This window comes from Lagenorhynchus albirostris, chromosome 5, assembly GCF_949774975.1.
Source record: "Lagenorhynchus albirostris chromosome 5, mLagAlb1.1, whole genome shotgun sequence".
Taxonomy (NCBI): domain Eukaryota; kingdom Metazoa; phylum Chordata; class Mammalia; order Artiodactyla; family Delphinidae; genus Lagenorhynchus; species Lagenorhynchus albirostris.
Window position 1 is genome coordinate 51,151,647 of NC_083099.1, and position 70,111 is coordinate 51,221,757.

A 70,111-nucleotide genomic window follows, 5' to 3' on the forward strand; every position below is an offset into this window, starting at 1 on the left:
TGATTGTACTTGATATTATAGATTTGGGTCCCATCTAAGTCCACTAATTCCTCTTAACCATTTTAGAATATCTGCAACTGGCCCATACAAATAATATTTCTACTAGTTTAACAAATATTTATTAAGGGCTGCCTTTTATTTTTAACCTTGTAACTTTTGCATGTAATCCATACTCATAAACAGGAGGGCCACAAACATTTTCAAACTGCAGATGAAATCATTTCAAAGAGTTTTTGTCAAAAAGAGGGATAAGTTTTTATTATGTGAACATGGTTCCCCAATCCCACAGTGGCCTCCTTCCATCAGGCTGCACTGAATAGAGTAGCATTACAGGAGTGCAAGACACATGATATTGTTCTGTGAGTATTTCAGGATGAGAGGTTTGTTTAGAGGGCAACAGAGCACCATAAGAAGGCCCCAGAGGTAGGTTTAGTGTTGGAGCTAATGAGGCAAAAAAGATAAAACACAGCACACCAGAGTATGAATAACCAGTACATTTGCAGTTGGGGAGCTGGCCAAGGGTACAGGAGAGATGGCAGGGTTGGAGTTAATTAGCTTGAAGTGTTAATAGCTCTCTTATGTAGAGTTATTTCCATGCAGGTGCAAACTGTTGCTCCTGATGGTATCTTAGGCCTGTGGTTGCTGGCAGATGGTAGTGGACTTTGTCAAATGTTTCAAATGTTACAAGAACAAAATTGATCAAGGTGTGAATGTGCCTAGTCAACTTCCTCACCTTTGTGACTTGTAATTAGGAAAATGAGTAGGAAGGAACCAGGCAGGAGAGATAGATATAAAAGAAGAGAGGACTCAGACAGAGAGGCTAAGCTATCTACAAAATGAAGATCTAGGAGACAGTGGGGAAGAGAGAGGAAGAAAACTTGTGTGGGAAATGGAGTAGAGGGAAAGTGTCAGAGCACGGAGCCAAGAGGAGGATCCGGTGCGGCTGCACGAAAGGGCTTGAGCTCTGTGTTGCTGGGGGTATGAATTGGAACCCTTTTTATGGTCTTTGTGATATACAAATATCAGAAATCTTCTAAAATTACTCTTTGTTGTTGTTGGACTGTAATTCTTTTTTTTTTTTTTTTTTTTTTTTTTTTGCGGTACGCGGGCCTCTCACTGTTGTGGCCTCTCCCGTTGCGGAGCACAGGCTCCGGACGCGCAGGCTCAGCGGCCATGGCTCACGGGCCCAGCCGCTCCGTGGCATGTGGGATCTTCCCGGACCGGGGCACGAACCCGTGTTCCCTGCATCAGCAGGCGGACTCTCAACCACTGCGCCACCAGGGAAGCCCTGGACTGCCATTCTTTAACAATGACTGTGTGAACTGAGCTACATAGAACCCTAAGATTTATTAGGGTTTCATAATTTTGATGAAAAGGTTACTGAAGTGGGAATTCCAGAGATAGCGAAGGGAAGACATAGTTAGACCTATATATTTTTTTTTACTCCATGCAGGAATTAATAAGGCTGTTCAGTGACCTCAGGGCAATGGACCTCTAAAGAGATGATTTCCCAATATTTGAGAAAAGGGTTTGCTTGTAATTGGGGGGCACATAAAAGAAGACAAACAGAAAAATGAGCTACACAGTCAGTTTGCAAAAGAAACTTAAAGATGGCAAATAAATAAATGAAAAAGTATTTAACCTCGCTGGACGTTTTAAAATATAAAAATAAAGCACAGTAAGATATCGGAGCTCGTGTGCACCCGAGGAGGAAAAACTGTATGGAACAAAACAGCGCTCCAGCTCAGTGCTGTCTGAGCAGATGTTGAGCTGCCAAGGGATGGGAGGGCTGAGGGCACCGGGACTCAGAACAGTGGGGAGGTTGGCCTTCAGCGGTGGAGCCTTGGAAGGGGGGGGTGAGAAGGGCTTCAGTAGATTTCTAGCTGTGGGGATGGTAGCAGCACCTCAGTGTGGCAGAGACCAGGCAGCTGCAATGGCAGAGCCTTGGGCTGACAAGTACCCAGAGGTATAGAGGTGTAAGTGTACAGTACAGCTATAGATAAATACACATGTATATGATGATATATGTATACATGTTGAAGGGGGTTTTTTGGAGGGCAGTTGGCAACGGTTTTACTTGGGCCTCAAATTCATTCAACACAGATAGGGCTTTGGGCTGATGAAATCTGAGTTACCTGTTCCTCCAATATCATTTGGGCCATTGAAGAGAGAGGGCTGTGTCACGTGTGAAAAAGCCTTGGCCACAGAGGGGTATAACTTGCAGGACAATTGGCCACTACCGACTGGTGGCTTCCACTGGGCATCGGCGAGAACACCTGGGCACTGACTTGGCACCCAGGTGGCTCCCTGGTGCAGATGAGCGGCTGGGGCCATGTCCTCTTGAACTCCGGCTGCTCCTGACTATGTAAGTCCAAGTCTACACCTCAGTTGTCCTTGACTTACTCTGACCTGTTTCAAGAATAATCACTCTACAAGTATGCACGCAGACATTTCTGTTTAAGAGTTAGTCTTGCAGCGTTTGATCTTAAAGGTCAAAATTCTCTTACCCTTTTTTTTCCAGGTTTTGTTGTACCCATATACTCTTAAAGTGCCAGGTGACTATTATCCAGTTACTTGATCTGGGGGATGGGAAGGCACAGAGTGAATGTCAGAGGGGATTGAATAAGGTATGTGCATGGAGAGGAGGGAGAGAGAGGAGTGGACACGGAAGGAGCAAGCTGAAAGGAAGTTACCAAACTGTTTACAGTGGTAGGTGGTGAGATTTCATATGGCTTTGTTTTCTTCTTTATGCATTTATTTTAAAACCCTGTTTACAGGGGGCTTCCCTGGTGGCACAGTGGTTGAGAGTCCCCCTGCCGATGCAGGGGACGTGGGTTTGTGTCCCGGTCCGGGAGGATCCCACATGCCGTGGAGCGGCTGGGCCCGTGAGCCATGGCCGCTGAGCCTGTGCTCCACAACGGGAGAGGCCACAACAGTGAGAGGCCCGCGTACCGCAAAACAAACAAACAAACAGAAAAAACAAAAAAAAAACCAAACCCTGTTTACAAAGAGCCTCTTATTACTTTTATAAGCAGAAAACTACTCATGAATATTATTTTGCTCAGATGAGGAAGTTCAGATGAGCCAGCAAGGGTTTCCTCAGAATTAGTTATCATAAACAAGCCTGATGTAATATTTGGCTAGAGCTACTGGTAAATTAGGAGAATACATATACATGGTATTTCTGATTATTTTATTATGTGGAACCAAAACTGATTGAATAATCACTCCCCAAAAGTGTTTCTAGTAATGTGTGATTATCAGCCTGGAACAAGACCTTTAGCAGATTGCCGCAGGATTCCAGGTAGCTTCATCTAAATAAAGTAGATGGCAGTAACAAATTTGTCTTTATTAAGTTTGCAGAGGGAAACTGAGGGAAAATATCAGAATCAAGATTCACACTGATTTCAGTAGAATAGGAGAGTGGGTGAACATTACCAAGAAATTAAGGAGCGATAAGTGTCCAGTTCGACAAATCAGTGCTGTATATATGGCATGGGAGATGCCTGAAGAGCTGGTACAGTAACACACCTGAGAGCTTCAGCTGACTGCAAGCTCAGTAAGACCTAAGAGTGCTGCCTGCCTGGCCCAAAGCTACCATGATGTTAGGCAGTGTTAATAAAAATGTCACATGTGGAACAGGTAGACAGTATTCCCTCATTCTCTAATTAGATGACAACCCTTTTTACTTGTATATTTGTGCTCTAATTGGCCCAGTTTCATTGAATGGGGGAGGGTGGGGGAAGAAGAGATGTTCCTCATCCCAGAGAATTTGGGAGACATTCTTCAGTGCCAGGTGAGCAATGCTATGACTGCTGGTGTCTTTGAAGTTCACACACTTCTTCAGACCCAATACTTAGATCAGCTAAAGACTAAATACTTTACGCAATTTCCCTAACTTGCAATTTCCTCCTCTATGAGAGTATTGGTGAAAAAATATTGCATAAGGACTTTCAAAAATCGTTAGCACTAAACTTATTTCTGAAGTCCAGGCCACAGTTGAATTTAAGATTGATGGATAGGGACTTCCCTGGCAGTCCATTGGTTAAGACTTCACCTTCCAATGCAGGGGTGCAGGTTCAATTCCTGGTCAGGGAGCTAAGATCCCACATGCCTCGGGGCTGAAAAACCAAAACATAAAACAGAAACGATATTGTAACAAATTCAATAAAGAGTTTAAAAATGGTCCACATTAAAAAAAAATCTTAAAAAAAAAAAGATTGATGGATAGAAAAAGTTTTTCTCCTTTCATTTACTAAAACCATAAACTTAGATTTGGTCCTAGGCAGAGAAGCTGTTTTTTGCAATGACATGTCCTATAAGAGGAACTTATTGGCTGGCTTGATTGATATCGATTGTCTGTTTGCAAATAGTCTTTAAGCTGGCATCTAGATATGCCCTGATTTAGTCATCTTGTTATGAAATTTGCAGTGTATTTAGCTATGAATAATTATAACCAAGTAGATAATAAACTTCTTACAGACAGGAAACATGTACCTTTTAGAATTTTCATTTCCAGTCCTTTTCTTTCATCCTTTTAAAATTTCTTTCTTTCTTCTTTTCCTTCTTTCCTCCTCCCTCCCTCCCCCCACCTCCTTTCTTCCTCTTCCCACCCTCCCGCCATCCCTTTCCTCCTATCTTTCTGTAGCTAAGCACCAAGCAGTTGGTGACTGACAGTGCGAGCCCCAATCTTTATATAACTGAGGGCCCCCAGGCCAGCCTGAACTGTTGCAAATTCAGACAAACCTAGGGAGGTTCCAGGGCCAGCTGTATGTGTACGAGGCTGTGGACTCCCCTGGGGAAGAAGACTCACAAGGAAGGAGAGTCAAGGCCAGAGGCCTGGTCCAAAGATAATGGACTAGATCATACTGCAGCTATCTGCCAAGGACATGCAGCAGCTGGAGCATCACCTCAGCTGCTGGATGAAGGCACAGGGCACAGGGCCGCCTAGAGGCAGCTGGAGGAAATGAATGGAGGAGCCTCTGCTGCAAGAATAGCAGACTCCCAGAGGGAGACAGGAAACATTCTCCTGCAGAATTGGGGCAGAGTCCTACAATTCTACAGGCAGGAGTAAAGTCACAGGAAAATAGTGTTGCCCAGGGATTCAGTGTTTTGAAGTATTTTGAAAAAAATCTGAAGAGGAAACCGATGCACTTCAAAGAGCATCTTTCTTTATCATTCATCATGAGGAAGTGCCGATAAAAGGTAACTCACCTGTGCTATAGAGTGTCCTCTGTTTAAAAACACCACATTTACCACATCAGGGAGAAACTACTGATTGCTCATTCCAAAGTTACTTTGATGTGGGTATTCAAAAGGAAGGCTTTTGCTCACTGAAAGTGCACCCCCAAAATGTTGCGAACCTCTCCTTTAAGGAAATAGAGCACAAGGTTTGTCTAACTGAAATAATTACGTTTTAAAAAGCATAATTAAATCTATGTTGTAAATACTTCTTTTATTTGACGCAAATGTACGTGCTCTTTGAAATGTCTTTCTTATAATTACTGTTTTCTCTAACCAAGAATTAACAAGAAATAAGTAAGCAGATTGGGGGGAAATTTTTATTTCTATTATTATTATTAAAACACATAAAATGAATTCTTCAAGTGTGTGTGAGCTTAGCTGGTATTAAGCAAACATCTCTAGGCTTTAATAATGCTACTTTAATAAGCTTTTTAGTAGCACCTTGTAATAATGCGGTCCCCACATTTTCTGATTTGTGAATATCACAGCTGTACGTCAGCTTACACATCCCCAGGCTGCAGCTCAGGCCAGCTCTGTCCCTACTGTGAGCATTAAAAGCCTATGCTTTATCATTGGCCTAAAAATGCATATAATTGGATTCTATAATGTTTTCTAGATTTTTTTTCTTTTTGCTATATCAAGAAGGAGGAAAAAATGTAAATTGCATGTGGCCTGAAATGGACCTCTTCTGAGGATCGCGACTTGCGTTAACTGTGCATAGCCTTGCCTCTGGTACACAGAACGTGTGCCCATTTCAATATTTACAAAATGTATTATTAGGAAACATAGAATAATAAAACATGAAATGAGGCCAAAAGGTAGGAATTTAACGTAGAATAATAAAACATGAAATGAGGCCAAAAGGTTGGAATTTAGCTTTTATTTTGCTTTAGATAGAGAGATTTTGTCTCAATCTTGGAATGAACTTGAACGTTAGAGGTGGTTAAGCTAGGCTGGAAACAATTTTTAAGCAGGAACAGGACCCATGTTCACCTCTTTGGAATCATGCAGATGGAACCTGCTTGGAGGATTGAAAGGGATGGAAGAGATTAGTAGGTGACATTAGAAGAGCTCATACAGCAGAATTTTTTTTTAAGCTTTGGTTAATTTAGTCTTAAGAAAAATGAAGGGTAAGCATTTTGTAATTTGTGTGTGTGTGTGAATGGTAAGTGTATTTTCATAGCTCTTACTGTTCTTATCCACTACGCACACACCCACAGACTTACCTATAAATGGTCCATGTAGACGTGGGTCTGACTAGAGATGGCAGAAATTTCCTCGGCACCTACTGGCCTCTCCGTCCTGCCATTCACTAAACATTGATTTCCAAAATGGATTCTTTCAAAAATTCTTCCCCCTCTCCCCTTTGGAGAAAATAGACAATTCTCTTAACACGTAAACATCTTCCTACCCCAAGTTTACAAGAACATGGATCAGGAGTTTGACCTATCACTTTTGAAAAATTGCCCATCTTTAATATGGAGCCTGACAGAAGTGCAAAACTAATAGTGGAAACTATTTTACATTATCACTGAGGCTGTAAGGGGTGGGGAAAGGAGAACCTCTGTGAAGAGAGAATTGGGAGAAAAAGTAGAGTTTACTCTGTTTTTAAATATCCTAAGTGAATATGGTATAAAAACCACAAAGTATAGTTTTATCCTCAAAGGATGTAAAGAAAACAGAATCCTCAGAAAAGAAGAGCTGCGTTTGTGCTAGGGAGAGAGCTGAAAAGTATATTTTGTAAGAAAGTCAAATTTCAACCAAGGACTCAGTTTTTTCAGCCTGAAGCCCAAACTATAAAAATTAGAAGAAACCCTCTCTTTAGGACTGTATTGAAGGATTTACACTATGGATCCCAGCAGCTAGCTTTGCATGAACTGTTTCTCTCTCTCTTTGCTCTAAGCTCTGATTAGAGCATGATTACGACTCTCCCACTCTGGGCTTCAGGCTGCCACTTTCCTTTTTGATAAAAACCTAGGGCTGTTATTAACATCGTTGCCTGATTATTGGTCTTACAAATAGTTATTGGTAAATATCAAAACTGAGAAATAACATTTAGCAACAATATACTAGACATTGTTTTGTTACATATATCCCAAAGATTTAAAATTCAGATTAGATAAGTATAGCATATGTAACTTGTAGAATTTGGAACATTTATGCTGAGGTTTATACCAAATTGACCCAAGTTGAAAGAACCAAGTAACGATGTTGAAGAGTCACACTTAACAGCTGAATTTTTTTTTTTTTTTTTTTTGCGGTACACGGGCCTCTCACTGTTGTGGCCTCTCCCATTGCGGAGCACAGGCTCCAGACGCGCAGGCTCAGTGGCCATGGCTCACGGGCCCAGCCGCTCCGCTGCATGTGGGATCTTCCCAGACCGGGGCACGAACCCATGTCCCCTGCATCGGCAGGCGGACTCTCAACCACTGCGCCACCAGGGAAGCCCAACAGCTGAATTTTATACCCTTTAAAACTTACAGGTGAATTGAAAATTTGCTCTCTTCCTAAACTATAAACTTCTTGAAGCATGACCTGTCTGTCCTTGTGGTATTATCATTCAATTCTGAACAACTGAACTAATCTATGTAATGATTCATCTGTCACTAGAGGGGGTTAAAGTATTTCTGTCCTCTGTTGTCACGGAGAAAGAAATATTCTAGAAAGTTGTCCTTTCTCCCACTTAGTATGTGTGGGAGTATTAAACCTCAAATAGAACAGTGGTAAACTTTTTTTTCATATTTTGTTTTTCTATAAACAAACTTTATCTGTGGCCTTGTAGCAGATGGTCAGTTCCAGGAAACACACAGCTAACAATGTCATTCCCCTTGTATTGCACACAATATAAAAACAGAGTTTAAGTAAATATTTGAATTAGGACAATTTGAAAAGTTAGCTTTGGAATAGCCTTTCCCTGGCATGTATTGATCACTTTTTTCCAGAGTGGCTGTTTCAGTAGATTCAGTATGCTATACCTACGTCATTTAAATGAAGTTTGTTCAACATAACATATAATGTAGTAGCAGAGCATAATCTTAGAAACAGCATTTGCAGAATGGAACTCAAATTAGGAGGTTCAATTCCTGCTATGTATCAAAGAAAAGCTGATCTATAAATAGCAGTAGAGCAACACCTAGTGCTAAACGCAGATATAGCAGAAAGATCATCGGTCACAACTGGCGTTTTAAATTTAAGGTTAATGTTGCAATTGGATGGCTCTTTTTCTTGGTATTTTAACCATGGAATTATTCTGTGAAATGACAGGCATGGACCAGCGGATCTCTAAGGTTCTTTTAGACTCTGTCTGTGATCCTCCAGTTGGGTTATTACCATGTACTTTTCATTCTCATTGCCCCACATTCTTCTTAGTGAACTTGTCCATTAGATAAAGGAGGCTTGCTTAAGCCTAGCTTTTATCTTTTATGTCTATTAGCTTTCTGTGGATAGTGAGGAAGAACTAGAAGGGTTTATGTACTGGGACAATGCTATGCAGAAGTTCCAAGAAATTACCTTTCTCCTCTTTAAAAAATAAAAAAAAAAAAAACTAGGGCAGGATATCTGTATTGTTGAAAAAGGAAAGTGTGGGCCTTTGTATACAAAAATGATACCATCATCTGCTAATGGTAGGTCATGTTTCTACTCTGCTACCCAACTCCTTATGTCATAAGGATGCACTTAGTTTATTAGTTATCCTATCTCAGAAAAGATCACAATATCATCTGTATGAAAATACAATAGAAGAATAAGTTTGCGTAGCCAGATTCTCCCAAGTGAAAGTTTGATATGTCTTTGTTATTTCATTTTTCTACAGATTAGGAGAAAATACTTTTTATCTATGGAAAGTGGTCAGATAAAGAAATAGATAAAGCCTTTGAATATGCAGAGATCCATAAAATCACTAGGTTAGATAGAGCACTGTGAACATGAACCAATTTAAAAGTTGGCATCATCAGTGGATTAAAAAAGTACACACAAGAGCTTTCTCTCAGAGGCGGAAGTTCTTGCTGGACTCAGGCCGTTAGTCTGTGACCTTGTGTCTTCCTCTGTTTAACACAGGGTCATGGGCAGTATGTCACGTGCTGGTTCAGCCAGGCCAAAAGAATCCCAGAGTGGGTGACTTCAGAGTGCCTCTCCCATATACCTACCTACAATGCAGAAGTGTCACGGTGCAGTCTCACAGCTGGGTGAGCTAACCCAGAAGATTTTCCTTGTGTTTCTGTGTGGATTTTCATGGAGAACAGGAGAGATTTAAGGTACAAGAAATTAAATCTTTTTATGTGAAGGCCTCAGGAGCTAGCTTTCACAGCAAAATGGTCTGGATAAACTAGCGATTGTGATAAGCAGTGACTTCATAAATTCATTCATTAATTCATTCATCAGTACTTTCTAAACATCTACTGTGGGCCAGGCATTGCTCATGGCTCTGGGATGCAGCAGTGAACACAACAAAGTACTGGCTTCACGGCGCTTTCATTCTAGCTGGGAAGATACACAGTAAACAAGTAAGCCAGGAAGCTAGGGAGAATAAATCAGGTAGTCATAAGTAAGCTCAGAAAAGAGATGGAGAAACAGATTGGTGAGGGATGGCCTGTGATGAGGGGCCCTTTGAGCAGAGAGCTTGATGAAGTGAAGGAGTGAATCCGTTGTTTGTACCATGCTTAGCTCATGTTGCTTTCCTGTATTTTAAAATATATAGAAAATTAAGGCTGCTGATATTTAACTGTTGCTTGGAAAACAGAGTAGGGACTTTGGTTCCTGACCAATCAGAAACTAGTTGAGAGAGGCTCACCCTATCTAGTGACTCTTGGCCAGTGAATGGGGATTTGCCTTTGAGTTTTCTGCCACATCCGGATCCTCGGATCCTCGTTAAATTCTCATCTCTTCCGCCAGGAACTCCATGCCTGAGATGTTTGTTACCAGTTCCCTCCCAGCTTTTCATCCCTTTTCAAGAAGCTGGGAAAGAAGAGTGATTAGGTTTTATGTTCCTTCAATCCTTGCCCTCCTTAGCCTCTGCTGTGTTTGTTGACAAGTTTTCATTATTTTATGACACAGTCACCAGAGCTGGGCTGAGATCACCGGTTTGTTACTTGGAGTCTTTTAATTATCCAGCTGGTAGATGTTGGCTCCCAGTTACTGGTTATTTGTGTGCCGCGAGGGTCAAAGTGAGGCCTCCTTGGAGGAATTCTGGGGGAAATCTGTCCAGCAAGAATCCAATTAGCCAGTCAGTACACAGCATGCAGTGTTTATTACATGCCCATTGTTTGTAAGATAGAGGGGGATCTAGTTGGAAGTTTCCAGTCCTCAAGGAGATAACATTCTTAGTGATACAGACTTCTTAAGGACAGGCATTTTGGCCACTTAGGTACTTTTGCTTCTTTGGGATTTATTTTAAGCCATGGAATCTTAGCTATGGAAGGAGTCTTAGAAATTATCTAGTCTAACCTCCACATGTTACTGAGAAGGACACCAAGATTATGAGGTTTTGATTTACTCAAGGTCACACAGCCCTGGTCTCTGTCTACTACACCAGGCTGCTCCTCATAACATTCATTTGTTTTAGCCCACACCCCCTCAAGCAGATGTTCAGGAACATTCCATACAGCAACCATCCCAGTCTATCTCCACATCAAGGGCAAGAGCCCCGACATGAAGCACTGCAGAATGGAAAACTAGCCACAGCAATGCTCTAGATAGGAATTCTGGGATTTTTACATCCATACACAGAAATGAAACTTTGGTTTTAGTTCCCTCTTTGTTCTAATTTTTAAAAAAGAAATAGCAAGGAATCTCTTTGTTCGGTTTTTTTATCTTGTTTTTGTTTTTTGTAACTGAGAGTAGAATCAGCAGTTCTAATAACGTCTCCTTTGTGCACATGCAACAGCATCCCCATTCCTATTATGCCCTTGGCTTGAGTACAGCCCTATATGCTTTGGTACTTCATGGTTCAATTTTCAGATGTACGTATGTGCTTTAAAAGATGTAGTACACCTGTATACTGACCTACTAGAGAAAAGCAAAAATTACAAACGTCAGAGTAAGTATTCCTAAGTTCCAAACCAGGATTTGACACTAACTAGCTGGGTCACACTTGTTGTTTAACACCCAAGAACCTCAGTTTTGCCATCTGTAAAATGGGAATAATAAAGACACCCATAGAGGGCTTTAGTGAACTCATCCTCACTGTTCCTCCCTCCCTTTTGCCTTTCACCTGGGTATAATTGGATCAAAAAGTGTGTTTCGTTTCTCACAGAACAATTTGGTCCTTTCCCCTTTCAAAAATGCTAAGAGAAGGATCTAAATGAATATACGTTTTCCATTTAAGAGGACTTAAAACTTTGTCCCTAAAAGCAACTTTAAAAACAAGCATTATCTGAGAATACTTCCAGATACTTAGAGCAGCTTCTTTCTCCTTCTGCTTTTTTTGCCCTTTCCCTCTATTTATTTCCCTTTTGTCCTCCCTACAAACCACTTTTGTAAAATGTACATGGACGGCCCATGGCTCCCATCACTCCTCTGTCCCGGAGTCAACTCTGTCCAAACCCAGGCTCTGGATCTGAGAGTGACGCAAGAAGCTGGTTTTGGCCTCGGGAATGTTTTCCTCTGTGTTCTGACTTCTCTCTTGTTGTCCTTCTCTCCTCTCCGTCTTTTCCCCACCTCTCTTCCCCAGACACCCCCACTGTGTTCTCTCTTCCTGTTTTCTTAGTTTCTTCCCCTCTCCTTGGTGGCCAAAGCACCAATCAATCACTGCCGCTGTCACAGTCGATTCTATCTGTGGCTCCTCTATCTCCATGATAAAACAAGATAGGAGCAGCCTTTCTAAAAGACAGACATCTCCACAGTAGCCTGTGGGAGGCTGCCTGGCTCGTCAAGTCTGCCAGTAAGACCACTTCCTTCCAGCTGCAGGGCTTGGGAGAGCCAACCGACAGCAAGCTGCACAAGTTTGCCGGTGACACACTTGAGTTGTTTTTCTTTGAGAAAACAGAAGAAAATTCTGATAAATTCCAGATGATTTCAAAACACATCTGAGGGTCAGACATACAAAAAGGCAGATAAAATCTGAATTAGGTAAGTACACGTTGAGGCACAGATCTCTATTTCGATCCAAACATCTTGCAGATTGAAAGCCTTTAAATTTGACAATTCCCAGTTAGGGATGATAAAAATTGAACTTTGCTCTCCTTAAACCCCAAGCCATTATGAGAAGGGAGGGTTCACTCAGAGTTGAAGCTGAATAGCTAGTCAAAAGCAGAGGGAAGTGTGCATTATGAATGAGCACTGGAAATGTTTTTAATCCAGTTAAGAACCTGGAATATTTGGAAAGACAAAAAAGTATATGAAAGATACCCATTAGTGTGTCTGCATGAGGGCTGTGTCTTCACGGTATAATCAAACACATCTGTCCATCGTTCCTATGCTAGGAAGACAGGTTCGTCTTGGTGTTGAAGGGGCATTCCTTACACTGTGATCTACATTCGTCAATACTCTCAAGGATTATTGAGCCGCATGGCTGGATGTCTGAGTAAAAATTAGGCCTTTCATTTTTTGCACATTACTAAAGCCATAGATCTTTTCTTTTTTCCCTTTTGTTCTCCCACCTTTTAATTTGAAATTTTCGACCCTACAGAAAGGCTGGAAGAAAGCATAAAGAACACTAACGTACCTAGTCACCAATTGGACGTTCTCTTACGTAACTGTAATGCCATTCATACTCCCAAGACACTTAACGTTGATGCACTAGTGTTATCTAATAGAAACTCCAGGTTTATATTTCCCCAATTGTCCCAGTAACTTTTTTATTATCTTTCATGACATGGACAGTTTTGAAGAGTCCAGGCTAGTGCTTTGTAAAATGTCCCAGTAATCTGAGTTTGACTGTAACTTTGTGATTAGATTCAAGCTATACATTTTTACCAGAAGTGCTACACAGGTAATGGTATCATATCAGGAGGCAATGCATCATATCAGGAGGCGGTGAGGTCGGTTTGCCCTGTTGTTGGTGACTTAAAATTTGATCACTTGGTTAAGATGGTGACTTAACCTTTATCCTGGTTAAGATATTTTCCATTGTAAAGGTATCCATTGTGCTTGAATCAGTTGCTGCACTGAGGTTAGCAGGGTATTAATTTTCTAATTTTTTCATTCCTTTTTTTTTTTTTTTTTTCTCGGTACGCGGGCCTCTCACCGTTGTGGCCTCTCCCGTTGCGGAGCACAGGCTCCGGATGCTCAGGCTCAGTGGCCATGGCTCGCGGGCCCAGCCGCCCCGCGGCATGCGGGATCTTCCCGGACCGGGGCACGAACCCATGTCCCCTGCATCGGCAGGCAGACTCTCAACCACTGCGCCACCAGGGAAGCCCTTTCATTCCTTTTTGTATATATCAGATGGAATCCTCAGTACAGAACCCAGGTCTTTTTTTTTTTTAATTGAAATATAGTTGATTTACAATGTTGTGTTAACTTCTGCTGTACAGCAAAGTGATTCAGATAGATAGATACATAGATAGATAGATAGATATTCTTTTCTGTTATGGTTTATCACAGGATATTGAATATAGTTCCCTGTGCTGTATAGTAGGACCTTGTTGTTTATCCATCCTATATATAATAGTTTGCATCTGCTAATCCCAAACTCCCAATCCATGCCTCCCCCACCTCCTCTCCCCCTTGGCAACCACAAGTCTGTTCTCTATGTCTGTGTGTCTGTTTCTGTTTCATCCATATGTTCATTTGTGTTGTATTTTAGATTCCACATATAAATGATATCATATGGTATTTGTCTTTCTCTTTCTGGCTTACTTCGCTTAGTATGATAATCTCTAGGTCCATCTATGTTGCTGCAAATGGCATTATTTTATTCTTTTTTTTGTAGCTGAGTAATATTTCATTGTATATATGTACCATGTCTTCTTTATCCATTCCTCTGTCGATGGACACTTAGATTGTTTCCGAGTCTTGGCTATTGTAAATAGTGCTGCTATGAACATAGGGGTGCATGTATCTTTTCAAATTATAGCTTTGCCTGGGTATATGTCCAGGAGTGGGATTGCTGGATCATATGGCAACTCTATTTTTAGTTTTTTGAGGAACCTCCACACTGTTTTGCAAAGTGGCTGCACCAGTTTACATTCCCACTAACAGTGTGAGAGGCTGGAACCCAGGTCTCTCTGATGCCAAAGCCCATGCTCTTTCTGCTAGAGGAGCTAACTCTCTAATGTGTAAACAAATGAAGGTAGTCACCTGAAGCTCCTGGGGAGATAAAGCATTTTCTTTCCATCTCTTGTTTAGAGCTCCATTTTCTTTTATCTTGGCAAAATGGAACCCCTTCTGTGTCTTTGAAACTTACTTTTAAAAAAACCCTAAGACTTGAGCACACACAGAGCTGTTATTCCTAGGGCTCACGTGTGAAGGAGTGTATCTAGAGAGGTGGAGAATGTCCAAATCAGCTTCTCCCTCTCAGCATCACTGACGTTATCCCATCTATCTGGGGGTCCAGAGTACATTTCCTTTTCTTTCTTTTTTTGCAGGGGATGGGTGGGTGAGTGTTGGAATCAAAATGTCAGTTTTTTGGGGGACTTTTGGGGTTTTTTTTCCAGTGGCAAAGCTGGATTGAAGAGTTTGGTAGAACTTCTACCATTCTTCCCTGTGCCAAGATGGTGAGGGGGAAGGAAGGATCTGCAAAGCAGCCTGCAAAGACCTTGACAAACACCACCTCCACCAGGGATTACAGACTGGCCTTCCAGTAAGTTAGTGCCAAATGGGAGGGAGGGGCCCTGGAGGGGCAGGGACCCTGTGAGCCTCCCTGGCTGCCAGACACTGGGAACAGGAGATGTGGCCGAGCTGAGAGGAAGCCCGGGCCAGGGGCAGAATTACATTTTCTCTTCTTTGCCGGTAGCTGCCCTTCCTGAAAGTCTTCTTGCGTTAATGAAATCAGTATGGAAAGATTTCCTACAGCAGGGAAAACACACAGAGAAATCCCTAGTTCTCCCTCTGTCCCTTCTTTTGTTATAATAAGTGGCGACGACTTTCCTAATCACTAATAAATTCAGGTTTACAGGTCACAGTGACAGAGTCAGGGTTAGTGTTACAGTGTCACAAACACCAAAAAAATCCCCCCCCCCAGATTAAAACAAAACATATTCCCTTTGTTTGACATCTTTGTACTGTTTAACATGAGTATTTCAACAGTCTTTATTTTCCAAACATGCAAACGGGAGAGAGTGATCTGACCCGCAGTATATTGACATACCATGTAGCTATAACCTTGAGATAAAAAGTAAAGGAAAAAGTCAAAACAGCTCAAACCAAATACTAACACAAGCACGTCTTTCTTCAGTCCAGAAGGCTTGCCTCTGTAACAAGGGAACACACTGACATCAGTACACACTGACTGTGGTGCCCACGCACAGATCCAGATGGCTAACCCATGGGGCCCCAAATGCGAAGCTGGAAAGTTGAATGTATTCGTTAATTAATTTGACAAGTGTGTCCTAAGTATCTACTTTGGGCTAGACATGTTTCTAGGTGTTGGACATGGCATACATCAAGGGGATTTATAAGACGTACAAGCCCTCTGCTCTTGTGGAACTTACCTAGTGGCATTGGGGGAAAAAAAATATCAGAGACTACACTCCCATAATGTTAAGAGGAGATGGAAAATAACAACTATAGCAGAAAGCCCGAGCTGGTTTCCTGAATTCTGTATATCCAGGAATGCAACTTCTTCAAAATCTGGGTCACACTGTAGAAAGGTGATTAAAGACAGTAAGACAGAGAGAAAATGGCGGAGAGTCAGAGAGAAGCTTCACTCCTCACCGTACATGGGAGGGTCCTTTGGGAACTTTTACCAGCTTTTACCAAACCTAATGTCTATAAGACGACGGATAAGAGAAACAGTGAAGACTGTGCCTTTGTTCCATACTGAAAGAACTCCAAAGATGCAATGTCCCAACGAAATAACAGGTAGCTTCCCAAGCATCTTTGCTATTCGGAGCCCAGCGCTGAGGATTTTACATGTATTGGCTCATTTAATGCTAACAATCACCACCTGGTGACATAAACGCTAACTTTATTCCCATCTCCCATATGAAGAAACAGCCCTAGAGAAGCTAAGCAACTTGCCTTTGCCCAAGGACACATACCTGGTAGAGAGTGGAACCAGAACAGGATCCTAGCTGTGTCTGACTCCAAAATCCATGTTCTAAACCACTACCTTTCCATCCATAAAATTATTTTTCTTAATTTTATTTAAGGGGAAAAAAGGTATTAATATTGCATAGAAATTTAATCAGATCGCTTCAGAAAGTTGTCTGTGTTTTCCAGATGTTATCTTGGAAGGACAGTCAAACATGTCCTCTGAGTCAAAAGCAAATACACACCACTTTCTCAAATGCGTGAGAAACTAAGAGATGAACTTCTGCGATTGCTTCAGTGTACGTGAGCCCACCATCTAAATTTTGAATTACGATTCTAGAATGGAGATCAGTATTTTAGTCAACTAATGAATGATTCCTCAAAGTTTATTTTACAACTGCATACATTTCCATCTTTGCCCTTTACTCGATAATTGAATTAATAATAAATTAACTGAGCTGAAGCTGGTTTAGTGAAAACAATGCAGAAGTCCATAATGAAGCTTGTGCCTATTTGGGGATAAATCTGTATCAAAAATTTAAAAATAATTGTAGTAGAATTGAACTTTGAAGCGGGGGAGAGGTCTTGCTTTTGCTTTAAATCACTGAAATTAAATGTAATGAAAAGTGATCAGAGTGCTTATTTTTACTTTGTTTTGTGGGAAATCGTGCTGGGAATGTAGGTCTATTGTGCACAAAGGATGTTGGCTTTATGCTGGAACCACCAGGCAGGTTGAGTTGAGAAACAATTAGCTCAGTCAGCAAGCCTTTGAATCTGATTAAGCCAGGAAGTGGTCACTCCCCAAGACAGAGCAGAATGAAGGGAATGAAGGCGGTAGCCCAACACGAGGAATGATTTCTCTCTCTGAGAAAAACTAGTATTATAATTTATTATGTCAAATTTATGTCAAGGATTATATCACTACATTTTATTATTATTTCACTGAAAACAAATATAATCTTGTTTCCGAGTAGATCAGCAGTCCACATGTGTCATGGCTACTGTCTCTAAGAAACTTCTGTTTATTGAGGCTTGACATACTCTCATGTTTTGGTAACAAAACATCTTTGAGACCCAGGACCCAAGTCACAGAGGAAAATGCAAGGCTTATACAAGACTGCTGGCCAGATTCTCATTACTCTGGGGGCTCTCAGTGTATTCTCTGGAGTTATTGCTTTCTTCCCAGTCTTTTCCTACAAGCTTTGGTTCACAGGATGGAGTGTCTGGATTGCTTGTCCCATCTGGAATGGAGCTTTGGTAAGAAAATATTTTTATTACATATGTTGAGAGAATAAAGGAAAGAGGGAGGGAAGGAGGGACCAGAATAACATGTCCCTTTAAAGTTTTCCAACAATATGAAGACATCAAAATTCTACAGAAAATCAGATTTTACCTTAGAACATTGATTTCTATTAGTTATCTTTTAAATATAAGGTTTTCTTAATATCATTTAATCATATCTACAACATATCAGGTATACTATAGTGAAAATGCTGTTCGAGAAATTCTTCAAAAATTATTTTATTTTAATCTTCTTTACCTGGACGTTCTGAGAAATCGGAATCTATCTTTCGAAATTTGAATGTAGAAAAAAATATGAACCATGAAAAATAATTTTTAAATGAAGAACAAAGTAAAATAATTTTCAGACTAATGCTTTTATTAGAAACACCGAGGTGTGTTTATGTGACCGAAAGGTTTAGAAGCCCCAAATCTTAGTTCTCCCATCTTTTCTTTGAACACAACGGCTTAAACTGAAAATAAGTGAAGAAGTTGAGTGATGGGCTTTGCTAACTTCACATGTTGCCAAATTTGCATGTGTCAAATACACGTGGGTACTAAGTAACTGCTCAATGTCTGCCCGTTGAATGGTCACCACAGGTGAATGATGACACTGGTACCTCAGCTCCCTGGGTCAAAGAAACCAACACATGTAGTCTTGGGAGTAGGTGGCTGCCATGGAGGCATGATCGAAGAGGGGTTACAAAGGCCCAGACATCCAACAAATCCTTCTCTCGTTGTTTCCTGGGATGCCTGACATTCACTATTGGAGACTAGACAATTTGATTTTGAAGCTTTTTGATCGTGTGGAGTTTTCTCTTAAAATGTAGCCACTCTCAGGAGGGGCAATATTTTATGTTTTTAAAAAAATCAAACTTAACAGAGATGTCATCTAAATGCAAGACCCTAGGAAATATAATTTTAATTTACTTAATAAATAAATATGTATTGGTAGCCTACTACATGCTTGAGTTACAATGGAGAATAAAACAAGATCTCGATATTAAAGGAATTTGGTCTAGTGGGGTTTAATGATGGTGTGCAGATGGAGGAAAGCGGGATGGTGGGAGCATGGAACTGAACATGGAAACGATTTGATGGTATTTTTTTTTTATTTATGTTTTCTTTTACACCACCACCCAAGTCTTGAACTTTTCCTCTTTCCCCCAACAACTACTCCAAACCACACATTCAAGGAAATGTTTATTAAACATCTACTAGAATGCAGGGATGGCATTTATATAAATGACTACCAAACTTTTTTGTTAGTGACCCAGAGTAAGAAAAATATTTTACATCAGGACCTGGAATGTATATAAATACATCTATATATTTCTCTCAAGGTAAAAAGAGAGATACTGAAATATACATGTAACTAGATTTATATAACATATGTTTCGCAAAACAATACTTAACCTTCTATGTGAATTCTGATATTTTCTATTCTAGTTAACTTTGTAAAAATCCTGACTTTACAACTGGCCCAAACTTTAATAACAAAACCATGGTTATAGCTCAATCCTGTGTCCCTTTCTTATAATTCTTTGCCTATCCCTGCAGGGTCTATCATAATATAGTCAACAGATATTGGTGATTTGATTAGGTTCACAGATTACTGAGTATATGCTTATTCTACACCAAACATCTGCTTGACCAATCAGACCCAGAGAAATGACATGACAAATCTCTAGCACATAGCTAATTGGTGGCTTTTTGATTTTTTGAGAGTGAAGCATGGGGAAGTAGAGTCAGAGAGTTAGGATTTGGAGAGGTGAGCCTCTGTTCAAATCCTGACTTTAACATTCTTGGTATGTAGTCAAGAGCAGGGCCCTCATTCAACCAATTCCTCATTGCCTTTACCTGTAGAATGGGGAATTTCACAGGTAAAGAGAGCCCATGTGAAACTGTCTAACCATAAGAGGCTCAAAGAGAATGAATACAATTTGCTCAAAGACTGCATAATAAAGAGCTTTGCCAATTTTAAAGCCCTACACAAATGCTAGTTAATACGATGCCTTTCATTTATGCCCTACTCTCTGTCCAAACCCTTTGTTCCTAATCCCTTGCCACCTGCCTCACTCTCCCATTCTGTTCCCTGATGACCTGCTGAGTTCCGTATCATATTACATCCTGACCTCATCTCCAACCACTCTACCCTTAGCTCTTTTCTTTCCCATCACACTGGCTCCTTGTTTTCAAACATGGCCAGGTATGTTTCTGTCTCAGGGCCTTTGCACTGCCAGTTCTCTGCCTGAAGCCTTTTCTCACATACAGCTTGTTCCCTAACTTTCTTCAATTCTTGGATCAAATGTCACTTTCTCACTGATGCCTTCCCTCATTACCCTATTTAAAATTGCAGACCTCCCCCGCAAATGGCATTCTCAATCTCTCATCCCCTACTCTATTCCCCCCCCCACCCCGTAACACCATCTAATATACAACATAATTGACTGACTTACTATCTGTTTTTTGTCCTTTCCCCCCAAATGTAGATTGTACAAAGGCAGGATTTTTTTTTTCTATTTTGTTCATTGCTATATCTCCAGCACTTGAAAGGGAGTAAGTGACATGCTAGGTATTCGTGCTAAATATTGCTTGATACATATTGTCGAATGAGTGGTGAATGCCATGCTCTCCATTCTGACAGTACAGAATTCCTTATACAGTTGAGCTCTAATTAGGTGGCAAAGAATAAAGGTCAAGCTAGTATTTACACTAAAGCAGGAAAAAATCCTCACCAGAAGGAAAGCAATAAGAATGCTCCCTCTTTCAATAATGTCTAAATTTGGAACAACATGATTTTTTTCCTAGTCAGTTTGGTAGTGAACCACAGCTCTGTCTGATTAGGGTCGACTTCAAAGGTCTCTGACCCATCCCACAACCTTCCCTGCCAATCACTTCTCAACTTGCCTGCAAAGTGTATCTTCCTCTGGTAGAAAGATAATATGTACATTTCAAACATATTTCCTTTTGAAAATGACTCCGTATCTCTTTTGAGATTGGAAGAGATAGATTTTAGAAGTGACCCCTACTTTGTGTTTGTCCGGTGCCTTTCTTTCAAAGCTTTTTCTAAATTCTTCACAAATATTCCTCCTCAGACTCTCCTAGCTCAATTCTTACAGACACATGAGAAGCTGTTTTCCTAGAAATCTGAACCAGGTTATTGAAAGTCATCAGCTGCTAGAAAGTATGTAGCAAGGAGATCACTGAGCCTTAAGAACTGAGCTCTACTTTAATCCTGGAAAACCTGGCCTGTAGATCAAGCTCTGATGAACAGACTGAAGTGCACTGAGTTAAAAAACGGGACTAGGATCCAGGGACTTGGCCAACGGTGAGCAGCAGCGCTGTACCCAGAACCCTGCCTGGAGACAGGAACTTAGGAGAAAGGTAGGGCTGGGCTCACCCATGCAAGCTCCAGTTTCCTCGTTTATTAGAGAAGGGACTTGATTGCACCAATGCTCAAGTCTCTTATAGCATCAACAGTCCTGCGATTTCCAATCAGCTGATGGTCCATTTTCCACTTAGATATCCTAAGCTTCTTGAAGCTTAACTGGTCCAAAAATGTAATCATCTTGCCACCAAAAGCAATTATGCCTTCTCCTGACTTCCCAGTCTTTGAACCCAATTTCAAACCCTGGAGTGACTTTTGACTCAATCCTTTCCTCTAAACTAGTGTTTCTCAAACTGAAATGTGCATGTAAATCACCTGGGGATCTTAAAATGCAGGCTCTGATTCAGTGAGTCTAGGGTGAAGCTGAGATTCTGCATGTCTGACAGGTTCCCAAGGGAGGAGATGCTACTGGTCCTTAGGACAGTGCTTAGGGCAGCAATGCCCAAAACCAGCCCATTTCAGCCCCACTCCCGCCCCACCACATCCAATCCATTGCCAACTTTTATTTTTCCTACGAGGCAAATCCCTATGCATTTTTTCTTCTTCGTTCTCACTATGCAACCCCTGCCCACCTCCTTACCACTTCCTGCTTCACTCAGGTTTTATGCCTTGAAACTTTTAGAACCAACCTGTAGGGATCTATACATTAATGGGTTATAAAATCAACCTGTTGGGTAGCTAGCATTTAAACATATAGAATATGAATAGAATAGAACAGAATAGGATGGGACAGAATGGAACAGAATATAATAGAGAATTCTACAGTGTATCACACATAATAAAGTTATTGTTATTTTGGTTAGATGTAAAAATATTCATAACTTGGCCGTGTTACAAAATATATTTCTTACTATGGGTAAAGGTTAAAAAAAAAAAAGCTTGAAGACCAAGGTCCTACAGAGACCTCTAGGCCAATGCAGCAAGCATGCAATAACAGGCCCATCTTTCTAAACCTCTGCTGTACCGGTCTAGCCCCGTCTTCAAAAATCTTCAGTGTTGCTTCATTGTCCAAACCAAGTTCAGATATATTAGCCTGGATTTTGAGGCCCTCCACACCCTGACCTCACGTGGCTTTCAAGCCTGATTTCCTACTCCTCTCTGCCAGGAACCAACTCTCCCATGGCTGCCCAGACTGCCCTTCCCTCTGCATCTCTCACTGACGTCACATCCACCCTTCAAACCTGCTTTGAGTCATATTTCCCCCACAGTGCCTTCAGTCCTTTCACACCTGGACTATAGATTCCGTTGAGAGTTGGGGCCATTATTTGTATAATTATTGCTTGGTGAGCTTGCTTACCTTATTCGGCTTCTCTGTGCCTCATTTTAAAAATAGGAGACGATCTACATCCTAGGGTCATTCATTATGAAGATTAAATGAATTAACACATGTAAAGCATTTGCTAGAGTGCCCGGCATAGAATAAGTGCTCAATAAATGTTAAACGTTATTATCATTATTCCATCGGCATCGTGCCTATCACATCCCTTGTTCCCAGTAGACCCAAAATAGATGTCCGTAAGTGAATAAATGAGCCCATGTTATAATGATTTCTCTAAAAGTTTCTATTTCTGTTGTGAAGCTCTCTGCTTCCTTCAATTCATCTGCTTCTGGGAACTGCATCCTTACTGGGGCCATTTAAAGATTTAGTGGGAGGGGTCACAATTAGCATGCAGAATGTTAGCAGCAACTTTTGCAAAACCCAAGTAATGTCCTTGGAACTGTCCCCACAGAGCAAGTCCACAGCCTGTCAAGAAGAGCTGAAGGTGGAGAGGGCAGGGCTAGGCCTCCAGCTGCACTCCCACCCTCCCCAGGCATGGCCTCCTTTCCGCCCTTCCTCACAACCTGACCGCCCCTCTCTACCCAGCTCTTCACCTCTCAGACCCTCCCACATTTCCTTTTCCCACTTGACTTCTCTTCCCTCAGATCTCTTCCTTTTTTTAAAAATCTTCTGGCTGCGTGGCACAGCATGTGGGATCTTAGTTCCCCGACCAGGGATCAAACCCATGCCCCCTGCACGGGAAGCACAGAACCTTAACCACTGGACCACCAGACAAGTCCCAAATCTCTTCCTTTTTCATTCTATTCCCCTTCCCTGTCTAAAAATAAATTTTTTAAAACAATGGAAAGAAGAAAAAGGAAAGCCTGTGACTCTTGGGGGAATACCCGCACTCCACCTCCCACACACGGCCGGGCACCAGGAAAGATGGGTGTGCTTGGCTCCTCAGCCGCAGTCCTCAGGGTGGATTTAACAAGTTACTGAACGGCATGCATGCACCAGCTTCCCCCATGAAAGATCTTTTTCAAAGTTTTGTGTAAACAAAGCAAAATTGAAGCTGGCAGCTACAACAGAAATAACAGGCAACTGCAATTCGGCAGGATTTTTCAACTTTTGAAAGGAAAGAAACCGTTTGTGCCAAAGTAGTTAAGGCAGCCTGGACTCTAAGCATCTGATAATGTCAGCTATCTACTTGGACTTCAACCAGCAGAGACATCTCCTTTGCTTTTTTTTTTTTTTTTTTTTTTTTTTGGTTTTTTTTTTTTTTTTACATCTTTATTGGGGTATAATTGCTTTACAATGGTGTGTTAGTTTCTGCTTTATAACAAAGTGAATCAGTCATACATAAACATATGTTCCCATATGTCTTCCCTGTTGCGTCTCCCTCCCTCCCACCCTCCCCATCCCACCCCTCCAGGCTGTCACAAAGCACCGAGCCAATATCCCTGTGCCATGCGGCTGCTTCCCACTAGCTATCTACCTTACTGCGTTTGTTAGTGTGTATATGCCCATGACTCTCTCTCGCCCTGTCACAGCTCACCCTTCCCCCTCCCCATAACCTCAAGTGGAGAACAGTATGGAGGTTCCTTAAAAAGCTACAAATAGAACTACCATATGACCCAGCAATCCCACTACTGGGCATATACCCTGAGAAAACCATAATTCAAAAAGAGACATGTACCAAAATGTTCATTGCAGCTCTATTTACAATAGCCCGGAGATGGAAACAACCTAAGTGCCCGTCATCGGATGAATGGATAAAGAAGATGTGGCACATATATACAATGGAATATTACTCAGCCATAAAAAGAAACGAAATTGAGCTATTTGTAATGAGGTGGATAGACCTAGAGTCTGTCATACAGAGTGAAGTAAGTCAGAAAGAGAGAAACAAATACCGTATGCTAACACATATATATGGAATTTAAGAAAAAAAAAATGTCATGAAAAACCTAGGGGTAAAGCAGGAATAAAGACGCAGACCTCCTTTGCTTTTTATCTCGTTTGCTTTAGTGTTTCTCTCACACAGAGGAGTGACGTGTCAATTGAGTGCTTTGCCTCTGAAAGCAGAGACTAGCCCCAGGCTTAGCATCAGTGCTACAGTTGCTGTTAATAATTCTCCTGTTTTGTTGTACTGTTTATGCTGGCTCAACCTCCATAGGGTCCCTTGGAAACTTTCCTCTTGCAGAATCAAGGCAACCTCTTTCGATTGCAGATGGTTCTGTTTTTATCCATGGGAGTTTTATGGTATGGCGATGCCAAAGTCTGGAACGTCAGGCTTAGCTACACGAGTTTCGTGTGAGTGTACATGTGCGTGCTTTTTTCCCCTCGCTCTCAGATTCTCTAAATCCAATACTCAGAATAGAATATGCCAGGAAAATGAAAAGCTAGGTCTCAAAACAATAAATATGCCAGACCTGGAGCTACAAAAAGCAACATCCCACAAAACCATATTGGTGAAAGCTCCGATTTTTTTCCCCTGTTGATACTATACATACAGTCGTGTTTATTTCTCTGTCAAAACCCTAAATTGTAACTCTTTTTAAACCTGTCCTCATTCTATATCTTACTTCAGGCACATCTCTTCCTGGTTTTCTCTCCCAACCTCAAAACATTCCTTGACCAGGAACAAATGGTTTATGGGCTGGGAATAAGCAATTTCCAGACACTGATTACATAGGTCTCCATCAGACCCGGTGCCGAAGCGAAGATGAGCCCAGAATTTTTTTCTCCTTATCTATGGCTCAGTTCTGGTGACACCATTCCCTCCTTTGTGGAACTATTTTCATTCTGCATTTGGGGGCTTTTTCTTCAACGGAGACTATGAAGAACTCTCTTTTGAAAAGCTGGACACCACTGCCCCCAGAACAATAAATGCCCCATCATGCATTCATTCTAATGATAATCTTTGTTATTTGAGAGACAGGGATCGCCGGCAGGCTAAGGCCGCAGAATCTCAAAAAAAGCAAAGAGTAAAAGATATACCGCCGCCGGGAGGATTTGAGGGTGGGTGCGGTTCTGTGACACGTTTCCTTTTCAGTTCCTCCCATTTGTAAATTTAGCCATTTGGAAAAAGATGAACAATAGACAATTAACCAAAATAAAACAGACGGCAAGGGTTTTAAAGCCAAGCTTTCATTGCAGTGACATCTTAACAGTAGCAAAGGTTATAATTGTGATGGCAACGGCAACATAGAAAATCAAAAAAATGAGCTTGTGTGAATCATGTCTCTGTGACACTGATGGCTTCTTTTCCTCATTGTCATCACGGATGAGGAGGTGATCAGAGCCATAAATCCATTTAGCCATTTGCTATTCCTTCTGGTTTATGATAAAGTCGTCAAACCGTGAAGCAAACTGAACTCTTTCCAGAGGTACCTTCTCTCACGGGATGTTGTTTTTCCATTTTCCTTTCACAGGCCATCATGACTGGTATACTCCTACTGTTGGCTCACAAAGAGTGGACCGAGAGACACCTGGTAAATGTATAGACATCGAGTAGGTTGGCAGAGAAAGTTTGAAGGTCAAATCTCTACTAGTTCAGGATGGAACACAGAGAATGATTTCTGATTATAATTGAATCCTATCTAATAGATGCCTTACTATGATGGATTTCAGTCATAAACGTTGTTTTAAATGCTAAGTTTTATCTGAAACCTGCTCCAAACATTTTATACCAGTTCCCGTGATTATAGTATTTAAGTAGTGTAGTTTGGGGAGGACAGAATCCGTGTTAGTCTTCCTGAATTTCATTCTGAAAAAGTGGATCTATAGGATCCTCTGCTTTTTTTGTTTTTTGTTTTTTTTTTGCGGTACGCGGGCCTCTCACTGTTGTGGCCTCTCCCGCTGCGGAGCACAGGCTCCGGACGCGCAGGCTCAGCGGCCATGGCTCACGGGCCCAGACCGCTCCGCGGCATGTGGGATCCTCCCGGATCGGGGCACGAACCCGCGTCCCCTGCATCGGCAGGCGGACTCTCAACCACTGCGCCACCAGGGAAGCCCGGATCCTCTGTTTTTAATCATGTATTTTCAAGTCTCAATTCCTCAGTTTGGTATCTCCTTCCAATCTCCCTGTTACCTCTTCCCCTAAAAAAGGATGAAAAGGGGCTTCCCTAGTGGCGCAGTGGTTGAGAGTTCGCCTGCTGATACAGGGGACACGGGTTCGTGCCCCGATCTGGGAAGATCCCACATGCCGCGGGGCGACTGGGCCCGTGAGCCATGGCCGCTGAGCCATGGCCGCTGAGCCTGCGCGTCCGGAGCCTGTGCTCCGCAATGGGAGGGGCCACAACAGTGAGAGGCCCGCGTACCGCAAAAAAAAGAATGAAAAGTCTGTGATATCTTGCATTTCAACAATGTAGAGCCAAGTAAATCCCAAGGTACAGAAAGACTACCTTGATTTGATTATAGCTCCTCTTCCCATGGCTACAGCAGGGCTGCTCAAACTTTAATATATGTGTGGATCACCTGGGGATCTGGTTAAAATGAAGATTTTGATTCAGTAGATCTGAGTGAAGCCTGAGATTCTACATCTCTAATAAGTTCCCAGGGGATATTTAGTGCTCCTGGACCATAGACCACACTCTGAATAACAAGGTCCTAGGGTAAGGCAGGGGTTCTGTTCACTCATCTTTGTCTTCCCACCCGGACTGGTTCTCAACACTTGATAGGAGGTAAGTCAATAAATGTGTTGAGTGGAATTGATTTCATTTTTGCTCCAGTGGGTTGATATGTTATTCTCCCATAGTGAAAGTTCAAGAGGAAAGCAAAAGGGCCTAAAGAGACGGTTGTAACCCACTTCTCCTTCATTTCCCTGTAGGAAAGATTAATAGCCAGCATCTCTTTCTTTCCACATATTGCTGAGAAGCTTCTGAAAAATCTAGTTCCCCAAGTAACAATTTGTTTCTGCTTTATTTTCAGTGGGAAGCTAGTTTCACCTTTGTGGTTCTGAGCATCCTGGGATGTCCACTTCATTTTACTGTAGCCTTGGCATCTGCTCTCCTTGGCCCGTATTGCTTCTACTCATTTTGGGGGATTGCAGGGACCAATTACCTTGGTTATGCAGTTGCCTTTCCTTTTCCATATGCAAAATTCCCATCAGTTTGTGTAGACCCACCACACTATGAAGAGTACCATCTGACACTTCAAGCCTTAGACCTGTGCCTGAGCTTTGCCATGCTCTGTGTGTCCCTGACAGCGTTCATCACACTTTCTGCAAGACTTATCCGGAATGGACATATAAATGTAAGTTTCCAGAAAGGGGGAGCCAGTTCCTGTTCCATCCTAAATGCTAAAATGGAAAGTTTGGTACATTGATACTTAATCTGTCTCTCTTTTTTACCCCTGTATCTTGTATAACCAAAATTCTCCCACTCTTTCTACTTCGACTCCAGCTAAGAGGCTGATATATAATACATCAACATCAGATTTAGCTTTCTGACATTTTCCGAAAAGGCTGATAATAATTTTAATATGATAATAATAGAATTATGAACTGAATATTTAGTATGTGTCAGTGTACTTCCCATTTCACAGATAGTAAACAGAGGCTAAAGAGTTTGTATAACTTGCCCAAGGTCACACAGCTTAATGACTAGTAGGACCAGATTCAGAACCCAGAGCTATTTCTCTTCATCAGGCCAGATTTGTCCTGGGCTCCCTCATCCCCCTCCTTGCATCCTCTGCTCCTCTGCCAGACCATTAAGATGCAAGGCTCTGGCCTCCAGGAGGGTTAGAGCGGGGTCACTGGGAAAACAGCACAAGTGATTTCTGATTCCAAATTCCTACGGTTGATACTGGGTCCCTCCTCTGTGGGTTGAACAACCTCCCTCTGAAAAGAGGTATTTCTCACTGCAAACTCTTATACTGGCTTTATGATTCAAGTTAGGATTATATCAGGGTCAAGTGAATTTGGGTTATGTTAGCCAATTTTTTTCCAGTTTCATCCTATCAGCACCAACCAGTAAAGCTGGAAGACAGGAATTTGGCACTCCCAATGCTTTTTGTGGTCAGTCTTGTCCTCTTCAACTTCTTCATAAATCTGCAAAGGAAATCCTGTACATTCTTAGGAACGGAGTTGATTTTACAAGGAACTTGCCGAGAAACAAGGCAAGCAGACCAAAATCACTGCCCCCGCTGTACTGCCAGGACATGTAGAAGTTTAGTATTTGAGAATTCTCCCTTGTGGCAAATGTCCTGACTTTCTAGACTATTTACTAAGGAACATATGCATAGGAGAACCACACATTAAAAGTTGACAGTCATAACCCCTTAGCATGCATAGCTAATCAGACATCTGGCTGTCATTTTAAGCATGACCCTCACAACATTGAGGTTTAACGTAGGGTGGAGAATAGGGAGAAAAGAATGAAAAAAATATACGCCAAGCTTTGTAAGCCAACAGCGCCTTACCGTGGAAACCCAACAGTGAGACCACCTAAAGTGCCTGGAGAGAGAGAAAATTAATTGAAAACAGAGCAAAGTTCTGTGACTTCAGGGTTTTGCCTTTGCCCATCTTGCTCAGAACAGTTTCTTGCTGTGTGGTTTCTGAGCTACGTATGGGACCCAATGCAACTACAACACATTCCTCAAAGGGAATCAATGACATCAGAAGCGCCCAGGGTTTTTGTGAAACTAGATTTCTGCAACCCTTCCAGGTCCATTCCCACTATGTCAGAAATTCTGGGGTTGGAGGCAGGAAACATGCGGTTTTAACACACGCCCCCAAGAGATCCTGATGAAAATTCTCTTCCTAGCACACAATGCACTAAGTATCAATTCAGGACAGAATCTCAGTTTTCCCATTTGCATAAAATGCAGCACTAGTTTGGGTGAGAGTTCTAGATAAATTTAATAAGCATGTCTTTGGTGAACATTCTTGGATGACTTGACACCACTTAATCCATAGGGGTGGCAGATCACGTTTCGTTAGCGAGGATGAATGGCTGACTTAATGGGATATGATGTCCTGTATTAATAAATATACCACTGTTGCCCCAAGACCAAAAGGAGCTCGTGAAGCCTGAACAAACCTTTGTTACCATGCAGAAATCTCAGCTACGTTAGGCACAATTTCTAGCAGTGAAATAAATGCATTGTTTATCAAAATTCTAGAAAACACATAACTTTCTTAGAAAGAAAGGTGGATCGTTTGCTGGGATACAGAATTCTACATAGTGATTCTACTTTTAATGAACCTCTGTGTAGTTATGTTGTTAGATTCCCTACAGTGCTGAAAGAGATAAGTAATATTTTTAAATTTTTATTTAATACTATTAATAAACACTGTGAAATATGCTGCTGATTCACACTTTTTTCATATAAACAGAACACTGAAAATGTTTTTAAAACCTGCCCACTTTTAAGTGTCTGCCTGAAAAGTAAAATTCTTTTATGTAAATATAGTACATAGCAGGAAACTCAAGAGCTATGAAAATTTGTAAAAAAGAAAAAAGCGATGGTTTGAAGGAGGATTTGGGGAAAATTGTGGTTGTACTGTAAAACGAAATCAATTTTTTCAGATCTATATGTAACAGTCAATATTATGATGAAAAATATTCCCTCGTAAGGGTTTGTTTGTGCAAGTTTAAAAACATGTTTTCAAAAATGAATCAAGCACCCCTTTAGGAATCACCACATTCATTATTTCTTCCGTCCTGTGCCTTTTCAGTTTAGTAGAATTGAAGTCATCTTGTGTCCCAGTCAGCTCAAGCTGCTATTAAAAAATGCCGTAGACTGGGTGGCTCGACCAACACACATTTATTTCTCACAGTTCCAGAGACTGGAAGTCCAAGATCAAAGTGCCACCATGGTTGGTTTTTGGCCTGTCTTCTTGGCTTGTGGATGGCTGCCTGCTCACTGTGTGCTCTCAAGGCCTTTCCTGAGCTTGCTCCTAGAGAGAGGAGCAATCTCTCTCTCCCCTATATTTTACAGACACTAATCTCATCATGGGGACCCCACACTTATGACCTCATCTAAACTTAATTACCTCCCAAATGACTTACTTCCAAATACCATCACAGTGGGGATTGGGATTTCAACATATGGATTTAGGAGGGGACATAAACAGTTGATTGCATCTTACTGAAGGTAACACAGTGACAGTGTATGAGCATGCAGTCAACTGGTACCCAACTAAAACCAGAGGTCTAATGCTTGAAAGAGGCACGAAGGGTTTGATGATTTTGACAAACACTCACAAAAGCATGGTGTGAGTGCTACAGACTGAATGTTTGTGTCACCCCCAAAATCTACATTGAAGCACTAACCCCCACTGTGATGGCGGTAATTAGATTTGGATGAGGTCATGAGGGCAGAGCCCCCATGATGGGGTTAGTGCCCTTATAAGAAAATGAAGAGACCAGCGTGCTCTGTCTTTCTCCACCGTGATAGTATACAGCAAGAAGGGGACCGTTTACAAACTAGGAAGTGGGCTTCCACCAGACACTGAATCTTCTGACACCTTGATCTTGGACTTCCAGCCTCCAGAACCGTGAGAAATGTCTGTTGTTTGAGCCATCCAGTCTATGGTAGTGTGCTGTAGCAGCCCAGGCTGACTAAGACAGTGAGTCCTTCCAAATTTCAAGGGCCTCGTGGGAAGGGGTGGAGCTGGGAGAGGACTAAGAGACCCCTGTTTGTGTGGTTCCATGCAACACACTGAAGTGACCCTGTGGGCTTAGGACTCAGTGCAGAAGGCAAATGAGCACCACACAGAATTAAGTTGAAAAACTAAAATGCATAACAACCGTAGCTGAAATTGTCTACATTCTTGGTCCAGTAAGTAATAAAGTGATGAGAAAGGAAAGAATTGGGACGCCAGACGCGCTGCAGCTGTCCCCTGCAGCTACTCTGCCCCTCCTCCATGGAATGGAATGGCTTCGTTTGTTTTCCTTTCATTATTCATTGTTATGTTTGGGGTTGGTTTTTTTTTAATGAAAGGGGGAAAGAAAATATTTTCTCCTTCTCATGTGATACAATGGTTTTATTTTTTTTTCAATGAATTGAGAAATATTTGCCATAAAAGATGTAGGTAAACCCTCTAAATGTGGTTTAAAACATGGGGACAGATTATTTATCAGTGGAGGACAAACAAAAGGCAAATTAACAGCAATATACTGGTTCCAAATCTTTCAGCAGACGTACTCTGCATCATTAGCAATAGAAATGTGTTTTGAAAGAAATTCTTCCATGACTCTTATCCTCAAATTCTGAGGTCCCACATTGGGCTATAGCAAGGTGTTTCTGGTGCTTCTGGGAAATAATCCCCTCGGGTAGATCCAGTAAAACTCAAGCTGTACCGTGCAACTGTAAGAATCCACTGTATTTCTTCCTCATAAATTCTATTATGTGGTCACCTCAAAGTGGTCAGTCGAAAAATCAGAATCTAGAAAAATAATTGCAATTCAGGGCATTACTATTCCTTCTATCTCATAATTTTCTCTGGAATAATAATAATGGTGACATAAAACTGGGTGATAGGGCTTCCCTGGTGGCACAGTGGTTGAGAGTCTGCCTGCCGCTGCAGCGGACGCGGGTTCGTGCCCGGGTCCGGGAAGATCCCACATGCCGCGGAGCGGCTGGGCCCGTGAACCATGGCCGCTGAGCCTGCGCGTCTGGAGCCTGTGCTCCGCAATGGGAGAGGCTACAACAGTGAGAGGCCCGCGTACCGCAAAAAAAAAGAAAAAGAAAAAAAAGAAAAAAGACAAATATGAGATCACTTATATGTGGGATGTAAACAATAATACAAATGAATCTATATACAAAACAGAAACAGACTCACATACATAGAAAACAAACTTATGGTTACCTAAGAGGAAAGGTGAGGGAGGGGTAAATTAGGAGTATGGGATTAATAGATACAAACTACTACACGTAAAATAGATAAGCAACAAGGATTTACTGTCTAACACAGGGAACAATACTGCATACCTTGTAATAACCTATAATGGAAAATAATCTGAAAATATATATATACATATAACTGAATCACTTTTCTGCACACCTAAAGCTGACACAATATTGTAAGTCAAGTACACTTAAATTTAAAAATTTAAAAAAAAACAAAAAACTTAGCATTATATTATTAAGTAAGAAGCTTATGACTCCATGTTATTTTATTTGCAAAAAGATGGTTCTTAAATTTTATTTATTCTCTTATATCATATGATTAACTTAGAGTCCTGGATGAAACAGAAAGCTCCTTGTTAAAGCAATAGAATTACTAGGTTCTGGACAGTAATTAGTACCTATTGGACAAGAGGAGTATCTTCTGTTCACCAGAATTGACTTCTCTCTTGTCACATATCAAGAATTATGAACCTAAAGCCCTAAATATAATATTCATTATTTATCCTTGCTCCTCAACATTTATTGAGCGTGTACTATGAGCCAGATATCATGCTAAAGTACAGAAAAATGAGCAAAACACATTCTGGTGCTCTATTGACTTATAAGGACTGAGGGGAAATGAGACTTGGGCCAGGAGGATCAAGAGCCCAGATGAGGAATAACAAGACCTGAGTTAGGTAGTGATAGTGGGCATGAGAAAAGGTGGTACATTTGACAGATATTTAGGAAGTAGAATCAACAGACTTCATAACAAGTAGCATGTGGGACAAAGGAGGAGTCCAGGAAGATGCAAAGGGGTTCTGGACCATGAGAGACAAGACAGAGTGATTGGATTTAATGTGTGAGTCCCACTCTTGTCACTTAAGGTAAATATTGTTTCACATCTCATCATTAAAAAAAAAATTATGTAAGAACTTAATAGAAGAAATCAGAGGACTTCTACCTGGGATTCTAGCCAATGAAGTACTAAAATTTGCCATTGGACACTCCATCAAGTTGTTTGCATACCAAAAATCAATTATGCCTTGCTTTGAGTTTATAATAAGCCTAGTGCAGAAGGGCATGGGCTATAAGACAGTTTCAATCTAGGCTGAATTAATTTAACAATGTATCTCTTCTTTTCTTCTACTGAATCTCCCATGGCAAAGATTGGCCGTGAATCACCTATAGATAGCCAAGCCCAATGGTCTCTTTTCAATCCACATCTTCCTTGACTGCTTTCTTCATGAAATTATCTCCCTTGACTTCCACGCACCATTCTCTTTGGTTCTCTTCCTTCTCCATGGCTTCTCCTCCTCAGTCTCCTCCGAAAGGTCCTCTGCTCTGCTCACCACTTAAAGACTGGTACCCTCACTTACCACTTTGGGGCTGGTGCCTCACACATCCACATCTGTAGCCCAGTCCCTTCTCCTGCTCTAATGAGCTCTACATCTGACTGTTTTCTAGACACTCTTGTGGTATCCCTCAGATACATCAAACTCCAGGTGTTCATCGTGGAGTGCATCATCTCTTTGTCCTCAATACCTGCTCCTCTTCCTGTATCTGCAGCTCAGCTGCCAACACTCATGATACTCAGGACGAGCCTGAGACCTGGAGTCATCCTTGACTCCTTACACCTGAGTCCATCACCGTATCCTGACAACTGTACCTCTCAAGTATTTCTCTAATGTGTCCTCCGTTCTCTGTACCAACGGTGACAACCCTGGTTTGGCTCCCATATTCTCTCACTCAGACTGCTTTGCTTCTAGTCTGTCTTTCTTAAAAAGTATCCTCCACACAGGCTCTAGAAGGAGCTCTCAGGTTCAAATTTGTGCTTATCATTCCCCTGCTTTAAATCCTTCTGCGGTTCCCCTTCACTCTCAGGATACAGCCAAGCTCCTTTGCATGACATCATGTGTACTCAGCTCCTCTCTGAGCATGTGAGTTCCTCGAGGACAGGGACTGTCTAAGGTGAGCAAGAAAGGTGGGACTGCGAGTGTGAGAATCAAAAGAGGAAAAGAGAAGCAGGTTGCGATACTAGATGTCCTTTTTATGTCTTCCTAGCCATAGCTAAAATCTTACCTAAACCTACAGCAGGAATATTTTAAATTTAAAGACAATTCACATGTCATGGGGAAATTTACTATGGTCATGGAATCCAAAAAGAATCTCCAGAAAGGGATACATAGAAAAAGTAGATTTGAATTTCCATACCAAGGAGCAGTGGTTTAATGAAGAATTGCTTTCAGCATTATAAAACATAGAGAACCTGATTTGAAATCAGACAGTTTGAGGGGTAATTGCTTCTTCTGTCGCATACTATCTGAGTAGCCTTGAGCAAATGAATACTGAATCTCTCCGAGCCTAAGGTCCTTGTTGGTAAAATGGAGATAACACCTACCTCACATGTTGCAAAATGAAATGATATAATTACTATTAAGAGCCTTTACACTGAGCACGGTACCTGATAGGCCTTAAGAAATGTTTGCTATCTTCCCCTCACTGCTAATCAAATTTAAATTCTTGACTCAGTCAAAGATTTCAGAAAGTGCCCTTTAGCCTTCTGTAAGTTTTGAAAACCCCCAAACCAGTCCAAACCAGACAAAACAAACAGCAAACCACCAAAAGAGATAGTCAACAGAGAGACTCCCTACTCTTTAGGCAGCCCCTGTCCACAAAAGTAATGGTTCTTCTGGACCGTTTCATGCTTATGCCAGATATTTTATTACACATATATTTCTTTTTTTATATCTCTCTGCCATCCCCCTCCACCAGTATCACCAATTTTGTTCTCTCTGGTGATTCCTCTTACATCCTTAAGAGGTACCATGATGCTGTTACTTGAGTCATTCTTCATCGGGCTCCTGTGACATAAAAAAGGCTAAATTAAATGTCAGAAATGACACTCTATTTCCTTGATAAATTGTAGAAATAAACACTATTGTATTTTTTTTCCTTCCTAGGGTCAAAAGAATGGACAGTAAGTTTGAAGCAATGTTCCTCTTAAATGTGTTATCTTTGTGACCATTATTTTGAAATATTTCTAAAATAATTTTGATCTTTAAACATTTTTCCTCTATGTTCTTATAAAATAAAAAATTGAAGTAAAAATATTGAAGTCGTTGTACACTTTAGCCCTTTTTGATGGTTAACCTTGTTTTTTCTGATTTACATGCTATGATACAAAAATTGAAATTATGTCATTGTCATAGAATTTTAAAATCTGAAATATAAATTGGAAGTGAATGAATGTTTCCTTTAAATTCCTCTTGTTTCCTGTGTGATGTTTCATTGAACTGTAACTTCATATTACCCAAATTAAGCAAACGCTTTCACACCCTTTCTTCATTGCCATTACCAAAGTGACTCTAAATCTTCAAAACACAATTAAAACTTTGAATTGTGGGGATAATGAGAAGGCTCTCCTGCAGGGGGACTGTGGTCCTCCCTCCTGACCTCTCTATAGCTTGTCTTTGGCACTTAAGACAAACTACTTAATTAATTGGAAGAGACCTTATTAGAGGCACTTTAGACTAATTTTTCATCAAATGTCCCAAGATTCACATGCCCCTGACAGCTCAGCCATTCCTAAGTGGCAACTCCAGTCAGCTGCTGAGTGGTTCTAAATGTAAAATGTCTTTCTCGTCTTGGCTAGACACCTGCTTCTTATAACCACTGTGTCTTGGTCCTGCATCTGTAGTCCCTGAGAGCACAGTACAGTGGTTCTCAAATGTGGTTCCAAGGTCAGAAGCATCAGCATCATCTGGGAACTTGTAAGAACTCGACACTCTGGGGTTGGGCCCACCAATCTGCTTTCGGAAGCCCTCCTCCAGGTGAGGGCTAAAGTTTGAGACGCACTGGTATTGTGTAGCACACTAAAGTTTGAGACACACTGGTGTAGTGTAGCACAAAGTGGGTGCAACTTTGGAATGAAAAATACCTGGATTCAGACTCACTGGTGTAGTGTAGCAGAAAGTGGGTGCAATTTTGGAATGAAAAATTCCTGGATTCAGAACCTGGCCCTCTGTCATTTTAGGCAATAGCCTCCGTTTCCTCTCTGATCAAATGGAGCTGATGGGCATAGCTAATTCCCAGACTTGCTGAGAGAATTCACTGATACTATATGGGTCAAGCACACAGCAGAAAGTCTAACACACCCTTAGTGCTCAAAGTTACTGTCTAGTGATATTGGCTCATTCAACACATTTATTGGATGCCTTTGATATGAGTCTATATAAAGCCCTTTCTTTTGAAAATGGAGAAGTACAGAAAATTTTAGACGTGACAGCTTAGACATAATAGTATTTAATACCTTCATTTTACAAATGGAAAGTATAACATTCAGAGAGGCGAAGTGACATGTTCAAGGACACACAGCTCAATTGCTGGTGTATGGAAGCCCTTTAGGTGCCTCCCAGCGCTCAGCTCTTCAATCAACATGTGTTTATCTGTCACTTAATACAGCAATAAGGTATGTATTCCTGGGCCTGGTGATTACACAGGTAGGGACTTCAAGTTTATCAGTATACTGTCTGAATTAATTTTAATATTAATTGAGCATTCCCAGGTAGAATTGGGCACCATGGTTACTTATTTACTTACATTTTGCTTTCTTATTTATATCTTATTCTGTTCCAAAAGGATTTAAGGTGACTCTTGGGCATTTTATCAATGGTTGGAGTTCCAGCCACTACAGCACTAACTGTTGAACCAGTGAATTCCAATAGTTGCTTCCTGGAGCTTTTGCAAGAGGCTCTCAGCAAAATGTGCACGATTCTGAGGATCCCAAATGGATACATAAGAGAAGTAGACCAATACCAAGTGCTTTAGGTTAACTGGAATCCCTTGTATAAATTGTTAATCAGATATCAAGGAACATGTGTGGTTATGTCTTGGTCTCGCATGTACAAAGACACGGGCAGACATTTTGCTACGCCCTTGGCTGGGGAAACTAAATGGTTAATACTCACCATCACACGCCCAGAAAAAGTCCGATTTACCGACTGGAAGGAATAAGGCACTTTTACTTTATACAGCCTGTTCTCAGTTTTGTGGGGCTGTTGATATTACTGGGCTAATGACAGACGCCAAGGCGGCAAAATAGGCTGGGTTACTTATAATTCTTTGAATGTGGACACATCAGCTTGTGGGAAGGAAACTATTTAAAATGGGGCTTAGGGAAAGCAAAAAAAAATCCCCTTTCCCCATATGAGATTCTTCCACAGTGTTGTCATGGAATCTTGAAAACCTCTATACAGAGGATCACTCTCGTTGGATATATGCAAATTTTCTGAGATCCAGCGGTTTCCTGCCAGGGAAAAACTTATAATAACAGAGCAAGAATGCAATCCGAGCCCTTGCTCTCTGAAACCCTGAAAGAACAGAGTCGTTCTTGACAGGGCAATTTCAACCCTTGACATTCCAGGAAATAGCTTAATAATGTCATTTAGTCTGGGGTTGTAACCAGTCCTAAGACATGGAGACACAAATGCAGTGTAAAATTTTAAATATCAGTTCGGGGACCATTACTCATTTTCACACAGAGCTTAACAGCAAAGACCACCACCACAAAGCAAAAACTAAGCAAGCCTTCCTAATTAAATTTAACATTGTCCCCACTAATTAAACACAATATAGGAAAGGTTTCTGCCAAGAAATTACAGACACATCCTGAAGACTATTTACTTTCCTGGGTCCTGGGCCCGTGCCATATCCAGGACGTGACCCCCAAACAAAACTGTGCTTTGATCATTAATATATATGCAGAAGTTACCCCCATCCTGGAGCCTCGGAGGCCTTAATGAGACACACTGGCCTTTACATTCAATGTGTTTCATTTTTTCTGGGTACGGTGCAGCTGAAAAAGGTTACAAGACTCAGGTTAAAAGTCAGGAAATGGATCAGGACCCCATGCTATGACATCATTTTCTTGCAATGCAATGAAGCAATGACATTTCCTGCAGGAAAACTGATTAGAGCTGACAAGCTGCCTTAGTTAGCTGCAGTGTTTGCCATGGAAGGTGTCAGGCCTGCCTCGTTCCAGCTCCTGCCACCCTCCCTCCTGTTCCTTGGCTGGAGCTTCCCAGGGGTCAGTGAGAGAGAGTGAAAGAGACCCAGTCTGATATATTTAAGATAAAGATGTGCTAAAACATTGTTACAAAACTTGTGGAATTTTTTAGTTATTAGAGCATTTAGTACTTTAGACAAAATATATATATATATACATATATATATATATATATATATATAAAATTTTGCCACTTGCAGAGTGATTTCCAGATTATTTTTAAAACTGACATATAGGGCTTCCCTGGTGGCGCAGTGGTTGAGAGTCCGCCTGCCGATGCAGGGGACACGGGTTCGTGCCCCGGTCTGGGAAGATCCCACATGCCGCGGAGCGGCTGGGCCCGTGAGCCATGGCCGCTGAGCCTGCGCGTCCGGAGCCTGTGCTCCACAATGGAAGAGGCCACAACAGTGAGGGGCCCGCGTACTGCAAAAAAAAAAAAAAAAAAAAAAAAACTGACATATAGGCAGAGCCACCAGGGGTGATTGTGCAGGTTGGCCAAAGGCAGAGCGGGATTCAAAGCTAGCTCACTCTCCGATTATTAAACCATGGTTGCTGGTTCAGGACTAGATCTGCCTTTTTCGGATTCACACAGACGTCTCACAACCAGTGGCAGATGGTCTTGCAATGGGACACAGTTTGAAGGTGAATGATGAACCAGTCTTCTCCTTTCAATCTTGGGTGTCTCTGTAACTGTAGGCATAACATCTTGGGGCGTATCTCTAGAAGTGTGAATTCGAGGACCTGCCTAACTGTGAGTTCTGGGCCAAATCTGCCTCTTGACTGGGTCACCTCAGCAATAGGGAGTCCTTTGGGGATTTATGAACAGGTGCTTCCAATATGCCAACACAGGGGGTGTGAGGCACCTAGCTTGGCGAGTACCAGCTCTGGGCTAGGTTTCAGCCTGGCCAGGTGCTCTCATGCGCAAATCGCATAACTATAGTGGCCCTACTCTTCCGCAGATGGTAGACCCTGCTCTGGACTCCACATGCAGACAGACCTGCTCCAGTCCTTCAGACAAATTTAGAGACACGACTGAGGCAAGAATTATTTAAGAGCTGGGGCCAACCCCCTGGGACGCCACACCAAATCGCCCTTGCTCGTCCATGTGTGGCCTTGTGACTTGGTTTGATAACTGGGTTTCTGCCTTGGACACGGGATCCAGTGGCTGAGTAGCTGGTGAGTACTGCCTGGGAACAAGTGTCTATTCCCTCGACTTATCGTTACCATGCCCCTTCTGGAAACCACAGGTGTGCTCGTAAACAGTGAAGGGAGGGCTCCAGTCTTATCATCTTCTGTCATTTTTCTTCTCTTTATCTTCCTTCTGGATCCTCCTGGGAGGCAGTGGAATCTACCAAGCAAAGACTGCAGATATGGCAGAAAAAAACAGCTTCCTGATGCTTCTTTTGTCCATTTCAAAACAGAATTTATACTAACTCACTTGTATGTCAGTGGAGGAGAGTGGTCAGGAGTGACAAGTTTCTACTCCCAAAAAATCAAACACTGGGCTTCCCTGGTGGCGCAGTGGTTGAGAGTCCGCCTGCCGATGCAGGGGACACAGGTTCGTGCCCCGGTCCGGGAAGATCCCACATGCCGCGGAGTGGCTGGGCCCGTGAGCCATGGCCGCTGAGCCTGCGCGTCCGGAGCCTGTGCTCCGCAACGGGAGAGGCCACAACAGTGAGAGGCCCCCGTAACACACACACACAAAAAATCAAACACTTATCATCTCAGAAACGAAAAGTCCTAGAACCAGGATGGATTTCTACATTAGAAGCAATGTTTCTAGGTACTATGCTAACTTTGCCAAACAGATTCAAGCCCTCTACAGCAGTTGAGTGGGTAGATGTCAGAGATGCTCTGAGACACAGTTTACACAGCATTTACATCTATAAATCATTACATAGTAACTGGATGGAACTTGTAGTGACAAATATGCTATCTCTGGAAAAATGTGCAAATATCTGAAGGGCTTATACATTTCCCCAGGATGAGTCAAAAGAAGCATAGTTGTCACACCTTTCTTTCATTATCCTGTGGGTGTTCTCTCAAATGTGTGGGTCTTCAGAAATGAGTCACTGTTTCCAAGGTCTGTCAAAAGTATCAGTGGTCACAAGCCTAGGAAGCCTACCAAGCCTAAAAAAAGGAAAGAACTTTAAATCATGGGCAATAATGTAAAATGTCTGAAATTACTGGGGTTTTATCACTCTGCCAAATTTGCAGTCTTATACTATCTAATCACTCCCTTTTGAGGACTCACTATTTCCTATAGTTAAACCTATGAGGAATAAAAAGGAATTTATTTTACATTTGGTGCGTTTGTATAGTCACCAGGTCTAGAGCCGGTACTTTTTGCCATTTGAGTAACCCTTCTGCTTGCTTGCCCATACATGTTGAAACTGTCATTTAACTTAAATACACAGATCAGACTTGTTTAAGACTCTACCCTTTCACCTTGCTCTAGGCAGGGAAAAAGATCAAAGCTTCCTGTGTTTTTTAAGGATGACCCCTTCTTTGTTCTGAACACGTCTCACATCTCCTATTTGTAGAAGCTTATGCACAGGCTGAATTGTTTTTCTTTTCTCTAAATCTATTTATCATAAACAAGACCCTCATTGCCCACTTGGCACCCTCAGAAAGGGAATTTACTCATCCGATAGGTTGTTTACCTAATAATGATGGCTTTTTAAATTCATGGTATTAAAACATATTTTTAGTACAAAGTGTTGTCAGAATTGATAAGTGAAAAAAGGTGTTTGTAATTAATATGCTATAATGATGAGACTGATGTAGAACAGTGAAAAAACTCACCTGTTATCAGGTTTGCCTTGAAATAACCAAATGACAAAGCTTTTACATATTTTATTTTTACTTTAATGTGACCCTAATTTATTTATTAATGCATTAGTTCTTTTCAGGTTGAAGTAAAATATAAATAAATGATGATGATATCATTTCACGTAGTTCATGAATTTATTATCGATTAAGAATATGCAGGGTACTGGCCAGAGCACAAGGTGCAAAGCATTGGAAAATGAAATCTCCTAGTCCACAAAACAGAGAGGATACAGAAAATAAACACCACAAAGAAGTTTTCATGGGTTCAATACTTACCAGGCCAAGGACTGAAAAGAAAATCATTTCATCTTTTGGGGTCTCCTAAGTTTTCTCATCTATAAGACCAAGGAGGCAAAATTAATTGTTGGGTCCATTGAGCCCCTAAATTCTGGGACTAAAAGAAATATGTGCCGGGGCTAAAAATGAATTTAAAGTTGCAAACCCTCACATGCTTTGTTTGGCAAATATCATAAAGAAGATAAGCTCAAAGGTGAATTATGACTGCAGATAGCGAGGTGGACGCTATTATGGAGATAGTGAACAACACGAGGCAAAATATGGAGCTTGGCTGTACACAGGAGAAAATATCTAAGTGGAACAGACAGACTGAGTGGGAGGGAGCAGAGAGCTGTAAAGCAAAACTGGGCTGAGTGCACTGCAAGTCTCAGATCAATCAATCAACGAGGATTTTATTCTGCTCAGGTTACTTTATTTGTTAAGGGATTCTTAAGGGGGCGCCTGAGATAACATGGTCAAGGATTATAAGCCGTACTAAGTATAGTACTGTGAAAATACCCTAGCGTCCAGGTCCACAAGACTAGTGTAAGAAGGGCATCTGCAAGCAGAGAGGGCTTAGAAAGTATTTTAAGAATGCTCTGAGGTTCAGCTTCAAACAGTAGGTCCTGGCTGACGATTGTGAAGAACCAGCAGTTACAGGCAGCCAGGGGATGGTAACCAAAACGGAGTTACTCTCTCTTTTTTTTTTCTATTTTTATTTATTTATTATTATTATTTTCTTTTGCGGTACGCGGGCCTCTCCCTGCTGTGGCCTCTCCCGTTGCGGAGCACAGGCTCCCGACGCGCAGGCTCAGCGGCCATGGCTCACGGGCCCAGCCGCTCCGCGGCATGCGGGATCTTCCCGGACCGGGGCACGAACCCGCGTCCCCCGCATCGGCAGGTGGACTCTCAACCACTGCGCCACCAGGGAAGCCCTGGAGTTACTCTCTTTAAGCAGAGACTTTGGACGACCACCACGTGGGAGGAGAATTACCAAACTGTTGCCAAAAAAATCACTTTGGCTGCAAACCAAAGAAGGATTTTCACATTTCCTCAAGACATAAATGACACTTCGGTGTAGTAGAAAGATTTCTCACATGACATTTTTCCCAAGAGATAGGGAAGTGAGGAAAACTTAATGCTCTGGAGTGACTTATTCTTTTCCACGATAAGAACTAGGTGAAGCCCACTGCATTGCCATTTTGCCTTGACTGTCAGTCAACTGGAAACAAAATTTAGATTTAATTTCAGGACTTACACTTAAATATCTGACCCCCTATTTAAAAAATTTTAACTTCTCACTTGATCTTTTGCTCATAATTTTGCCAAATTCATTTTTCATTACATGTCACCTCATTCATTCACTCATTTATTTTAGATATTTATTAAGCATTTACTATGTGCTGGGCACATCAAGTTCTTTGGAGGCAGGTGGAATGTGGCTCTGGCCTGGCAGGCAGGAGACTCTGTCTCTGGCTTGTGTTGTGTTTAGGTCTTAGGGCTTGATGTTTATATATGGGTTACAGTTCAGGCATTTTCCAGATGAACAAGGGTTCAGGGGTATATAGCTGGTTTTCCTAATAACTCATCTCATCTCCATCTCGGTTAGAGTGGATTTTTCCCTTGAGGGTCTTTGATCCTACAGCCGCAGACATTCTGGCACCAGGGAGGCTTAAAGGTCAAGGCTCCGAGACACACAGAGGTCGATGAAATCAGGGGACATCTTAGCAACTGCTGAGAAGCCGTGGGGGTGAGCACTATGGCTTCCAGGATGGATGGATGATGTCATTTGTGGTATAAATAAGTGTGTGCTTCCTAAGCTCTGACTGGGGTCCAACAGGTGTGTTCTGGAACAGTGCTGTTTGGATGAGACCATCGAGAAAAAGCAGTCAGTAAACTTTTTGCTTCCTTTAATCTGTGAAGTCCCCTTTTTTAACTCCTGACTCCCCAAAGTTGAGCATCGTGGGATACAAAGGCAAGAGTGTGAACTTGAACCTCAGTTGCTTCTCCCATAGAATAAAGGAGCTGGACCCACTAGTCTTCTAGCCCCTTCTAGCTCTAATCATCTGTCACTTTATGACCATCAATTCTACTTCCAGCTTTTTGGCTTCACAACTCCACACAGATAGTTATCATTTTCATCCTCTTCAAATACAATGAAAAACAATATGTGAGCAAGTACAGCGGCAACATTTGTATAATGGCAATACTGAAGGACAAGATTGAGACCTAGTTAAGGATTATTGAGTTATTATAGCAAAGACTTACTAGAAGTGGTTATAACTTTTCAGGATAGATTACTTCCTTCATAGCATATCCAAATCCATGGCAAACTGTGTTTACCCAGAGTTCTAAAGCTATGTATATATACACCCATATTCACACATTGCTTAGCAGAGTGATGTGTATATAATAAACATGAAAACTATCTGAATAACTTGTGAACTTAAGAAATGGTTTATAAACTCTTATATTTCATATCAGTGATTTGTATATAAAACAATATCTTAGAGTATAAAATACACAGATATAGAGAAGACACAACTCCTATCTCAAAGAATTTATAATTTAGTGTTAAGTGCTTAAAGATGTATTCAGGTTTGTGTGCAAAACATTTTAATAGATTCAGTGGTTTTTAAAATATGTACATATGGAAGCTCTAAGTTTATTTACAGTGAAATATCAATATTGGGTACCATCTACTATGCTAAATGCTGAATGTACAAAAAGGTAGCAAAAGTCCCTGCACATTGTATCCCTATAACCTGATCAAAATGACGCAGATTCGTTCATTCATTCTGCAATTATTGAATGCTTGCCTTGGGGAAAGTACTGTGATAGGCTTTTTCAAGGGCAGAGGCATGATTTCTTAATGGTTCCTGTCTTTAAGGATCTTAAAATTTAATGGAGTCAGAAAAGAGCTAATAAAGCAGAATGGAAAAGAAGTATTAGTAAAGAGCTATAGAGAACACTTAGAGGATAGAGTAACTATGCCCAGAGGTTAGGAAAGTCTTCATAATGGAGATGGCCCTAGAGCAAGACATGGCAAGATGAATAGTAGTTTAATGGTGGAGACAAGGGGGGAAGTTCACCTCAGAAAGAGACCAGTGAGAACAAAAGCACAGAGGCATGAAAATTAATGCATGCTCTGGGAATAGCAAGTAGGCTGGTATGGCTGGAGCACAGGATACAAAAACAGCAGGGGGAGATGAGGCCAGGAAGTTAGGTTGGAGCCAGCACGTGGAGGGCCTCCAATGCCATATTAAATCTACTAATTCTATCCAGCTAATAGTAGGGAGCCAGGAGAGGTTCTGGGGACAAGAACAAATAAGACCTTGGGTACATATTCAATTTCAAACATGTAACTTCTGAAATAAACTACTGCTAAGAAGCAGTCAAGTAGGGTAGAAAGAAAGGATCTTCTGAGTTAGGAGACCAAGATTAAGGGGCAACATGGCAACAAGAGGAAGTCTTGTGTGATGATGTATTTACACCCGTCACATAGCCAACTCCCACACATTCTTTAGATCTCAAAGTGAACATTCTTCCCTCAGGGGAGCCTTCCAGCACCTTGACTGTACCAGTCTCTCTGTTGTGGAACCACAGAGATCCTTGTATCTTACCTTTGCAGCACTTAGCAGAGTTTGTAATTATGTACTTACCTGCATTCTATTAATGTGTGTGCCCCTCATTGGACTGTAGGCTCCATAAGGGCAGAAATCACCTTTCTGTTTTGCTCTTCAATTTTACTGTAGGCTACCCAATATGTCTGACCCAGGGACTAATATATGTGATGAATGAATTTTTAAAATATGGGAATGGAGACACTGTTGGAGGAGAATAATGAAAAATAATATTTGGGACTGTATAAGTAGGTGTGGTGGTTTTAAAATATAGCTGCCATATTCTTTGACCTTGCTCTCATCAAAAGGTAGGATCTATATCCTTTGCTCTTAAATCTGGGCAGCCTTGTGATAATTAGGATGCAGTGAAGATGATGGTGTGTCATTTCCATGGCTAGTTGGAACTACGTGGTTCTCTTATTAAGCTCATTCTGGGAGAAGCCAGCTACCATGTAAGAAGTTTGAGACCCTGAGACCACCAGGCCAGAGAAGTTACCATGCTGGACAAGCCATGTGCAGCTGTTCCAGTCTACAGATTGAGCTCATCTCTACCAAGAAATGTGAGTGAGGTTGTCTTGAGTCTTCAAGACTATCTCATCTGGCAGCTGAGCACCTTTGAGTGACCTCAGTAATTGCCTTGAAAAGCAAAAGAATTGCCCACCTGAGCGTTGCTTGAATATCTGACCCAAACAGTCTGTTTGTACAATAAAATGGTTGTTGATTTAGGCCAGTCAATTTGGGATAATTTGTTACATAGCAATAGTAACTAAGACATCAACCAATGTCTCAATAGAATACTCCCCAATAACTCCTTGTTAACAGCTGGGAAAACTGAGATCCAGAGAGATTAATGGATTTGTCTATGGTTCCAAATTGGTAACAGTAAAGCAGGGCCTAGGAATCAGTCTTCTGACCCACAGCCATTGTCATTTTCTTTCTCATATATAATAATGCATTAAGAAAATTTCTGTATAATTATATGCAGGGTTCAAACAACGACTCTTTGTCATGCCATAGTTTTATCCTCACTGATGCTTTATTCCCACTGATAATTAAATGGATTAGTCAAACTCCTTGACATATAAACAAAAAGAAAACTGTGGTCTTCAGTGTGTGGAGCTTACGAGTGCTGTAGATGATTTGGACATTTGAATGCAACTACCTCCCAATTAGAGGAAGAAGCATGTTCAAGTATATAAAACACAATAACATTTCTCCCTAAATTTATGGCATTCAAAATCTCAGCTGACTAGGTCTTCAATGCTGTCAGTTCCAAATTCACTGACAGATCCGTTTGTGCTGAAAGAAAAATGCCGCCTCTATTAATATCAACATTTTCCTCCTCAGAACACTTTCTTGCTGGTGATTTATTGTGGACAAGCTGCTTCCTGCTCCTTTTGAAAGTTAGATTTTTTTTTTTTAATTCTGCAGGTGGAGGAGGAATTCCTCATCTCTTGTCCCCAGGGCAATTTAGTTTAGGCTAATCTTCAGGAGAAGAGTGTGGGTATTTGCAACTCACAAACTGATGCTGCCTGATGCCACACAAAAGAGAAAAGGGTCTTGCAGCTGTGTCTGATGTCACTTGGGAACTAATCCAAAAACAAATAAGGAAGACCAGCTCATGCAGTGTGTGTAGGGAAAGAGTCTTTTTAGATTTTTGAACCTTGAGGTTGCATCATAGAGATGGAAAGTTTTTCCTTAAAAAAGATCAAAGATACTACCTTTTTGTTACTGGCAATGCCATTTTTTTTTAAAGATTTCATTTGAGGAAAACAACAACTTAGTAATCTAATGCATATGCATTCCATAACTATATCTCAAAGAAAACTATGTACACTGATGACTCAAAAGTTAATGTTTATCTCGTTACATTCTTCCTATTCCTACAGTGAAACTCATCAACAATCTAAGGAAAGACAAACGTTAAATTCAGTTCTATTCAGAAGTTCTCATAATCACAGCTGCACAGATTTTAACAGATGTTAATTTCTGTGGAAATGTGGAAGTTACCTGTGGAGAGTGTGTGTACCTAGCTTTTGGTGATGTTGTACTATATTAGGACTTTCTCAGTTGCAATAGCAGAATACCCAATACAAATTAGTTTTAACAAAAAGTGAGGTTGAGTGGCTTACATACCAGAAAAGTACAGACATAGAACAGGCACAGCTAAAAGGGGGGCACACTGGGGCCAGGCTTCTATCTCTGACTCTGTCTCTCTGTCTTTCTCACTCTGTTTTCCTCAGTGTTGGCACTTTCTCAGGCAGGCTCAACCCATGTAATGGAAAAGATGGCCATTGGCCGTGCTCAGCTTACATTCGGCCAGCTTCCAAACCCAGCAGAAGAATTTCTGGATCACTCCAGACACAGTCCTTGGGTTCATTCTGTCTGGTCCCTCTTGAGTCACATGCCCACCCTTGTGGAATTCTCCTTGGCCACACCTATACTGATGATGTATTTTAGAATTTACCAAGAATTATAGTTAGAGTTTTAGCATAACTTATTTTTAACTAAAACCTTTGCCCTAAAGAAAGTATATAGGATGGCATGCCAAGATATACAGTTAAGCTTTCCAGAAACTCTGCCTTTCTCCTAAGCTTTCCCACACATAACTCACCTTCTTTTTAGTTCCAAAGTTACACAAAGTATAATCTATATTTGCTTATTCCCCCTTCTTGCTCTAACCCTCCTGCCATCTAATCCCACTTCTCTATAAATGGCGTTCCCAGCATCACTCATCACCTCTCAACAGCCACATCCAATGGCATCTTTGTTGGTGCTCCTCTTGTGTGTCCTCTGGGCAGTATCAGACACTGTGAGTCATTCCCCTTTTGCTCAGCTCTCTCTATTCCTGCAGCTTGTGCTCCTTCTTTGTGTGATAGGTTCTTCTTGGCTTTATTTACTAACGTCTGTTATATTCATCATACTCCCTAAATGTAGATGTGCCTCAAAGTTCAGTCTTCTCTTCTAACTTCACAGTCTCTCTTTGGGCAACCTCATCCAGTTCCCTGGCCTCAACATCTCCTATCTGATGTTGACTTTAGAATTTATAAGTCCCGTCTTCTTTCTTTTTTTATGTGCTAGACAATAGTTTTTGAGTGTTTCTCTACATTCGGATGTCTGTCTTAATCCATTCAGGCCGCTGTAACAGAATACCATAGATTTGGTGGCTTAGAAACAACAGTTCTGGACGATGGACTGGTACATGGTACCGAAAGACCCAAATGAACTTTTTAGCCCACCCAATATGATGTATGTACCTAGGAGTGAAATAATTTGGCATAGGATATACATACTTTCTACTTTAGGAGATACTGCCAAGCTGTGGTCTAGAGTGATTGTACCAACTTACATTCCCACCATCAGTGTGTGTTACTCTATGTCTTTGCCAGCTCTTAGTATTTTCAGTCCTTCTAATTTTAGTCATTCTGGTAAATGCATAGTGGAATTACATTTGTAGTTCCCTGAAGGTTAATAATATTTATAGGCCATTTGAGTATCTTCTTTTGTGACATCTCTGTTTCAGACTTTTGCACATTTTTCTACCTGATTGTCTGGTTTACTTCTTATTGATTAATAGTTGTTCTTTAAATATTTCGTCTATGAGTCATTTGTGAGTTCTACACGTTGCAGATATATTCTTCTATTTTGTGGTGTGCCTTTTTGTTCACTTAATGGTGTCTTTTGATAACAGAAGCTCTCAATTTTATCCACGTCCAATATGCCAATCTTTTCTTTTATTGTTAGTATTTTCTGTCTTGTTTAAGAAATATTTTTCTACTCCAAAGTCACAACGGTATTTTCCTATGTTATTTCCTAGAATCTTTACTGTTTTTCCTTTCACATTTAGTTCTATAATCCATCTGGAATTTCTTTTTTAGTATGGTGTGAGGTAAGGGGGTTAAGATTCCTTTTTCACACATATATATCCAATATATGTATGTCCATTGATTCTCAGTGTAATTTGATCCATTAAACACATGAATTATTTCTCCAATCCCAACTTCCCTAAGATTATTATATTATTCTTGAGGTTCCTAAATCACTGACTATCAGATGGCAGGCTTTGTTAAAAACTCTTCCTGGTTTCCTGAAATCATTTTACTGGTAGTGAGTGAGGAGAGACCATCACACCCCCTTATCGCTAATCCTGGAGATTGGCAGGCTGGCACTTCCTCCCTAACCAGCAATTTCAAGGCTTTGAGGAAATAACAATAATTTTTGTCCACCAAAATAAAGTACCTCTGTCCTTCTCTTTTGGTCCTTTCAGCCCATCAGCATACATATATTCTTTATCATAAATTAAGTTTCATTCTCTTCCACAGTATTGTGTGGACATAATACTTTCTTAAGTTCATGTGTTTTGGTACTCAACATAGAGCAACAGAGAGCCTATTAGCTATGTGAAGATGTTCCTCTACCTCTCCAGGTGCCGACCCACAAAAAGCAGCTAGATGCAGCTCTTGGAAGGGCCAAGGACATGGCTGTGAATAAAACTGCCCAGATTCTTGTTCCATTTTTATTTCCCATGAGCAGTGTGACCACATGCAATTCCGTTAACCATCCTAAGCTCAGTCTCATCCATCTTCTCACTCAGGATAATAATACCCTAGTATTACTTTGTATTAGTATTATCATAGGATTGTTGTGTAGTGTTACACGCAAAGTGGTTGTCTCACTGCCTCTCACATAGCACCTAATAAACGTCATCTATTATTATTTTCTGCTATTAATGCAGAAGCTCAACTAAGGCTTATCCTAGGGGTTCTCCATAAAAAGGGAGTTTTAAAAAACTGATACAAGGAGGTGAAAATGCTGACTTTATTAGGGTACACATACCCAAATACTCCACCATAAGTTCCCATGTTTCTTCTTCACAGTCCAAAGACATACTTAGAAAAAAGGAAAAATATCTTTAATGTCAAGCTTTTTTCCAGAGATAGATAGAATGAAATAAATTGGTAATAAACATGCCAACAGTGAAATGGAAAAGATATATATTCTATGGTTAAATTCTCCTTGGATTATCATAGTGACATTGCTTCAGAGTGTTTACTGCCAAAATGACTTATTCATTTAACTCCAAATCTCCTGGGGCAGGAAAGCCCTGCCCTTAATGATATGTAGGGCGGTGGGGGGCGGGGGAGGAAAGAATTATTATGGTCATCAAAAAATAAGTCAATATTAACACTATAAAGACTTTCAGACTTTAACTGATATATTAACAGGGGCTGAAGGCCATATTTCTAAAGACTTGGCTTTATGTAGGCATAAGGCAATTGTAGCTATCAGAGGGGCTGAAGATGACTCCTTTTACTTCTCCTTCCATGAAAATTCTAAGAATTACTGTGAACTAAGGTAGCCAGGAAGTTTTCTCTCAGAGAATGAAGGAGATTGGCTACTTCAAATAAGAGCACTTTTCTCTTCCTTAGAAGTAACTTTTGAATGACTTCGTGGGTTTGCTTGCTTTGATCTTTTTTTTCTCCGAATATATCAGGGTTCCTCACCTCTATTTGATGAGCAGTTTCAAAGATGAGGCCAAGTCGGCTTCCCTGGTGGCGCAGTGGTTGGGAGTCCGCCTGCCAATGCAGGGGACACGCGTTCGTACCACGGTCCAGGAGAATTCCGCATGCCGCGGACCGGCTAGGCCCATGAGCCATGGCTGCTGAGCCTGCGCGTCCGGAGCCTGTGCTCCGCAACGGGAGAGGCCACAGCCGTGAGAGGCCCGCGTACTACAAAAAAAAAAAAAAAGATGAGACCAAGAATATCTGAGCTGTGGAGACCTTCCTAGGTATGCAAATCTCTCTTCCTTCTAAAGCATTTCTTGAGACACAGAGAAGCAGAGGGAGGATACGAGTTACTCTCCATTGAGATTTTTCAGAGCCCCACCAAAGAGGGCATTCTTTTGAAGCCTGGTCAAGGTGATTCCCGGCTAGTGGGCCTAAAAAGAGGTGGATTCCTTAGCTCTGTACTTAAATACTGACAGAAGCTTGATATATCGCTTCATCAATGATGTTTGAGTTAGAAGCATATAGCTCTGCTCCACATGCAGGTGAGCAACAAACTGAAAAACATGCATATATGAGCAGACGTAGCAATTAGCTCGGGTAAAAATATGTATTATTAACAGTTGCACCTCTGCATTTGCAGTCCATCTCCCAAGAGGAAAACTAATCACAACCCAAGAGGCCTACTCAGAACAAAACAGCATCCCCAAATGGCTTTCTTTGGTTGTATGCAAAGAAGTGTCTATGATTCACCTAGATGGATCTAGCGAAGAAAAAAAATCTAAGGCGCCAGGTCATTCCAGGTCACTCACTGAATTCAGGAGTGATAAGTCAATAGGATGGGGTCTTGGTGTAGGTCTCTGGAAACTGATGTCAAGGGAGAGCCAGCCACCATCAACAATTACCTCCACGCCATGACAGCAGTCTGACCTCATCCTCCTTCTCTCAATGCAAAAAATTATCTCAAATAAAATAGAAAGAAAATTTTAAATGTTTAGTAAAGGAGAATTTTTACTGTTAGCATTTAGCTTGAGCTTTTAACTATTTGGCTACCAAAGTAAAAAAAAAAAAGTCCTATATAGCTTTTTTTTTTTTTTTTTTTTTTTTTTCCAGTACGCGGGCCTCTCACTGTTGTGGCTTCTCCCGTTGCGGAGCACAGGCTCCGGACGCGCAGGCTCAGCGGCCATGGCTCATGGGCCCAGCTGCTCCGCGGCATGTGGGATCTTCCCAGACCAGGGCACGAACCCATGTCCCCTGCATCGGCAGGCAGACTCTCAACCACTGCGCCACCAGGGAAGCCCTATATAGCTTTATACACACCTCTATACCACAAAATTATTTTCTTCATTACTAAGTTACTTAAAAGTTCTTTAATCAGTCTTATTTTGTTAAAGCTCCTTCTAATCTCTTAGCAAATAAAAACCAGGAAACAAATACTTCTACCATCCTACAAATCAGTGTCTAAGGGATAGCTCTAGGATTCTATTTCCGTTCAAAATTAGAAAGGAAACATGGATAACATTTTTCACTCAGGAATTGTGAAGCATTAATACTGCAGCACTACTAGTAACTTACTATTAAATTTCAGGCAAACCACTTAACCTCTCTGCCCTTTCTCCATCTGGAAATTCAGAAGATAAGTAGCCTACATCAACAATACTATTTCAAAGGCAAACTGGTAAAAGATTGGAAAACACTTTACAAATATTAAGTGCTCTGTAATTGCTGCTTGTTGCGACAAAGTCTATTTTCAGAACTGTCCAGGACACAATAAATAAATAAATACCCCCCTGACTTCTAATCTAAGCTGAGAAGTTTGATCTGGACAAAAATACAGTAAGAAGGAAAATTAGTCCTAAGTAGGTCTTTGGCCACCATGAAAAATGGTGCTTCTGGAGAGAAATATGAAGAAGGAAATTTTTATATATTGAGAGGGGGTTGTGGAAGCACAAATAATGCTCCTCCAGCAACTGATTCCTTTCTTTCCTTCTAACCAGTTCAACACAGATCTCATCAAAATTTCTCTTTTGTTAAAATATATAACTTGAAATGGATACTACAGCTGGATAGATATTTTGTCTGTTAAATGTGAGGCATTACTACAAGAGCAGGAATGGAATTATCCTCAACCTGAAGTCACTCGACTTTGAAACTTGAAGGAGCTCAGTTCTCCATAAAGAAAAATTTCCTGCTCATGAAGATTATTAAATCTTTGTTGTTCTTTTAGCCAACAAGGTGGTCTTGAAAAATATGTTATTTTCTCAACTGTTTAATTGCTCAATCAACAAATATTTGTTGGCCACCTACTACAATGTGTAAAGCACTGTGCTAAGCTCCTGTAGGATACAATTGAAAAAACAAGATAGTAGCTCTTGTACCTGAGAACCCTGAATCTAATTGAACAGATAAGACATACGCATGGATCGAGATAAGTGGCACCACCAGCCTGTCATTGATATGGGCCAAATGGCTAGTTCAGATAGTAAGTGAGAGACCAAGGGAGCAGACTGCCCTGGGCTGGGTGGTCAGGGAAGGCTTTTGAGGACAAGCAGGATGAGTGCTGGATCTTAGTGTATTGGGGCAGGCGGCAGGGGCGGGGGTGAGGGGGGGGTTGGCACACGGGTAAGGGGTTGGGGATGGGTTGAGAAGAACTAATTTAAAGACGGCTAGTGAAGTAAGTGAGATGAAGATTAAAATAGAAGCCAATCATACCCATTCTCTTCATCTTTCCTCTCCTCTCCTCTCCTCTCTCTCACACACAGGCACATAAAATATAACAGGAGAAAGTGCTCAGAGGTAAGTACACCATATTTGTTGGCGTTTAAATATTAAACAAATTTCTGCTGTCCTTGTTTTTCCTCCCTCTTCTCTTCCTCCCTCCCCTTTCTTTCTCTCTTCTTCTGTTCCTTCCTTCTTTCCTTTAGCCATGTCTCCTTAAGAATTGGAGTCCTGGTCCCTTTCAACAGTCCTGAGACACTATGAAAAAATGTAGAGGTTCTTGGGCCTGCTTCGGAGGAATTCCAAGGCTTCCGGGTCTCAGAACCACAGAATCCTATCAACAAAGGAGCTCACACCCCTCTGACACAATCCCAACACTGGACCCTTACAACAACTAGCATGACTTTCGGGCCCACTCCTGTATGGCTTTGGTGTTGTTAGGAGAAAACACCTGGGGACACTTCAACTTACTCTGTTCAGAAATTAGATCTAAGTCTCTCTGATTGTGATTGATTTTTCTTTTCTTTTTTTTTTTTTGCCATTCATTTTTTGTATTGAATGAGTTATTACACATCAGTGAAGCATTTTGGTAAAATGCAGATAGCACCAGTTTGAAGATCTGATTTCATATTCAAGAGCAGGCTGCAGGTCAGCAGAAACTAGCTGCACACATTGTACTGTCTTGCTCATCATCTCCATTGGACATCACAGAAGAACAGGAAGGGAAGGGGAAAATGAAAGAGGGAAATGCCTTTAATCAAGGTCTCCCCTAGAAAACTCCCCAAGAAGTGAGTTAAGGTGCCAAAGAGTTCACGTGCATTATTTTAGATTCATGCTATCTTACGCTTACAAATACAAGCATACTTCATTTTATTGCACTTTGCTTAACTGTGCTGCACAGATATAGTGTTTTATACAAATTGAGGGTTTGTGGCAACCCTGGGCCCAGCAAGTCTATGGGCACCATTTTTCCAACAACATTTGCTCACTTTGTGTCTGGGTCATATTTTGGTAATTCTCGCAATATTTCAAACCTTCTCATTATTGTTATATATGTGTTACAGTGATCTGTGATCAGTGATCTTTTTTTTTTTTTTTTTGCGGTACGCGAGCCTCTCACTGTTGTGGCCTCTCCCGTTGCGGAGCACAGGCTCTGGACGCGCAGGCTCAGCGGCCATGGCTCACGGGCCCAGCCGCTCCGCGGCATGTGGGATCTTCCCGGACCGGGGCACAAACCCGTGTCCCCTGCATCGGCAGACGGACTCTCAACCACTGCACCACCAGGGAAGCCCTGATCTTTGATGTTACTATTGTCATTGTTTTGCAACTGCACTCATATGACAGTGAACTTAATCCATAAATGTGTGCGCTCTGAGTGTTCCACCCACCAGGAGTTCCCCTGTCTCTCTCCCTCTCCTTGGGCTTCCCTATACCCTGCAGACACAATAATATTTAAATTAGGCCAATTAATAACCTCACCCTTATCAGTCAGCAGCCATCAGCATAGAGGCAATCTCCTCTACCAGCAATACTGAAGTCTCAGATGATGGTTAGCATTTTTAGCAATAAAGAATTTTTTAATTAAGCTATGTACATTTTTTTTAGACATAACGTTATTGCACAGTTAATAGACTACAGTATAGTGTAAACATAACTTTTATATGCACTGGGAAACCAATAAATTCGTGTGACTCGCTTTATTGTGATATCTGCTTTATTGAGGAGGTCTGGAACTGAACCCCCAATGTCTCCAAGGTATGCCTGTAACAGCCAAGTTAACTTGCTTAACAGCCAAGTTAAGTAAGAGGGGTAGTAGTTTGGCTTTTCCCGTTTTGACTATCTCATGAGTTGTAGTGTGCTCTTTTCATTTCAAATAATAAAAACAAATTGCATAAACTTGACTGACCGTATCACATTCTCTCTAACCATCTCCCCCGCTAAACACACACACACACACACACACACACACACACACACACACGCACCACACCACCACCATCACACATTATATGTATGGGAGATTCTAATTTAGAAAATGAAGAAACTGAGACTCATTCCTAGAATAACAGAAAACTAGAATTCACCAAACAATAGATAAATCACTTTTTGTAATCATTCTGTTGTAATAATGGTGTTCTTTAATCTAAGAGTTTTTTCACAAAATATATCCTTTGCTCCTTAAGCAAAGCATTTCAATCCTCAGAGTAGGTCACTGTGGTTTTGAGGACAATTTGCAAACTGGCATAACCCTCGAGAAGAGTTTTGAACAAAACTCAGTGATGTATAGAAGCCTTTCAAATAGAATTTTAGGCATTTGGATCTGTGACATTGGGAAATATGGCCTATTAAAATCTATAAGCAGGGCTGGTCATTTCCATAGCCTTTGGCAAAACTAAGGACATTATTATAAATTAACATTTCTTTCTAACTATTAATTTACTGGAATGAATTAGTTTTTATTCTTTTAGAAAAATTCAACACATGAAACTAAAATAGAAAAACCAAGAGATTGCTGCATTAGATCAAGTAAGATTAAGCAATACTTTTTATTTCAAAAACCTGGTCAAAAATAACCTATTTTGAAGAATTTTTATTGTTATGTTACTGCTGAAGAATAAAAACCGTCAACATGTTCATTTCTGTGTCAATCTTTTCTTCATATCGCTTATTTGCCCAAGAGTATATTCATTATCTTACTACAAGAGATTGGGACCCACTATACATCCAAAGAGTTTGTAAAACAGTCTTTTCTTTTTCTTTGTTTTGTTTTTTGTTTTGGTGATAAAACACTCCTAAAATGCCTAGAGCTAAAGGGGGTTATTGATGTCTTCCAGAACTTTAATTGCAAGAACAGCTTTATCTCCTAGGCAGACAGACACTACACAAACGTTTGGTTTACTCCATATCACATAGTTAACAAGGTTCTTATAGGTTCAAGGAAAACAGATTGCAAGACTTTGCCAGGAGGACTTCACATTCTAGAAAAAAAAAAAAAATAACAGATAATTCTGAAGAGACGGAAATTTTAAAATAACCTCAACTTAGACATAATTCGACAGGAAAAGGCAGAGTGGGAGTTTTTAGAAAAGATGAGAATAAATGTAAAAGGCAAGAAAATACGTTTTGTTTTTTAATTCCTATTCAGTAAGTATAACTATCCTTAGAAGATGGCCTAGGTATTGTAATTGCCCTCATTTCTGACAAAATGGTCCAATCCAATTATTCCAAATTGTTCAACCTATAGGGAAACCTGATGAAAGTAGCCCTTTCATCTGACTTGCATGTTTCAGTTGAATGCTAAGTATATCTTTCAACTAAGCTTTAGAAACACAGTTCATCTGTAAGCTGTGCAGGCTCTTTTCCGTGCTCTGTTCTTGCACCACCGTCAGGAAGAGAAGGTAATGAAGTGTCTTAACATGCTCGTCATGACCACACATCCCGCCTGCTTTTACTGACTTACCAACGGGCTTTGTTTGTGAGGAAGTTACAAAACTGACATTTACGGCTCTCCAGGCAAATGAGAGCCAAGAGAAGAGATTCTGAATCTTAAAGCTGTTTACCAGCTGCTGGAAAAGTTCGGCTTTGGGCACCAACAATTCATACAAAATCCGAAGGCATTAGGGCCGTCTCTTCTCCTTTTCCCATGGCAAGCTGTAAAACACGAAGGCTGCACAAGAACTGCAGTATGTTGCCAACCTAAATTAAGGCATGAGGAAGAAATTACATGTACTTCTGTAAGAAATGGAGTCTTGAAAGACTAGTTCTTTGCTCAGATCCCATGAATTAAATTGCTTAAAAGCAGACATTGTGGTTATGGTTCCTCGCCATGTGGTGTTTGCTGAGTTCTCACTGGATATCCTAAAACACTTAAGCCTAAAGGGTTTAGGATGTCTTTGGAGGCCGTAATTTGGAGAGAACAACTTTATCTCTGTGGGAGACAGGACACAATGCAAATATTTGTTGGCTTCCTTCTCGCTTCCTTGACAAGAAGTTTATCAAACAGTTCTCAAGCAAATTGTATGGGAAAGTAAACGATTTCATAGAGAAGACGGATTGTGGTTTAGAATTCTAAGGCTAGAGACCTCAGTCAGGTGACTGTCTTGGGTTACAGGGAATTGAAGGCAAGTTGGAACATACTTCATCAAAAGTCAATAAGGTACAGGTGATATTCCTTGTCATGGGATTTGTAGGGAGATGCCGAGAAATTTCAGATACGGGGATCTGTTACAATGGTAGAGGGGTAAACATTCCAGGCAAATGCCAGAGAAGTGGGAGGAAAGTTCAGCGGGTACCTAGAAAGGGATATTCTAATCCAAGGACTATTCTTTAGGTTGGAGAATTTTCTCATATTAAAGGGACTACTTGGGCCATAACTACTTGGAGGGGACAGTCAGAAAGTACAATTTTCAAACTGACAGGAATATAGAAATGTTCATAAACCATACATGGATCATCTCATCTCTGCTAAAACCATCAGGGGCTTCCCACTGCTTTTCAAGTGAAACCCATGGCCTGGCCTTCCCATGCCGACGTGTCCCTACAGCATTGTCCCACAGGGCAGTCTCTCCATCCTCGCCTCCCGGGCTCTCCCCAGCACGAGCTCTGCAACAGTCCTCATGGGCACCTATCTCACCAGCCTCAGCGTCTTTGTCTTCCATGCTGCTTTGGCCTGAATGCTCCTTCCTTACCTCTTTGATGGACCAACCATCATTTGTAATTATTTCTAGTTGTTTGTTTGGTTTTGGTCTACATCCACTACACAACAAGCATCAGAAAGTCAAAGACCATGTCTCTCATGTTCTCTGTTTCATCATCAGGATTTATCACAATATCTGGCTGGTAGATGCTACACAAAAATTTATTAAACAAAAGAATACAAATGAAGGTGCTGAAGTCCAAAGAGGTCATTTCCTGGAGCTCTCCCAAAACATTAATAGCAGACCTGGGCCAAGCACTCAGGTTTCCTGAGAAATCCTGGTTTCCAAGGGTAGTGGGAACATTTTCAAATAAGGCTTATCACTGGCATTTATATAGAAGCTGGCATTTATGTTTTTAGAGAGATTATTTGAGAGAAGAAGTTTTGCGGAGGAGACTGAGTGAAGCCAACTGCCCTAAGGGTGTCCGGTGGGTGCGCTGGGTAATAATATATTCAGTTACCCTTGGTTGTGTCCCGTCACCTCCCGCACCCACAACAGGGTTTCCCTCCTGTCTCTTCTCCCAGAGATACTCCTGAAATGCTATGGTTACTGGCCCCCACTCTCTGGTTTTCCTTCTTTTCTTTTTCTAGCATATGCTCTGCTCTGCCCTTTGGAATGTCCTGTCTGTGCACGAGGACCATTGCTTTGAAGTGGAATTGCAGCTTTTATTTTCCAGTGCTTCTTTGTGGAGGGAGGGGAGGAAGCATGATGGAAGGAAGGGACAGGTTGGTTAAACAGCATCCTGTTGTCAGCCTAGGTATGAAGCCAGCCATTTATTAAATGGTGTCTTATGTTAGGAAGACAATGATCCTCTCTATGTTAGGAAGAGAAAGATACTTTATTTGTTTACTTTTCTGTTAATATTTTAAAGGAAATCTCAATCCTGGTTTTGTAACTCCCCAGAGAACCTTCAGTAGCACAGAGAGTGTTACAAAATCTAAAGTCTCAAGAAGCTAAATCACTTAAACTAACAAACATGTCACATAATACTTTGTGGGGCCTGAGGAGGGGTAATATCATGAAATCAAGCAATGATCAGCTTTTAAAACTCCCCAAAGGACAGTCATCACAGGCTAAGTGATTTGTTACTGGTGTTAATTTTTTTAACCTCGTCTTTCCTCCATAATTGTCCTGTTTATGCTCATAGACCCTTTCAAAGGCTATAATAATAATATTAATAGCTACCCTTTACTGAGTGCCAGGTACTTTGTAATCCTTATGACAACCTCAATAGGTAGGCATGGTTATCAGTATTTCAAATGAGAAAATTAACCCTTAGAGAAGTTTAGTATGTTGCTCAAGATCATGCAGCAAGTAAGGTCTGTCAGCTTACGTTCCATGGTACATTCCATGCCTGTACCTAACACCAGTGGCTGTGCCCTAAGGTAGCAGTGGGTAGAACTTTTGTCCTGGCCCGCACACCCAACCTTCATCAGCCCAAATATACAGTCTAAAGAAAGAAAAATCTTGTGTTGGCTATGCAGGCCCTGCTTCAGGATAATTTGCTTAATCCCACCATCCCCCTTCCAACCAGTTTGCCACATCTGAGGTCATTCTACATAGAAATTCTAGAAGTAACATTGCTTTGCATTATGTCCTATAACATGCAAACAAAATAAAATGCCATGGAAGTTTAAATGTGAACCACTGGATTTGAAGTCTAGTGTACTAGATATTGCATCACAGCCAGAAAACTATGTTTTTTTAAACAGCAGAGCATTTTTACTTATTTTCTCCAGTTCTCTGTGTAACCAAAAGGCTTTTTTTTTGATGCCGTCTATGCAATTGTTAACTGCATTAGGACATGGGGTACAAAATTAATCTTTCACAAAGCATCAGACTCTTGGGAAGCCTGCAAATATAGAACTTCTTTGTTCAATATAAATAAGGATAGAAACCCAAATAAAATGTGTCTAATTTAAGTCCATATCTCTAACGTCTTATTGCTAGCAGCAGTAAGAATCTGCTGAGGGTCCCAAAATCATTTTTGATACAAAGCCTCTCTCCAGTCACCCTCTCTGTGAAGCCTGCCCTATTATAGCTAACTTAACTGTCCCTCATGACCAAAAGAACACAACCAATTCCCACACCCTCATGAAATTTAAGCAATATATTATTACCCAGGTATTAAAAGTTATAATTTTTAAAACTATGTGATAATATTTGGTATGCTTATGGTCAATTTAAAAAGCAGAAAACAAAATTTTATCTATGCTATTGTGTCAGAAGAGTATGTTTTAAATATTAATAATTTTCCCCAGTATTTCCTTTTCTGCCTTTTCTGCCTTCCCTCTGTTTAAACACCAGATGAGACCTACTTCATCTCAGGAAAAGGTCGAGATAACATCAAGCAGAGAAAAGGAATCGTTTCAGATTTCTGATTCTAGTTCCTTCAGAGCACTGAAAAGACCCAGATTAGAAAAAGATTACGAAAGGAGAGTGGGAGGAGAAGCAGAGAGCAGAGACACTGCTAGGGAGTGTCTTTACTCCACAGGCTGAGCTCTGGAAAGGAGGCAAGACCCCAGAGAAGAAATGGTGCCACGGTAAATGGCTGAGAGCCCTGCAGAGCTCCCCAGCCCTGCCATGGCGTGAGGTGAACAATGATCCACCACACCCAAAAATGGCACAGAGGGAGCCCTGAAATCAGATGGGTCCACGTGGGTTGTTACAGTAGAGGTCTCTTCAGTGGCTGGCATTAAACGGTGCTCAAGGAACAAGCAAGGTGATGTACACCTTGGCAGATGCTAGGTGGCTAGATGACATTAAGGATTCGTAGCAAGCCCCCTAGAACATACATACGACCCAGGGAACAGGGAAGAGGTACAGCAAATTGACTGAAGTTATATTTCCATAGCACCCAGAAGAATGGGCTTAGAAACCGAAATTAATATATTGAGTCAGAGAAAAGTGAAGCAAGTTATGTGTCTTCTGCATTTAAGGACTAAGTTTCATACCTTCTAACCTGTGATTAAAACTGTAAATGAGATCTGTGAAAGGAGCATAAAAAATGAGAAAACTTGTTATGATTTTTCTAAACCTTTGCTTCTTCATCTTCAAAGGGGGTAATAAAAACATATATACCTTAAAATTAGTATGTACATAAAGAAAAAATAATTCACTATCAAATGATACAAACTAATTATGTTTGGGGGTTGTTAGATGGCAGCTTTTTTAGTTTCTTTCATTTTTATTTTCCATGTTTTTGAGGTTTGTTGTTCTTCTTGTTGCTTTAAGAAATAGAGATTAAAAAAAAAGAGAAAGTATATGTGAATGTATATGCAAAACAGAAACAGACTGACAGGGACAGAAACAAGCTAGTGGTCACCAAAGGGGAGAGGAGCAAATTAGGGTTATGGGATTAAGAGATACAAGCTACTGTGTATAAAATAGATAAGCAACAAGGATATATTGTACAACACAGGGAATTATAACCATTATCTTGCAATAACTTTTAATGAAGTATAATCTGTAAAAATACTGAATCACTATGCTGTACACCTGAAACTAATATTGTGAATCAACTGTACTTCAATTAAAAAGAGAAGAAGAAGAAAATAAAGAGGAGGAAGAGAGAGAGAAAAGGAAGGAAAGAAAAAAAGAACTAAGGAAAGAAGGACCTTTAAGTAATCTTGTGTAGCTAGAACATGGGGCTAGTGGTAAAAGATGAAGTGGGAAATGTGGATGGGGAGAACTTTTAGAGGGTCTTAAATCTCAGATCAAGACATTTAGATTGTGTCTTGTAATCAATGAAGAGCCACGAAAGTTTTAAAATATGGGAGTAACATGGCCAAATCTGTTAAAAAAAACATCCTGGTAGTTTTGGGGTAGGGTTCCTAAGAACAGAGGCAGGGAAACCAATTTCCAGTCTATTGCAATAATCTAGATAAAATCATGGAGCAACTCAGGCAGTGGTGGCAGGAATGGAGATTTGGAGGTAGCTGAAAGAGCTAGTTAGGAAGTAACAATTTAGTGAACAACTGGTTCTGGAGGTGAAAAAAGTCATCTCTGAGAATGCCACTGAGATATGACCTCTTCTACCTTGCCTTGAAGAAGTGGGGCTTTGAAGAAGTTGAACCGTTTGGGTGTTATTTTGAAAGTGGACAGAACTGAAGCCTGCTAAGGAACACTGGTCACTTAACAGCTACAGTTAGCAACCTCACACCACAGCGACACGTACACTACCCTGGGGCTCTTAGCCTTCTACTCCTCTCCCACTTCCCACCCCGCCTCCAAGCTGCCTGACTGCTGATGGGAAATGCCTGCAACCAGAGCAAAAATAAAGCACTGAAGCTTCCTGATGGTGGGGGACACTTTCCCAACTCAGAAAGGAAAGACTGAGTCAAGAGCTCCTGCCTCCACTTGCTGCACTTCCAGGAGATTCATCTTCTTGCAGTTTCTCTTTGCATTACATTCTAGCCCGTGGAGCATGGCTGTCCCCAAGAATCGCCACAGAGATCTTTTCTGCTCAAGAGGAAAGAGGCCAGTGTGTTTGAACCAGATCTTATTAAAAGTCTTGGGGATTACAAAAAGTAAATACAGTAGGAGAACAGCATGAGCCCCCCAACTTCATAGGATATAGCCCACTCTCCTAGATCACGCAGCCCATCTCATCCTTGTGGGCCCCAAGAAAGAAGCAGGAAGCCCCTGCACCCTCCATCCTCGGCCTCAGACTCCCTCCTCTTGGTCGACACCACCCCTAGCTCCCACCTCTCCTGCGTCACAGCACTCCGGATGAACGATTCGTACTCTGGATTTACACTTTTGTTCATAGCTGTCCTCAGTGCCCAGGAATCCTGAAAAAAAAAAAAGTATTTTTTTGTATTCTTTTGTATTATATTTAAGTTTTAAAGTAATGAAACAACATTGAAGAATGCTTAAAATTTAGGAAAAAAATCTAAATTGCTCATACTTTTAAAAACCTTCCGAAAACATTACTGAACTTTCCTGACTGGGTCCCCAACAAGGGTCCTTCTGCCCAGTGTTTTTTTTTTTTTGCGGTACGCGGGCCTCTCACTGCTGTGGCCTCTCCCGTTGCGGAACAAAAGCTCCGAACGCGCAGGCTCAGCGGCCATGGCTCAGGGGCCTAAACGCTTCCACGGCACGTGGGATTTCCCGAACCAGAGCAGGAACCCGTGCCCCCTGCATCGGCAAGCGGACTCCCAACCACTGCGCCACCAGGTAAGCCCTTGCCCGATGTTGTTTGAGCCAATAGAATGAGACCGCGTTTGGTTCAGAAACAAAGTAAGCTTTATTCTTTGAACCCAGAATGGAGAGGTGGGAGCTCTCACTCTAGTGGGCGGGGCTGCTTTATAAGGATCTCATTGGAGGCGGGGGAGTTCTCGCGGGAGGGGCGCAGCTGCGCTGCTCCTGCCGTTCACTGGATCGTACGTAGTGCAGCATCTCTGCACACGGCCTGCCGCCACCATCTTGGATTAAGGTGTCCTGCTCGGCGCTTCTGCGCACGCGTCCCCGTCCACCCTCCCAGCTGAGGTGTTGCCCGCAGCCATTTTGCGCAAGGTACGCTGGTCTGAAGTGCCAAGTGTGAGGCCTCTGTGCGTGACACCGTATGAGCAAGTGAAACTAAACGAAGCCCAGAGGAAAAGAAAAAAGGTTAGACTTTATTACCCACGTTCTGTTTTTACCTTGGGAATTATTAATGGGCTTTGCTGATGACTAAAAACTTTCATATTTTTGAATATTCCCTTCTAGTGCTTATATTTTTAAATAGTTTTAATTATACTGTACGTGCTTTTTGTTATATCTGTTGTAGAATAGTCAAGTTTTCTTATTGATTTTTATATCCTTTATCTTTTTAAATGTTTCTTAAAGTACCATAATTACATTACCATTTCTATATTTGAGTCTATTAGATTACTTCCATTATAAAATGATTTTAACTCATTTTTCCTGATTATATAGTTGAATATACTAATTACAGAAAATTTGGAATATAGGAAAAATAATAAAAATAATAAAAATCCCCTGTACATGAAATTGTGATCATAGATGTACAGTTTTGATTTCAACTCTTTTCATTTAGCCTTATAAGGTTAGGTGACTTACGCAGTTATAAGGATTTGACCTTACATGGATATTGCTCATACAGGAAATGTGTTCTAAGGTTACTGCAAGTCATTTAATCCTGTTGAGGCTCTTGTCTCAGCACAAAGTCCCAGGCTCTCCTTCCCCACATTGAGGCCAGCCCAGCTCTCAGTTTATTTATTTATTTTTTTTGAGGTACGCGGGTCTCTCACTGCTGCAGCCTCTCCCGTCACGGAGCACAGGCTCCGGACGCGCAGGCCCAGCGGCCATGGCTCACGGGCCCAGCCGCTCCGCGGCATGTGGGATCCTCCCGGACCGGGGCACGAACCCGTGTCCCCTGCATCGGCAGGCGGACTCTCAACCACTGCGCCACCAGGGAAGCCCTCAGTTTTTAAATAGAACTGCTGCCACCCTGTCCTCTTGGTGGTCTGCGCCTCCAAGCCACAGCTCTTAGTCCCTCTTTTCCTTTTCTTTCTTTCTTGGAAGAAACAGTTTCTTGTAGACTTCCACCCTTATCGTGAGACCAGCAGAGTCTCCAAAATGTGTCTTCTCCAGGGCTAGTTCTGCATTGAGATCTTTCCTAGGAGTCCCCAGTCTGCAGCACGCATAATACTCGAAGCAGGAATCGGTAGTTTTCTTTACAGCAAAGGTCTGAAGTGCAGAGAACAGACTGATGAACAAACCTGTATATATTATTTTTTACATTGCTGAGTGTTTTATAATTGCTTTACTCAGCAAGGCTGGGAAATATGTAAGTACTCATCAGTTTCACAGATGTGGGAATTAAGGTTCAGAGAGGTTAAATGACTTGCCTTAAATAGTCACAAAATTATATCATTTGACAGTCAAATGAGAACACTCTTTCCTATCAAAATTACACTCTTCATAGGGTAAAAATAAATGATACTGTAATAAAGTACAAATGTTGGCCTAATAGGGGGGTGGGGGGCAAAACAGCAGGGAGAACAAGGTGAAAGGAGGGTGGAAGAGCACAGAGAGATCCAAGAAAAACCGCAGATTGTAGGGGAAGAAAAAAAATATTTTTTACGCTTATGGCTTAAAAATGTTTGTTTGTGTGTGTGTGGCGGACGCGGGGGGAGAGGAGAGCAGCTCCTGATTTGATCCACACGTTTGTCGATTGGCTCTCCTCCATTCTTGTAAGAACAGGATGAGGTTTTCCCTCCTGCCCCTCTCCTTCAGGGACATTTTCAGTTGTCCATTTGGAGATACAGAGTTTGAGCCTCACATCAGATTAGTGTCCGTGAGCACTGCAGCCTTCGTCTTCACTATGCTCTTCAGCGTTCCTCCAAACCATGCCGTGGTCTTCTGCTCGCTCTGGTGCTCGGCACCATCTCAGACTCCTGGACAGCCATCTCCCCCAGCCTGGCCCAAATCATGCCGCCACTGCTATCGCCACGCAGGCTTCAGAGGAGGGGGTGGGCTGGAAGGCTACCTTTTCCTTCACTGCCTCAACCCTCAGTTCCTCATCGCACCATTGAACGAGGCTGGGGAGGTATAACATGCTCTATTAAAGGTTTTAGGTTGATCAGAGCAAATGTCTCTTGGTGACCGAAGGGGCAGTGGGGAAGACCTCCTTTCCCTGTATAGCCTTTGTGTAGCTTTTCAATTTTGTACTCGTTGTTTATTACCTATTCAAAAATTAAAACTAAGTTAAAGCCATGCATACTACACATAACTGTTTTCAGAGTCCAAATTGAAAAAGGAAACCTCTTGTGGAGCTCTGCTCATGGGCATGGCATACCTCAGTTCTGGGCCTGGCTTTGTTGTCTTGGGATCACAACTCTACTCCCTCCATTTCCTAGTAAGAGTCAAATTTCAGTTCTTCACAAAAAAGAATCTTCATTCATTTAAAGAAACCCCAATCTCCTGGCCACATAGTATGTCTTGACCAACAACCAGAACAATCTGTGGGGCACTATAATTGGCAGGAGTCTAGTTCTCAAAATCTGAATAATTTCACCTAGAATAATCATTATAGAATTGTTGTCTAGAACAACAGTAATCCAGATGACCTTTGCCAATCTATTTCCCAATATTTTCAAGGGTCCCTCTGGCAGGGTCAAGTGAAGGCAAGACTCCTCATTCTGTTTGTGGTGTTCTGATCTTGACTCTGGTGCCCTGTGGGTAAAACACTCACCCACACACTTCTGAAAGACAAGTAATAATTCTTAGAGATAATTTTGTCTAATCTAAATCATATTAAATGGAAAAAAATCTTTCTAAATGCTCTGTGAATCTACAAAGATTGTCCTGAAATAAACCCTGAAAATAGACCTTTACATTATTATCCAATGCCATTTTTCTTTTCTTCAGTCTCCAACTTCTGGGCTGTGGCTGAAGGGTTTACAGGTGACATAGACACTGCCTGCTACCAGTATTGCTCAGACAGAAGACCCATTCACCCCGATCTTTATTCCTAACTACATTAAAAAAAAAAAAAACCAGACAAATAGAAAACTGACAGGCACTTTGAATTCACAGATTTATACTTAGGTCAATTTTAATTTTTAGGCAGAGATTTCTATCATACCAACTGTTTCTGTAAGTGGAATGGGGTCTGTAAAACAATTACCTCTACTCTGCCTACCACTCAGGGAAAGCTCCTAGCAACCATGTTTTGGGATTTGTTTGTTTTCATCTTTATTTTTCCATTTCTTTACATAATGTAATGTAAGCTTGGGCCTATTATCAAGAATAAGTATGAAAAAGATAATTTAAAAGATGAACAGTCCAGAGGTTAGCGTTGCTGAATATATCCTTCTGGTTTTTATTTTTCCTATACTTTTTTTTTTTTACATGCACACAGAATCATTTATAATCTGATTTATTCTGTTGAAAGAAGCCTTATGAGAACACTGGAGGATAAAGAAATTTAAAAAAGGAATATTTGAGTTAACATGAAGTTCAAGGAAAGTAGAAATTTAGTCACAAATATTTGAAGTCGAATGGGTGACCTTAATTTTAATAATGAATTACTTTTTCTATCTTAATGCCTCAAAGGTCTCAAAGTCAAAACCACATTTACACTCATGCAATGGGGGAGTCACTGTATCAGGTAATGGAGCAAACTATCTCCAAATTGACTCTAATTTTCTTCTTTTATTAAGGTGGGATTTCAACACAAAATACTACCTGAAGGAATCCAAATGAATATCCTATACCATTTTGAAACAAAATTGGAATTCTATTGCATGGGTTATTACAGGATAGCTTCTTATGGAGAGAAAGTTCCTGAATGCCTTTCTACAACATCGTTCTAGGTGCTCACTTTTATTTTAATTCAGGTATAATTCACATACCATAAAATTAACCTTCTTAAAGTGTAAAATTCAGTGGGTTTTAGTAAATTCACAAAGTTGTACAACCATCACCACTGTCTAATTCTAGAACATGTTTATTCTCCAAAGAGAAATCCCAGACATATCAGCAGTCACTCCCCATTCCCTCCACCCTCAGCCACTGGCAACAGTTAAGCTACTTTCAGTCTCTTTGGATTCGTCTATTTTGAACATTTTATATAAGTGGAATTATATACTATGTGGCCTTTTATGACTGGCTTATTTCACTTGCCATAATATTTTCAAGGTCCAGTCATATTGTGGCATTTATCAGTACTTCATTACTTTTTTTTTTTTTTTTTTTGCGGTACGCAGGCCTCTCACTGTTGTGGCCTCACCCGTTGCAGAGCACAGGCTCCGGACGCGCAGGCGCAGCGGCCATGGCTCACGGGCCCAGCCGTTCCGCGGCATGTGGGATCTTCCCGGACCGGGGCACGAACCAGTGTCCCCTGCATCGGCAGGCGGACTCTCAACCACTGCACCACCAGGGAAGCCCTGTACTTATTTTTTAATTGGGTTATTTGTTCCTTTTAATTGTTGAGCTGTAAGAGTCCTTTATATATTCTGGACACTAAACTTTTATCAGATATATCATTTGCAAATAATTTCTCCCCTTCTATGTGTTGTCTTTTCACTATCTTGATAATGCTCTTTCACCCACAAAATTTCCACTTTTGATGAAGTTCAATTTATCTATTTTTTTAGGTAGTTTGTACCTTTTGGTGTCATATCTAAGACACCATTGCCTAATCAAAGGTCACAAAGATTTACACCTATGATTTCTACTAAATTTTATAGCATTATTCTCACATTTGGGTTTTCAATCCATTTTTTAAAAACATCTTTAATGGGGCTTCCCTGGTGGCGCAGTGGTTGGGAGTCCGCCTGCCGAGGCAGGGGACACGGGTTCGTGCCCCGGTCTGGGAAGATCCCACATGCCGCGGAGCGGCTGGGCCCGTGAGCCATGGCCACTGAGCCTGCGTGTCCGGAGCCTGTGCTCCGCAACGGGAGAGGCCACAACAGTGAGAGGCCCGCGTACCGCAAAAAAAAAAAAAAAATCTTTAATGAGGTATAATTGATACACAAAAAAACTGCTCATATTTAATATATACAATTTTATGAGTTTGGACATAAGCATACACGCATGAAACCGTTACCACAATCAAGGTAATAGACATGTCCATCACCTCCAGAAGTTTCCTTGAGTCCCTTTGTTTTTTCTTTAATCCATTTTGAGTTAATTTTTGTATTTGCTACAATTTTTGTATTTGTATTTCCTATCCAGCTTCATTCTTTTACATGTGAATTTTTAATTATCCCATCACCGTTTTTGGAAAAGATTTTTCCTTCCCTGTTGAATTATCTTGGCATCCTAGTCAAAAAATCAACTGACCATAAATACAAAGGTTTATTTCTCAATTTTCAGTTCTGTTTCATTGATCTATATGTATCTACCTTATGCTAGTACCACACAGCTTTTTCTGAAAATAAATAAATAAAAACAAAAACTACAGCTGGGAGTTTGATAAGGACTGCATTGAATCTGTAGATTAATTTGGACATTATTACCATAACAACATTAAGTTTTCTAATCCAAGAACACAAGATATTTTTCCATTTATTTTTATCTTCTTTAATTTCTTCCAATGATGTTTTGAAAGATGGCTTCATTGGTGAATTCTTTGTTGTTATAAGTCTATTTAAATGTTCATTTTCTTCTTGAGTCAGCTTTAGTAGTTTGTGTCTTTCTATGAATTTGTCAATTGCACTTAGGCTATTTAATTTGTTGGCATATGAGTATTCATTGTTTTCCCTTCTAATCCTTTTTAACTTACATAAGGTCAGTAGTAATGGTCCCTCTTTCATTTATAATTTTAGTAATTTGAACTTTTTTTTTCTTGGTCATAAACCCTTGGTTTTTAACAAATACGGAATGGTTCATGCTTCCCCACTACTCACCTCACTCCAACTTCTCTTGGTCTGAGGTTGAGGAGAGGAATCATTGTGGAAGAGGTTGGGTATGATTTGTTCATTGACCTCTAAAGTGATTTTTTTTTCTTTTTTTAAAAATTTATTTATTTATTTTTGGCTGTGTTGGGTCTTCGTTGCTGTGCGCGGGCTTTCTCTAGTTGTGGCGAGTGGGGGCTACTCTTTGTTGTGGTGCGTGGGCTCCTCATTGCAGTGGCTTCTCTTGTTGCAGAGCACGGGCTCTAGGCACACGGGCTTCAGTAGTTGTGGCTCACAGGCTCAGTAGTTGTGGTACACGGGCTTAGTTGCTCCGTGGAATGTGGGATCTTCCCAGACCAGGGCTTATACCCGTGTCCCCTGCAATGGCAGGTGGATTCTTAACCACTGTGCCACCAGGGAAGCCCTCTAAAGTGATTTCTTTCACTCTCTTTGGTGCTTCTACCAAGTGAAAATTTTTCAGAATTTTCTAATAGAGTCAGGGATGTGGATAACAATGAGAATTGAGGGACTTCCTTGGCCATCCAGTGGTTAAGACTCCGTGCTTCCACTGCAGGGTGCATGGGTTCAATACCTGGTCGGGGAATTAAGATCCCGCATGCAGCACAGCACGGCCAAAAACACCCCAAAAACAAAAAACAATGAGAATTGAATCAACAAATGTAGCTCCATGAAGAAATACTTTTCTATTATGATTTGCAAGAAAATTTAGATCTAATATTCATAAATATAATGTTCTGTTTATTTTGAAACTTCATTAATAATATTAAATTATTTATTAAAATGTTAATAATCTATTAAGTTGTAAAAGTTAGTCATTGGCTACATATCTGTGCTAAAAATATAAAAACATGCATGGGAGATATACAAACAGGACAATTAGTTAT

General features: G+C 41.1%; 1 protein-coding gene across 1 annotated transcript; it reads left to right on the top strand.

Annotated features, from left to right (window-relative positions):
* The first annotated feature begins 17,370 nt into the window (after positions 1-17,370).
* On the top strand, positions 17,371-27,632 carry TMEM212 (transmembrane protein 212). Its single transcript, XM_060149229.1, has 3 exons — positions 17,371-17,628; positions 25,739-25,798; positions 27,237-27,632. The coding sequence occupies exons 1-3, from the start codon at positions 17,470-17,472 to the stop codon at positions 27,630-27,632; spliced, it is 615 nt and encodes a 204-aa protein (XP_060005212.1). The 5' UTR covers positions 17,371-17,469.
* The last annotated feature ends 42,479 nt before the right edge of the window (positions 27,633-70,111 follow it).

Bases quoted from the DNA above. Each gene is read 5' to 3' on its own strand.
- TMEM212 (XM_060149229.1), top strand. From the start codon at position 17,470: ATGCAAGGCTTATACAAGACTGCTGGCCAGATTCTCATTACTCTGGGG. The intron at 17,629-25,738 runs GTAAGAAAATAT...TTCCTTTCACAG, and splicing joins CCATCTGGAATGGAGCTTTG to GCCATCATGACTGGTATACT. The intron at 25,799-27,236 runs GTAAATGTATAG...CTTTATTTTCAG, and splicing joins AGTGGACCGAGAGACACCTG to TGGGAAGCTAGTTTCACCTT.